Source organism: Acanthochromis polyacanthus, chromosome 10, assembly GCF_021347895.1.
Source record: "Acanthochromis polyacanthus isolate Apoly-LR-REF ecotype Palm Island chromosome 10, KAUST_Apoly_ChrSc, whole genome shotgun sequence".
In the NCBI taxonomy this organism is placed as follows: Eukaryota; Metazoa; Chordata; class Actinopteri; family Pomacentridae; genus Acanthochromis; species Acanthochromis polyacanthus.
Window position 1 is genome coordinate 30,239,304 of NC_067122.1, and position 72,089 is coordinate 30,311,392.

A 72,089-nucleotide genomic window follows, 5' to 3' on the forward strand; every position below is an offset into this window, starting at 1 on the left:
CTATAAACCGCATTTTCAGAAAGGCTCAAGTTATAATTTGATCAGTTTTAATGTAAAATGTGCAAATTCTGTAAACTAGTAACAACAGCTGTCAGATAGCAAAGTAAAAAACTATATTTTCTTCTTCTTTCTAGAAGAGTAGCAGAAAATTCAGTTCAGCAACAAGTGAAACACAGTAAAAAGATCAAATCACTGCCAATTAACTGTTCTGGTCAGATGCAAGCAAAAACAAAGTAATGACTGAATACAGTGAGAATAATATTTTACTGCAGAACTGAACACGATTAAACAGTGCAGTCTAAATGTGAGGCCAACAGGATGCAATGAATCAAGAGATCAACTTTAGTTTCAAGTGATATGACACTATAATGGCATGGAAAATAGAAGATATATATAAATGTATCATTACAGAATAAATGAAAATCCTAATAAAGATGCACATCATAGGTTATTCATAAGAAAAGATTACAGTGTGAGAGAATAATAATCAAGAGGTAAGAACATGATACACCAAGAGGACAGATACAGCGCCCTCTATAATTACTGGCACCCCTGGTTAGGATGTGTTCTTTAGCATCTAATATATTCATTTTTTTTCTAAATAATATAGGACCACAATGAAAAAAGAGCAAAATCCAACCTTTAATTAAAGTGCATTTATTCAGTGGGGGGGAAAAAAATCACACATTAAGAAAGAATTCTTTTACATCAAATCATGTGTGCCACAATTATTAGCACAACTGATGTTAATACTTTGTACAACTCCCTTTTGCCAACAAAACAGCACCTAATCTTCTCCTATAATACATTTTTCAACAATTTTCAGTGTGAGAGTATGCTTCTGCAATAAAAAGTTAATTTATTTTAAGGCTTTCAACACATCTTAACCAGGGCTGACAATAATTATGGAGGGCGCTGTATGATAATCTGTCAAAACAGGAGCTATCAGTATCTATGGATGAACTGATCAGAAATAGTTGCTGTAAGAGTTTAATGCTTCAAAAAGACAGATGGATGACAAATGAAAGCAAAACTAACAAAGCAAGATGTTGGACCATCGTGTGAGGCAGAAACAGCTTCACTGGATCTTCCACAACTTCCTGGAACTCTGGGATGAAACACCATTCTTTAAAAAGTTGCTTTCATGATCAATCAATCCAATTTTATTTCTTAGCCCTTTACAACATCCCAAAAGGGTGACCAAAGAGCTTCACAGTAAACAACAAGTAAATAACTTAAAAACAATACATTCACTTAAAACAGGACAAACAAGCAAACTCGCACGCCCACCTACGGGCAAATTTAGAAGAATCAGTTAACCTCAGCATGTTTTTGGACTGTGGGAGGAAACCCACACATGCACAGGGATTTTCTAGCTGCATGGTGACGGTGCTAACCACCACTCCACTATGCAGCCCCTAAAACATGCAATAAAACAATGAAATCAACAGCAATAAAACAGCTCTAAAATACAAAATCTAAACGAAATAAAAGTAATAAAATGCCACCATGCTGTTTAAATCAATTTTAAACAGGAAGTTCTGATTTGTGATTTAAAAGCTCCAGGTCAGTGATGGTGCATGTCAGGGGGAGTTTGTTCCTGAGCCTGGATGCAGCTACAGAGAACGAAGGTGGAGAGTGCTGTCCCGACACGGTGGTCCAAAATCTCCCACACGAGGCTGATTTTTAAAAAGCACTGAGACTGAAAAAAACTGAGTATGTGCATAAAATGGAACTGTCCTGAGTCATGGGACACCTGGATATCAACAGAGGTCTATGCTACTCGTGTTTCTGTGACCGTGGTACCATTATGTGCCTTTGTGATTACTCCAAAGAAGAAAAAACATCACATTTTGTGTCAGTCAGCAGCCAGGACAAACCTACCTCCATATCAAGGACCAGCACTCCTTTTTCCCCAAATGAAATTCAAGTATTTGTTCGTTTTTTGTCAGTTGCTAAACAGAACAGCAACATCAAATTAAGCAAGACAAAACGGTACAGAGGAGAAAACAAAGCTAACCAAATTAACAAACAATAAATAGAAACATTAGAAAAGGTAAAATAACAAATAAACAAACAAACATAATCCACTCTCAGGTATAAACAGTAAACCAGCATCGTCTTTATATGATAACTGTATCTGGTAGGCATGAAAATAGAAAGGAGGGTATCCTGAAGAGATGAGTGCCACTGAATCAGTAGAAACGAGGCAGAACTCCATCCATCCTCAGTCCAGGTGTTACATGTAAGGGGATCAGGTTTCCTCCATCTGATAGTTACACACTTCAGAGCTGCTGTGAGTAAAGGGTTTAAAAAGTGTTTCTGGCCCTCCCATCCAGGCCATTAGGTATTCTAACAACCGGGCCATTGCAGTACTACAACTGCCAGGTCTTGTGGAATAGCTTGATGAAAAATCTGTCTGAGAGCATCTAAAACATCTTCTTTCCAAAAAATGGACAGTTTGGGATACGATCAGAACAGGTGGGTGTGATTTGGGATGTGTGTCACACAGTCTCTCCAGCATTCATTTTAGCTGTTATTACTGCTGTTCTAAAGAATTTGTGGTTACTTTCCATTTGAATTGAAACTGAAATATCTGAAGAAATCTGTCCTGTTAAGGTTGAAGTCATTTTTATAATTGCTCAAAAGACTGGAGGTAGTCGCCCCCGAGTAGCTGGTGCAAATAAACAAGTTCACGATTTGACCATTTTCTAAAGCCAGAATGTAAGTTGTTGGGTATGAAGGTCTTCACACGTCCAGTGCTCACTAAGGGTGAGAGTCGACTTTATTTGCCTTCACGCATTAAGAGTAGTTATAGTCCATAGTGCTAGTCCCTTAACAGAGGAAGAGTTTGCAAAAGATCTGGGAACATATTCTTTTTCATATGGAGCTGTGTGTGTATCATTCTGATCCATGATATCAGAGGCTTCAGAGGCACAGAAATAATATTTCAGGTGTGAAACTTGAAGGCCTCCATCTGACTTTGATACTGGTCTGTAGCAGGGGTGTCAAACATGAAGCCTGCGGTCCAGAACCGGCCCTGCCAGAGAGTCCAGTGCGGCCCGTGGGACGACTTTGCAAAGTGTAAAAATTACATAGACGACACTGACTCTAATTTTTCAATACAGCCAGCTGCTATTTTAGATTTGTCCACTACACTGCCACAACTTTTATGTATTTTTTCTGCATAAAGGCAGGGGGACACTTAGCCTTCTTCCTTAATAGTTACCACTTCAGCGTGTTTGGTGTGGTGGTCAGGATTATGCCTTTGTCGACCTCTGTGATCTTTAAATGACAAACTGAGGCATTATATTGTTGAAATTTCACTTGTTTTTCTTAAGAAATTTCAGTTTGTTCATTATGTTTTGTAAAATTGATAGTCCATTCAATGTGAACACTTTCAGAATTCACTTTTTTGCTCGAAAACAGAGGGAAAAATTTGGAAATGTTATTTTTCAGTTATTATGCTATTATTTTACTGCTCAATTGAGATCAAATTGGGCTACATGTGGCACCTGGGCTAAAATGAGTTTGACAGCTCTGGTCTATAGGATTGGCACTCAGTTGGGTCTGCATGTATTACTACAATCATTGCTTTTGTCCAAGATGGGACCATAGCTTTCGATTCTATTGCATAATGGAAAGCTTTTAGTAGCATTGGTGGTCAGCAAGCATTTGTAAAACTCATTTATTTAACCATGTGGCCCTGGGTTCTTATTGCTCTTCAGTAATGAAATCACCTGTAATCTCGTGTGTTGTAATTGGCTCATCAAGCTTCTTAGCTACTTCTTCAGGTAGTTCAGATTATTTTATGTGCTTAAGAAATATGCAAGTTCTATGCAGGTGTCAGAGTTTTTTTTTTTTTTTTTAAAGATTTGTAATGTCAACTGATGCCAAGCCATTTCCTAAACCACTACCCAAGCTGCTCACCAGTGTCTGCTTGTAAGTGAATATGTGCAGAGAGCTTCCTGGTAGATCTGATCCAGCTCTTTGACCTGTCAGCTGCCCAGCACCATAGAGGCTCTACTGCAGCAGCCAATATTTCCAGTGTTCATGAAGAAACAGAGAAAATTACTAGTTCCTCAGACTGTAAGTCTGAGTTTACCAACAATTCCACTGTCCTTGAGTTGGTTAATGAATGTTATGCCCCTGACTTGGACACTGTTTTAGAAAAGGAAAAGCATCTTAAAAATTGAACAGTCAAACCTAATGCAAGGAGCAGTGTTGCTAGAACTCAAGTTTCATTTTTGTTTTCAAAGGAACTATCACCTTGACACACCGTGGGAGAGAGAAAGATAAACATACTGAGATAGACACTACCGCTCAAAAGTTTTAAAACACTCAAATTTTTTTTCTAGCTTTTCCATTGAAATTCAAGTAGTTCAAGTCCAAAGAATAGCTTGAAATGATACGAAGCTAAGTGGTGAACTGCCAGAGATTTTTTTTAAAGGTAAGGTAACACAAAACTGAAAAATAGTGTACACATCAGAATTCTACAAAAGGCTTTTTCCAGGCAAGAAGAAATGGGTTAACAACTTAAAGCTGTTCTGTAGCAATGAAGGTTGATCAAGCCTTAAAAGTTGGTGCTACTAGAACCCACAGGTCTCCCACCCTTTCTTGATTTCTTATAACTCCCTCTGTCTGCATAAAAGTAGCGTTGGAACACACACATATATAGATAGATAGATCAGATAGATCGATAGATATAGTGATTATCTAATCGCATTGACCATGATTTAATGTTGGAAAGCAACAAAAGGGAAAAACTTCCAAGTGTGAATACCTTCCATAGGCCCTGTAAACGGATAAAAGAATGTGGGTAGGAGAATCTGAAGTGTATTTATGCTCTACTAATTGCACTGAAAAATCAAAAATGTGGCTTATTGAGTGGAAAGACCTGGTTTTACTGACAGCGTGTACTAGATAACTCTATGCCTCGTGGTGGGAGTCCTCCAACATGGAACCACAGTGCCATCTAGTGACACCAGATGGTCCAGTGAGCTTCAGATTTAATTCTCACCATCACATTCATTACTCTCATTCATGATTAAATGTTATTAAAAATCACTTTTTCTTGTTACTTTCACGTTAAATACTCCGTAAGGTACAGATGTTACCAGATCCTGCATGACGTATTCTTGGCACCACCATATTTGTGTCATATTTTCATTTGTGTAACCTAAAAATTATATATTAATGAATGTACATGACTGATCTTTTATTCCATGTTTAAGGGTCATGATGAGAGATGGATAGATTGAGTTCGCATTTATATTTTGATATATAAAAAACAACATTTGTTTCTATTAATACCAAACAAAAGGAGAAGAGTAAAGACATTCAAAATCTATGCCAAACTTGTCTCCACGCCCCGAGGGTTTATAGACTAAAATGAGAGGACTACTTTTGTTCCGGGTATATTCTTAAACTCTTAACTCCATTAATCCTTAATAGTTTTTCGTTTTGCTCAGAGTCTTCCTGCTTTTTTCTTAGATCTTTTCGACTTGGCACTACTGACAAACCCCTGGCAGAATTCATTGCCTGACAACTACATGACGCTTCAGGAGGAAGTCTGAATTCATCAAGAATTTTTCGGCCCAACAGTTGTTCCAGCTAATGGAGTTTCCAACACAGTCAACGCTGCAAAAAGTAGGCCAAAGTCAATCTCGTTTGTCTGCTCCAGGTTGGGTTGATGTAATAATGAAATAAGTGTCAACTTTCATCCTTTAATTATGCATCACTCATTACCCTAATCCAGAGATTACTAACTTTAGACCATTCTCTAATCAGTCTCTCTTACATTATCCACTTCATTTAGTCAGCTAATTTAAAATCAATCATTCCTCCTGCATATACTCCTGACTGGATAAATGACCATGAAGCGTTGTGTAGATAACGTCTCTCACTGTGGTTTGCTGGAGACCCAGAACCCTAGCAATGGCTTTGTAACCCTTTCCAGACTGATAAATGTCAACATCATGGCATCATGTGTTGCTTTTTGACACCCTTTAGTCTACTTCATGATGACAGACATGTTCTATTTAGAGACGTGTAGATTAAACAAGCCTGGCAGTGATCATACACACGTGGACAAAATTGTTGGTACCCCTCAGTTAAAGAAGGAAAAACCCACAATTCTCACTGAAATCACTTGAAACTCACAAAAGTAACAATAAATAAAAATTTATTGAAAATTAAATAATCAAAAACAGCCATTACTTTTGAATTGTTGATTAACATAATTATTTAAAAAAACAAACTAATGAAACAGGCCTGGACAAAAATGATGGTAACTCTATAAAAGATTGAAAACTATTTGACCAGAGTGACATGATTAACTCAGGTGTGTCATTTAATTGACATCACAGGTGTTTCCAAACTCATAATCAGTCAGTCTGCCTATTTAAAGGGAGACAAGTAGTCACCCTGCTGTTTGGTGAAACGCTGTGTACCACACTGAACATGGACAACAGAAAGCGAAGGAGAGAATTGTCCCAGGACATCCGAAAAAAAATTATAGACAAACATCTTAAAGGTAAAGGCTATAAGACCATCTCTAAACAGCTTGAAGTTCCTGTGACAACAGTGGCTCATATTATTCAGAAGTTCAAGACCCACGGGACAGTAGCCAACCTCCCTGGACGTGGCCGCAAGAGGAAAATTGATGACAAATTGAAGAGACGGATCATTCGAATTGTATCCAAAGAGCCCAGAGCAACCTCCAAAGAAATTAAAGGTGAACTCCAAGGCCAAGGTACATCAGTGTCAGATCGCACCATTCGTCGTTGTTTGAGCCAAAGTGGACTTCATGGGAGACGACCAAGGAGGACACCACTGCTGAAAAAAACTCATAAAAAAGCCAGACTGGAATTTGCAAAAATGCATGTTGACAAGCCACAAAGGTTCTGGGAGAATGTCCTTTGGACAGATGAGACCAAACTGGAGCTTTTTGGTAAGGCACATCAACTCTATGTTCATAGACTCAAAAACCAAGCATACGAAGAAAAGAACACTGTCCCTACGGTGAAACATGGAGGAGGCTCAGTAATGTTTTGGGGCTGCTTTGCTACATCTGGCACAGGGTGTCTTGAAAGCGTGCAAGGTACGATGAAATCTGAAGACTATCAAGGCATTCTGGAGAGAAATGTGCTGCCTAGTGTCAGAAAGCTTGGTCTCAGTCGCAGGTCATGGGTCTTCCAACAGGACAACGATCCAAAACACACAGCCAAAAACACCCAAGAATGGCTGAGAGAAAAGCGTTGGACTATTCTAAAGTGGCCTTCTATGAGCCCAGATCTGAATCCCATTGAACATATGTGGAAGGAGCTGAAACATGCCATTTGGAGAAGACACCCATCAAACCTGAGACAACTGGAGCTGTTTGCTCATGAGGAGTGGGCCAAAATACCTGTTGACAGCTGCAGAACGCTCATTGACAAATACAGAAATCGTTTAATTGCAGTGATTGCCTCAAAAGGTTGTGCAACAAAATATTAAGTTATGGGTACCATCATTTTTGTCCAGCCCTATTTCATTAGTTTGTTTTTTTAAATAATTATGTTAATCAACAATTCAAAAGTGATGGCTGATTTTGATTATTTAATTTTCAATACATTTTTATTTATTGTTACTTTTGTGAGTTTCAAGTGATTTCAGTGAGAATTGTGGGTTTTTCCTTCTTTAACTGAGGGGTACCAACAATTTTGTCCACGTGTGTATGTGGCTGATGACACTGAATTCAAATTCCAAATTAATTTGGTCTTGTGGTAGATTGCTGGATGATCTCAGACATTAAAGAGTGAAAAATACGCAATAATAGATGATTTCTGTTGTTGCATCGTGTGTATGTAAGGATGTGTATACATACGGTGCTTAAATTTATTAGACCACCACCCATTGCGAGGCGTTTACTACTGCTGCCCTGAATTAAAAGTATTGCTAGTTACCAAAATTTACTGTTGTTTCTGTAATAGTTAATCCGCCAGTATGTGCAAGGTCTTACATCAAAATTATTTATTTAATGCTAAAATCTAATTTTAGTTATCCATAAATTTGCTGTTTTACAAAGAGCAGAAAAAAAACAGAAGAGCACTTCATTAGTGTTTCTTTTTAACAAATTACTACGGACTATTAAGGATGTTTTTACCTCGACCCATTTCAACTGCGTCCGCCAACTTCCTCAGAAGCGTCACCTGACGTGTTCATGACGTCTTATCGACACGTCCGATGAAGCTTCTGAGAGACTGCAGTCGAAACATGTCAAGGTAAAAACATCCTTTTTTAAAAATTTTTTATTTTACCACTGGACATTTCAGCATCAAAACGACCTGAAACACACAGCAAGGGTTATCGTTTTTATGCATTTGTCGGTAGTCTGTTTTGTTGTTGATTTCCAAATAGTTTGTAGTCGTTTCCCGAGACTTGCTTTGGATAAAACATTTGCGTGAACTATTTTTGAATTCAATAAATCCCAGATCTGTTCAATAGGATTCAATTACTAACATAAAATTTAGCAGCCAACACCTTACACTGGTGGGTCTTCAGTTCTTCAAATGTCAGTAGCAACAAAACATTTGGTCTGCTCCCAAACAAGCTGTAAAGCTGAAGGGCTGCTTAGAGCACACTTTTATGAAATGGACAAAATTAAAGAAAATTCTCTTTTATTTTGTGGAACTCTACACACACTGGGGACATTAAATCAGTGAAAAAGCAATGAAAAGATGTGCCACCTTTAAATATTCAAAACAAAGTTCAGCTTTGCAATGGAGCACACACGGAGTCTTCAGATACAATTTAAAAGAATAGACTTAAAAGAATAATATAGAGTTCAGTACTACATGTGTCACAGTTTGTGTGGTGGCAGGTTAAAAAGCATCACTGTAAAACCAAACTACTTTTGAACATGTATAATGAAAAAATGTTGAAGTACAACTGGGGACTGAGAATTGTTCCATCAGTTGTACATGTTCAGGACACAACTAGGGCTTCACATTTAAGTACATTTTTATTGTGCAGGTGGCTGACAATAACTAGTGCTTGAAAGTGAGTTATGTAATGTTTTTATTGGCATTTTTGGATAAGACCATAGGTTTTACAAGAGATTTAATAATTCAGAGCTCTAGAGAGAGGGAAAGAGCCAGAGCATCATTCTACCATTGACTGTTGCCATCAGCCGCTTATATTGTCAACAGGCAAACTCCTAATCACCATAGGAAAACAAAAAGAAAACAAGAAAAAAATCCAACAGTTTTGATTTTTAGTAAATAACATCCAGGGTTCATCATTCAGTTATGAAACAAAATGAGAGAACAGGTTTTAGGTTTACATGTTTTAACATTTTCTTGGTAAAAGGAGGGAGTGAAATAATTAAGGAGTGAGAAGGGAAAGATAAGCTTTGAGACAGTTTCACTGGGAGAGAAACAAAAGGTCAGCTGACTATTTTAACTTCAGTTTCCAAAGAAACTTTACGTAAAGTCAACACTGAAAGGAGGGCACAAACAGGGATGTGGGATGTGTCTTAGGTCGGGGGCAGGGGGCTACAGCCTCCACATCCTAAAAAAAAATTTTTTTCTTTCAGAGTGGAGTTTCATTATATATACACATATGATTATATAGATAACACAACTGACAAAGGCGTGTGTAAATCTATATATTTCCATTACATAGATAGTTGTGATGGAAGGAAAGACACAGACTTTCTGTTTGTCGCTTGTCCAGGAAGAGAGACTTGTTGGTCCTGGTTACCAACGCATCGGCAGCTCTGCTCAGGGCAGAGACCCATCAGAAACCTGAAGACAGACAAAAACACAGGAAGCACCATTACCACAGTGATCTGACGTCTACAGGTGATGGTGCCAGAGACAGACAGGTTGAACAGCACATCAGCTGGTTATTGTCTGAAAGCAGGAGGTCAGCAGCAAAGAAAGGAAACAGGGAGGCAAGATTGGTCTGATAAAGATCAGGAATTGAGACACGCGACATATCTTAAGTACAGTCAAGATTTCAGTTGGTCTTAACAGCCATCACTCACTTTGCATCGCTCCATCAGGTAATTTGAACACACTTTACACAGGATGGAATTCCTCTATCTAGTGCACACACATCTTGAAATAATTTCTACAGCAGTATAGATTTTTTCAAGACAAAATCAAGTTTCAAAACTTTCACTCAAAAGATGGCCTTCAACACAGAATAAAGTTCACTAAAAATGCTTCAAAGGCCAAAGCAAGATACATCAAAGAATTATGTCATTTTTCTTCTTGCTTGAAGGAAGATGAATCACTGAGGTATGTTTCCACCCATTATTTCATCAGCAGTAAACTCAACAGAAAGCTGGGGCATTTTTACAAAACAATCATATTCCAAACACAAATGTGTGTGGAAGGGGATGAAAATAAACAGTGTTGTGAAACTATTTTGACAGATATTGGGGCTATAAAAAATTGCAAGCATGTATGCTTTGTAAACAAGTAATAAACTGGCAATGCTATTGAAGATTCAAAATGCAGTCATTAAAGCATATGTCAGACATCGAAATCTTTAAACGTGAATTGCTTCCCTCCTCATGTGCAGACTTTGTAGTTATGATAGAAGCAGCAGTTATAAAGAGCGAAACAACAAAATTTTAACAAATATACATATGATTAGAATGAGGACTAAGGACTAAAAATCAGCCATGAACCCAGAATTAACCACAATACACTGGGATATGCAGAGCAGAGCTTTAATGGCCCCGGACGCTCCAGAACAATAGATCAAGCAACTGGGACGCCTGACCGAAAAAAGATGATTTTGGAGGAATAATATTAGGATCACAGGGACACCAGAGGGCCCCAATAGCACCCTTGCTCACAGATCTGTTGTTGAAATACAAAAAAGTCATACATTCTAATCCTTTGTTGGACCACCTTCAGCTTTGAGTGTGGCACTCATTCAGTGTGGCATCGTTTCAATAAGCTTCTGAAATGTCTCAGCATTTATCTCTGTCCAGAGTTAGATTAATTTTCTGCCAAGATCTTGTACTTATGATGGGAGAGTCAGACCGCTGCACAAAGTCTTCTCCAGAACATCCCAAAGATCATCAATAGGGCTGAGGTATGGACTCTGTGGAGGACAATCCATGTGTGAAAATGATGTCTGATGCTCCCTGATCCACTTGTTCTCAATGTGAGCCCGACGAATCCTGGCATTGCCATCTCAGAATATGCCTGTGCCATCAGGGAAGAAAAACTGCATTGATGTAATGGCCTGTTCCTTCAGTTTATTCAGGTATTCAGCTGACCTCATTCTATGGGAACACAACATTGCTGAATCCAGACCTGACACACGGCAGCAACCCCACATCAGAGTACTGCCCCTACAGGTTTGTATGGTAGGCACAAAGCTTGATGAGTGCATCACTTCATCTGCTTCTCTTCTTATCCTGATGGGCCCATCACACTGGAAATATGGACTCATTAGATCACATGACTTTCTTCCATTGTTTCAGAGTACAATCTTTATGCTCCATAGCAAATTGATTTTTCTTAGGGTTACACAGCTATTTAATCTCAATCCACTGAGGTCCCTTCACATTGTGCGCACATTATGCTCTTACTTTCACTATTAAACATTGCTGTGAGTTCTACTGTTGATGTCTTCTGGAAACCTGCCACATTTTAGGAGCATCAGGAAATGTTATGTAGTAATAAATGAGACAAATCAGAAAGTGAATATTTGGTGTATGCGTCACTGTCTGTCAGTTTCAGTTTCTGCTGGTCCGTACAAAGGCACAACCATTAAACACAAATACACTGTATTGCCAACATCTGCCTTTACATGCACATGAACTTCAATGACATCCCATTCTTAATATGTAGGGTTTAATATGGACTTGGCCAACCATCGCAGCTACAACAGCCTCAACTCTTCTGTGAAGGTGTTCCCCAAAATTTAGGAGTGTGTTTATGAGAATTTTTTGACCATTTTTCTGAAGTGGATTTGTGAGGTCACACACTGATGTTGGACCAGAAGGCCTGGCTCTCAGTCTCCACTCTAATTCATCCCAAAGGTGTTCTATCGGGTTGATGTCAGGACTCTGTTCAGGCCAGTCAAGTTCATCCACACCAGACTCTGTCACCCATGTTTTTATGGACCTTGCTTTGTGCACTGGTGCAGTCATGTTGGAAGAGGAAGGGGCCAGCTCCAAGCTGTTCCCACAAAGTTGGGAGCATGGAATTGTCCAAATTGTCTTGGTATGCTGAAGCATTCAGAGTTCCTGTCACTGGAACTAAGGGGCCAAGCCCAGCTCCTGCAAAACAAGCCCACACCATAACCCCCCCGTCCACCAAACTTTACACTTGGCACAGTGCAGCCCGACAAGTATGGTTCTCCGGGCAACCACCAAATCCAGACTCGTCCATCAGATTGTCAAACAGACAAGTGTGACTTGTCATTCCAGAGAACACGTGTCCACTGCCCTAGAGTCCAGTGACGGTGTGCTTGAGACCACTGCATTGCATTGGTGATGTATGGCTTGGATGAAGCGGCTCAGCCGAGAAAACCCATTCCGTGATGCTCTCTATGCTGCTCCTGAGCTTAGCTGAAGGCCACATGTAGTTTGGAGGTCTGTAGCTATTGACTCTGCAGAAAGGTGGTAATTTCTGCACACTGTGCACCTCAGCATCCACTGACCCCACTCTGTGATCTTACGTGGCCTACCACTTTGTGGTCGAGTTGCTGTTGTTTCCAATTGCTTCCGATTCATTAGAATACGACGAACAGCTGACCGTAGAATATTTAGAATCAAGGAAATTTCACAATAGACTTGGGTAGCAACCCATCAAGGTATCACGCATAAATTCACTGAGCTCCTGAGAGCTACCTATTCTTTCACAATTATTTGAAGAAGCAGTCTGCATGCCTAGATACTTGATTTTAAACACCTGTGGCCATCAAAGTGATTGGAACACCTAAACCCAGGATTCTAATATTTTCACCAATAGAGTGCATCTCCACCACAGCAGGAACCATCAACTTGAAGAGATCCCGTAATCTCCAAAGACAAATGTCTCGACCACAGGCCCCATACCCCTACTTACACAGCAACCCAAAGACAACTTCAGTGCCCTGGAAGATGCACAAAGACCCAAACATTTGCCCTCTTGCTTCCAAATTTCAACCAGGTGGGTTTATTGATCTGTACATTTACACTTGACGGCTAACAGAGCTTTTCCTGAAATCCATATCGCAACCGGTTTGACTTTGATGCATCTCAAAATTACGACACTTTGTCAGTAAGACTAATAACTAGTGCCAGTGCAGCATCTGCCAGTTGATATGTCCTGCTATAATGACACAAGGCATCGTTTTAAAGTATATTTTTTCATGGATAAGCCTGCATATTTCACAAACCCTGACCAGTTCCTTTTAACATCTTTGAGCTGTTTCTTCACAGAATCCTGTTGACTCCCTGTAAATACTAATGTATGTCGTGGGCTACGGAATTGAGGCAGTTTTTAAGTCAAAAATTTTTTAACCCAGGTCACAACAGAGCTGGGTACAAACTATGATTTTGAAAGTGAACCCAAACAAATAATGGTTTGTCCAGGAATGTGTGTGAGAAAGAGTCAGAAAGAAGTACTGCTTGGTAAGCTCCTTTGAATATCGGGTTGATGTTGTGTAGACAGTCGAGCACAGGAGGAAGACATGAGGCGGTGTGTTCATTTTAAAAAGCCATCATATGTCAGAGTGGCCGGTAGGCCTTTTCTACCATTTAAGAATTTCTATTTCAAGAGAGTAGTGTACCTCAGTGCATCCTGACTACTAACTAGGGGCTTTAAGTTTATCTTGGGTACAGAGAGAGGAGCAGACAGGTAGACTAAGGATGATCTCCTCGAACAAACGGTCACAGCTCAAATACAATACGTTCTATTGAAAAATGTGTTAACTGTGTGAGGTACAATCTTGTTTTCAATACACATGCATTTCCATGTGCTTGGTGTACATTATATAGATCTGGTGGAATGTTAATGAGGTTTCTGATTTTCAGCCAACATTTTGGAGCACAGTGTGTCAATGAGAAAGGCACACTTTGTGCTCTGAGAGGATTTATGAAAAAATGAAAGTTCTGTGTTCTGCAACAATGAGAGTCACACTGGGTGAAAGAGGACAAAAATGCCTATAAATTTATGTAGAAATCATTTATGTAGAGTGTAATGTATGGGAGAAGCGCCAATGGTAATTGCACTTTCCCTAAAATTTTTCTGGTCAAAATTTAGAGTGGGGGATGAATGAGTGAAGTCAAGTGTGACACATTGTAACTGAAGAAAAATTTAGAATTCAAAACAAAAAACTCATGAAACTTATCTGCATAAAAACAGCAAAGATATTATCCCCCAGCTTTAGACAAATAACATTCAAAGCCTTGTGGCCTAATCAAACTGAATAAACTTTCTACTGTAAATTATACCAGATTTACAGGGTTCCAAAGATGACTGGGTTTTTGCAGTTGCCCTGTCAACTTCCTATTCATTGCAATGGGGATTTTTAAAATGGCTTTTGGCAAATTTAGCAAAAACTACACGATGAATTACTACCAAATGTCATAGCACACCATTCCTGATTGAGCTGTTAGTTTTGATATGCAGTTTGTAAGGTCTTTCTCAAAGCTGCACGATGAGCTATGCAGTGAAAATCACTCTGGAAGAATGGATAAGAATAAGGCCAAGGAATTGTAATAGAATTGTGCTTGACAGCAGTTTTGAATAATTTCACATCTTATTTATACCACAGAGATTAGTGTCAATATTTCAAACTTTAATGCTTTCTTTGACAAAAATAAACATTTAAATGATCGAGAAGCCTAAATGTGCCTTGACGGTACTAGAACGTCAAGAAATTACTCAAGCTGTTAACTAAGCAAAGCAGCAGAACAAAAAGACCAGACAGGTTCCTTGAAGAATTGCACAACTGCTTTCATTCAAAAACAATTTGTCACCATTTGTTCCGTATGTCAACAAACCCTAAATGATAACAAGCAGTTATTTTGATAACAAAAGCCATGTAGCAAAAGTGGCCTTTTCACCCGATACCCTGTTTAAGAGCATGAAAAACAGCAGCACTGCACTTTTTGAAAATCAATATACAAACATACTTTGTCTTCAGTATGTGTTCAAATATGAAGGCAAGAGCTGCTTCCAGTCACAATGTATCAGAGAATTCAATGAAGAGGGACACGTCCCTTAGACAAGATCTGCCATCCTCCAATTATATCCCATCCCAATCCCTTCATCCCCACACTCAACCGGTTGAGGAAGATGGCCGCCTTTTGTTTTATCCTCCTTATTTTAGGGGGGAGGGATTTGTTTTCTTTCCACCATCACTGACTGTTTGCTCATAGGGAATCCAATGGCAACTTTGGATTGTTAGGTTCTCTGTTTATCTGTTTAAAATTCCTGTTCATGTTCTATGTTAAATGCTGTGAGATGACGTACAGTGCCTTGTAAATGTATTCGGCCCCCTTGAACTTTTCAACCTTTCGCCACATTTCAGGCTTCAAACAAAGATATAAAATTTTAATTTTTTGTCAAGAATCAACAACAAGTGGGACACAATCGTGAAGTGGAATGAAATTTATTGGATATTTTATACTTTTTTAACAAATAAAAAACTGAACAGTGGGGTGTGCAATATTTTTCGGCCCTTTTACTTTCAGTGCAGCAAACTCACTCCAGAAGTTCAGTGAGGATCTCTGAATGATCCAATGTTGTCCTAAATGACTGATGATAAATAGAATCCACCTGTGTGTAATCAAGTCTCCGTATAAATGCACCTGCTCTGTGATAGTCTCAGGGTTCTGTTTAAAGTGCAGAGAGCATCATGAAGACCAAGGAACACACCAGGCAGGTCCGAGATACTGTTGTGGAGAAGTTTAAAGCCGGATTTGGATCTCAAGGAGCCCTGTGCAAGCAATCATATTGAAATAGAAGGAGTATCAGACCACTGCAAATCTACCAAGACCCGGCCGTCCCTCTAAACTTTCACCTCCAACAAGGAGAAGACTGATCAGAGTTGCAGCCAAGAGGCCCATGATCACTCTGGATGAACTGCAGAGATCTACAGCTGAGGTGGGAGAGTCTGTCCATAGGACAACAATCAGTCGTACACTGCACAAATCTGACCTTTATGGAAGAGTGGCAAGAAGAAAGCCATTTCTCAAAGATATCCATAAAAAGTCTCGTTTGAAGTTTGCCACAAGCCACCTGGGAGACACACCGAACATGTGGAAGAAGGTGCTCTGGTCAGATGAAACCAAAATTGAACTTTTTGGCCACAATGCAAAACGATATGTTTGGCGTAAAAGCAACACAGCTCATCACCCTGAACACACCATCCCCACTGTCAAACATGGTGGTGGCAGCCTCATGGTTTGGGCCTGCTTTTCTTCAGCAGGGACAGGGAAGATGGTTAACCCTTTAAGCTGCAGTCAATTCCAGCCGTTTTCAGTACAAAAAAAATCGCTAATATTCTATTTTTAAATAAAAAAAATGACGAAAAATACAGGGAATATTGGACGCGCATCGCGAGGTGCATTTCCTTGAAAACGACCGATTCGTGGATTTTATACCGACTTCAGGACATGTTTTGGACAAAATAGTTTACTGGCTTGTGTCGTCTGGATGTAAAAGGTTGGATTATGGCCGTTTTTTGTGGAATATTTTTTTCTGTGTGTAATAATGAACCCAGAAATGTGAGTCGCGCTGTGTGCGTTGAAGCCGTGTATAGAGAACGGATGGATGAATATTAGTTTTTGTCGGACAAATGTGTTTTTCTCACCTGCTGTGGTAATCACATCTGAAAGTGATTTATACCGGCGGATTCATGAGAATCTATGCTTTCCATCGGTGTATAGTGTTTATATAATCGCGTTTGCAGCCGTCGGACATTCTTGAAATTCCTATGCAAATTAGTAGGTACACTGAAGTTTAAGGGGTTAAAATTGATGGAAAGATGAATGGAGCCAAATACAGGACCATTCTGGAAGAAAACCTGTTGGAGTCTGCAAAAGACCTGAGACTGGGACGGAGATTTATCTTCCAACAGGACAATGATCCAAAACATAAAGCCAAATCTACAATGGAATGGTTCACAAATAAACGTATCCAGGTGTTAGAATGGCCAAGTCAAAGTCCAGACCTGAATCCAATCCAGAATCTGTGGGCAGAGCTGAAGACTGCTGTTCACAAACGCTCTCCATCCAACCTCACTGAGCTCGAGCTGTTTTGCAAGAAAGAATGGGCAAGAATTTCAGTCTCTCGATGTGCAAAACTAATAAGAGACATACCCCAAGCGACTTGCAGCTGTAATTGCAGCAAAAGGTGGCGCTACAAAGTATTAATGCAAGGGGGCCGAATAATATTGCACGCCCCACTTTTCAGGTTTTTATTTGTTAAAAAAGCTTAAAATATCCAATAAATTTTGTTCTACTTCACGATTGTTTCCCACTTGTTGTTGATTCTTGACAAAAAATTAAAATTTTATATCTTTATGTTTGAAGCCTGAAATGTGGCGAAAGGTTGAAAAGTTCAAGGGGGCCGAATACTTTCACAAGGCACTGTATGTTGTGAATTTACGCTATATAAATAAAATAGAATTGCATTGAGTTCGATTGATACCACTGTCAGCTTATGAGCATTCTATGATTTAACTGTAAAATTCTAACCAAGACCTTTTTGATAGGGGAGTATACACAGTAGTGATCTATATTTCTTCAATTTGCCTACACATGGTATCAATTGACAGTGGTATTCTCTCAAGCTCATCTGTGGCAGACTCATTAAGCACATCCTTGAGTATGCATGGTGAGCTCCCCTGCACTGGTATGGGGATTCTTGTACACAACACGGTGTGCAGTGGTGTAAAGCGCACACAGTTCCTGCTCTTGCTTCAAACAAGAAGGCGTCAGGCAATTTTGAAGCCCTCAACTCCTGGAGTAACTTCTCAAAGTGTTTAACATGTTTGTCTTTAGAAGCAGAGTGTTGAATTTCTAAATTTCTCTTTTTTTTTTTTCATGTGCCAGCACTTGCTGCAACCAGAACATTGAGATTTTGGTCTTATTTCTTGTTGTCAATGCAAGAAAAATCCATATTTAATGGAGTCGTGGTCGAAACTTTTTTAATTCGCCATACAAATGCTCAAAAGAGCATAACTTTACTGATCTATCAACATTACTTTAAGATACTGTTGTCATGACAACACTGTCAGCAGATGGCTGCACCAATGTGCTGTCTCATGGAAAACATCCATCCATCCATTATCTATACACCGCTTAATCCTCCTTAGGGTCATGACGGAGCTGAAGTCTACCCCAGCTGACTAAAGCTTGTTTTATGCTTGTGTCTGTGAGGTCCGAGCAAATGAAGTACATCATTTTAGCAGCCACGTCTTCTCACACAGTCCTTCTCAAGCGGAATGTTTTCGCATCGCACAATTCCAAATTTACATGGACGAAGACATTTGGAAAGCTGGCGGAAGAACAGGAGCTCCTAGTAGCAGAAGTTCAGAAACACAGGCATTTATACGATTCATCACACAGATCACTGTGACAACCGGGTTATGAACAATTCATGTTGAAATGCAACTATTCCGTAAAATACCATGTTGTAAGTGGTGTAACAATGGCAAACTTCTTCTACTCTCGTTTAGTACTTGAGTAGACTAGGTTTGCGATACACTCCTCCCTGCAGTTTGAGAGCAGACGCTGCATGAAGGATAAAATCACACACGGTCTCTAAAGTGGATTTCCAAGCATCTTATTCCGCGCAGCTCGTTCATGTGGAAAGCATAACCCAGCCTTTAGGGTGAAGGTAGAGGAAACCCTGGACAGGTCACCAGTCTACACACAAAGAGAAACAAATACACTCACATTCACACCTACGGACAATTTAGAATCACCGATTAACCTCAGCATGTTTTTAGACTGTGGGAGGAACCTGGAGAAAACCCACACATGCACAGGGAGAACATGCAAACTCCATGTAGAGAGATCCCAAGTCAGGATGCAAACCAGGATCTTCTAGCTGCAGCAGCAGCACTCATGGGAAACAAATGTACTATAAAATTAAAACAGAAAAAGTTTGACTGTTCTATCTACTTTGTTTTATCCTCATGAAAACATCTGCAACCTCGTCAAAACAGCACTGCCACCCATCAGTTCAGAGCCAATGGCTTTAAAAATACCAACAGGTTGTTAAAAATGTTTCATCTGGAAAACCATAGGCTTTGTTAGTCACCAATACAATGCCTTTTGAAAAATAGTTTGCCCCTCTTCAGCTTTCATAACTTGCACATTGATTCTTTTGTGAGCTGGACTGGTAAGCACTTAATCTTTTGATCACATATGGAAATGCACTGAGGCTTCAGAAATAATTTCATTGCAACTTCTGCATACTGTGATGTCACATACATACTCTTTACTCTCAGACAGCAATACGTTGTGGTTTGCATTGAGTCACAGCTGGTCATAATCAACTTGACATAATGTGTAGACAATTCAGGTCACAGTACATTAACAGAGGAAAACAAGTGTGCAGTAAGGAGGGAAAACCAATCAACAATCAGTGAATATTATCTAGTTTGGAGAGGGTAAGTTAATGAAGAAACACTGCAGAAAAGTCAGAGTTGTTTGATCAGCTCATTTTGTCAGTATTAAAACACTGTCACAGAGGAGAAAGCCCGTCTTCAAGCCCCAACAAAGGAACAGAATATCATGGCAGCAAAGTTAGTAGTCAAATTCCCCAAGGACGTCTTTGCCTCTGCAAGACAGACCAATTGTATCAATAATTTTTTAGGGTGCCTCCTCAAACTTTTAATGCTGTTTGGCATCATAATTCCAGCATGTATCAAGAGGTGTTTTGCTATTGATTTCCAATTTGCTGTTCATATTTTTTTCTTTGTGTTTTTAATAAAAGGGGCACTGTGGTATGGGTTAGGGAATAAAACAATCTAATAGTCTTTAATGCTAAATGAATGCATGAGCAATTGGTGTCTGTAAAAAACGTCACTTGGCTGTTTGCTACTAACCTTTCATGTTAGGCTTGGGTTTGTCAGTTTGCTTGCCTGTGGGGGTTTGTGCCTGCTGGCCCTGGCCCCCAGAGGAGGCCCCCTGCTGAGCTGCTTTCTGTTTCAGCATGGTCCAGTCAAATGTGTAGTCATACTGATGATTCAGAGTCCTAAAACACATAAACATACTTCATCAACATAATATGCATAAACATTTATACACAGAATTTACAAAGGGCAGAAGGGAAGGAACAGAGGAACTAAGCAAGGAAAAACTGCTGAGCATCAGAAGCCACAGCTGAACAGAAAGAAAAGTCAGACAGGGAGCTGGAAGAAAGGGGGAAAAAAGGACAAAAAGGTAGAAAGACATTTACTCAAATATGCTGAAAGTATACAAAGTCTGTGCCTAATGCCTGATATGTTCATGTATTTATACTCCCACAATTATCAACAATCAATGAACGAGAAGGGAGCATGTTCAGTTAAGCCCAAAAGCCCGGTGTTCTTTGGAGTGTGTCCTTTGAGATACTGGTAACAGAATTATTTACACTCATCAGAATATCCTTGATGGTGATCCTTGGATTCTTCCTGGGCTCTCAAACTCATTCTTGCTCCTGCAGGTCACTCTTGGTTTCCTACCACTCAATTTGACATTCTTCAAAGTGTGGAATGTCTTGTACGTGTTGATTTTGCCTTTCACGTTGGCTACTTGTACATAGAAACACTTGGGACATAACTTCATAGCCTTACCCCATTTCATGAGCAGCCACAAAATTCACTGTAAATTAAAACCTGGTGTGATTATGAATAATTTTGGGCTTAACTGTAGCAGGAGACAAAGACAGGAGTTCAGAGACTGCAGAATTGTAGTTACATTTAATTTGGTCTAAGTTAGACAGAAAAGTATCAGTCAATCAACAGTGACATCAAAACTGGCAACAATTGCCGGTATATTTACCTGAAGAGGATGCGAAACAGCTGACGCAGATACATGTAGTCTGGAGCCTCCTCAAAGCGCAAGCCACGGCAGTAGTTCAGATACATGGCAAACTCTGCTGGGAAACCCTGGAAACATGCATTCATACAGCAGAGTTGTGTGGATGTGGAGGAAGATGTGCAAACCACTGTCCACTGTCCTTGTTTAATGTGTTCTTACCTTACAGAGGACCTCAACAGGGGTGGACATCTTCTTTTCTGAGATCTTCTCATACTTCTGCTTCTTTGTGGCAGCCTGGAGGAAAACATAAAACACTGATATTACTGGCAATACACTGCCACTGAAATGTCTAGAGGCATACAACCTCTGTGACACTGTCAGCATCAGCACATTAGTATTTGCAACATATATTGGTTACTAATAACTATTTAGTCATTCTAGTTCTATGACAAGTGGTCTAATAAATTTGTTAAGCACTGTATACATATATGGAATTTACATGCCTTGACATATTTAATCATAATCTGATGTGAGCAAGACGTAAGTGGTAAAATTATTCTCATGATCATCGTAGAAACTGATCGGGTTCAAATGGATTCTCCTAATTTGCATTCCCCTGGGAATAAACTTGGCCTTTAAAACCAATGTCATAAGCTAGACTACAGTGGGTACGGAAAGTATTCAGATCCCTTGAAATTTTTCACTCTGTGTCATTGCAAAGATCTGGCCAGAAGTCTTTGCCTGACAAAATAATTTCTGCAGCACTCAAGTTCCTAAGAGCACAGTGGCCTTCACAATCCTCAAATGGAAGAAATTTGGGACGACCACAACTCTTCCTAGACCTGGCCGTCCAGCCAAACTGAGCAATCGTGGGAGAAGAGCCTTGGTGAGAGAGGTACAGAAGAACCCAAAGATTATTGTGGCTGAGCTCCAGAGATGCAGTCGGGAGATAGGAGAAAGTTCCACAAAGTCAACTATCACTGCAGCCCTACACCAGTCGGGGCTTTATGGCAGAGTGGCCCAACGGAAGCCTCTCCTCAGTGCAAGACACATGAAAGCCCACATAGAGTTTGCCAAAAAACACATGAAGGACTCACAGACTATGAGAAATAAGATTCTCTGGTCTGATGAGACCAAGACTGAACTTTTTGGTGTTAATTCTAAGCGGTATGTGTGGAGAAAACCAGGCACTGCTCATCACCTGCCCAATACAATCCCTACAGTGAAACATGGTGGTGGGAGCATCATGTTGTGGGAGTGTTTTTCAGCTGCAGGGACAGGACGACTGGTTGCAATTGAAGGATGGATGAATGCGGCCAAGTACAGAGAAATCCTGGAGGAAAACCTCTTCCAGAGTGCTCAGGACCTCAGACTGGGCTGAAGGTTCACCTTTCAACAGGACAATTACCCTAAGCACACAGCTAAAATAACAAAGGAGTGGCTTCAGAACAACTCTGTGACCGTTCTTGACTGGTCCAGCCAGAGCCCTGACCTAAACCCAATTGAGCATCTCTGGAGAGACCTCAAAATGGCTGTCCACCAACATTCACCATCCAACCTGACAGAACTGGAGAGGATCTGCAAGGAAGAATGGCAGAGGATCCCCAAATCCAGGTGTGAAAAACTTGTAGCGTCATTCCCAAGAAGACTCATGGCTGTACCAGCTGAAAAGGGTGCTTCTACTCAATACTGAGCACAGGGTCTGAATACTTATGACCATGTTATATTTCAGTTTTTCTTTTTTAATAAATTTGCAAAAGTTTCTACATTTCTGTTTTTTTCTGTCAAGATGGGGTGCTGAGTGTACATTAATGAGAAATAAAATGAACTTTTTTGATTTTGGCAAATGGCTCCAATGACAGAGTGAAAACTTTCAAGGGGTCTGAATACTTTCCGTACCCACTGTATGTGCAAAAAAGTTAAAGTGGGAGTATGTGTACATTTACAGCAGTTACTTAAGACTTCACCTTCAACCATTTCTTCCATGAAGTATATTTATGAAGTTTCTTCAGCCTACAAAAGTAGGCTTTGGACACATGACAAATTTTTAGACTCCAGAGATTCTACATAAATTATGTAGAAACATTTTAGTTTTTTTTTTTTTAATTGTACAACTTGTCATACCTGCTCAATTAGTTGTGGAAGTTCACTAAATAATTTTTTTATTTTTATGATCAATTATTTCACATTAAAAATAGCCTAATAAATTATGAAAAATGCTTTAGAAACCAGAGACAGTCAAACAGAAGGTCCCTGATGGTTTGAGATGAGTGATTCATATGTGGTATCAGATAGCTTCGATAGCATTACAACCACGTTGATATCACCATCCATCAGCTGTTCTTGTAGTAACACAATTTACAACTTGTGCTTGGTGGCATAAAGCTATTTTACTAATTTTGTCTGGAGCATATCTATGCATATGACATTTTCAGTATCCTCACATTTCATGTGTTAATAAAACCAACTAACAAACATGAAAAGACAAGGAAAAAAAAAAACTTTGCTCCAGTGAGTAATTTGTACCCTAATCATTTATGAGTCAGTAATATTTTCATACCTTTAATCCCTGCCATGGCAGACTGGTTCTGTTGAAGTACATCAGCACGTAGCCTAATGACTCCATGTCATCACGGCGACTGGAGACAATATTATTAACAGTTGAGTACAGAAGCAGGCCATCAGTGCCTCTGACAGTACAAACATAGATTATTCACTTTACTGTTACTGTCACAGAAATAAATACTGCAGGCAGGTTGCAGCAGTGTTGATAACACTCCAGCTCCACTTAAAAACAATGTTATCTCATGTAACCTTATTTATTAACGTAAAGACATTCAAAAGATATTAAAAAAAGAAAAAAGGATTACATTACTGTGTGAAAATTAAGTAACTGTGTGCACAGACCTCTGTTCAATGCCCAAGTGTGCGTTGATGGAGGCATAGCGTGCTGTGCCCGTCAGATTCTTGTCTTCTCTGTAGGGGATGTGCTGTCGTGTTCGGTTGTCTCTGTACTTCTTCGCCAAACCAAAGTCAATAAGGAACAACTGACAGAGAGAACACATGGTGGTTATTAGTCAGTGCTGCCCACCAGTGATAATAATCCAAAGTATATAAAAGGTCTGGATGCATAAAATTACTATAACATATTTTCTTCATTTAAAAACACAATAGATTAGACAGGTCCTGCTGTGAAACACAAAAAGCCAAATAATATTACTGTACAATGAAGATATCCTTATGACAGCATCACCATGACTGCCATCAGGGAGGAGTTGTCATATCAACAATTATGTCCCAAAACATGAAATTGACTTACACTCACATGCCATCATAGGCTTTTCACTTAATGCTGTTTTTATGAGCAATGCTTGCTTTTAATCAGTAAACAAACTTTTACGACTATAAAAATGAATACAAAGTTAAGCAATTAGCATTTTTTCCTTTATAAAATATTGGCTGTAAGACCACACTCACTCAAATGCTTTTTCTACATGGCTAAAAGTTGTCAGCTACAGATAATTAATACATGATTTCTGCATGTAATAGACTCAGCAGTGGAATGCAGTTAGAGCTCCTCTGACCCATCGCATACCAGACATCGGGGTTGCTCTGTTTTGCATTTACTTTAACATATCAATCGTTCCTGTTGCAAATTCCTTCAGTGTCCTGGGTGGCTAATTTGTTCAGTTAAGCAGTGGGCTTTCCTAAACCTATGCTGTTCTTTAGTCAGCACTTGTGTTGGACTCTCTGACAATTTTGTCAGCTATCTCCACTTAATTTTGTTTTATGATTGTGTTGTGTGTAAATGCGCTGCAGAATCAAGTTCTTTTCCATCCAAGGTGTGCTTGATGATCAACAACACAAAAAGCCTCTAGACCTACCCCTAAACTGCTCAATGCTTGCAAAGTAACAGCTAATCCAAAGTTTACATTTGCTTGGTTGTGGAAAAATGGACAGGTTTGGGGATCAGTAACAAGTTTTTGCTTTAGAAGAAGTTACAAAATGATTGGCTAAATATTTCTGCCTTCATGTCGCCCTGTGTTGGCTTATTCAGTGACAAGTCTGAAACGGGTATTATGCTTAATATGTCTGCATGTTTGTTTTGATTCAATTGAAGTAACAATACATACATCCCATACAGTTGTGGGTCAATACATTTGTGCATGAGCTCTAGAATTGAACATATAGATCGACTGTTTTTAAAGAACAATACAATAAATACTGACATGACAACCAGCACCGCAAGAAAAAGCTTTAAAACTTATTTTCACACAATAACAAAAAGCGCTGTTAAAAGTGAAACGACCAGAAACAAAAAGTTGGTAAGACCTCCATTACATAGTTTTATGCATTTTTAGAAGGAAATACTACTGAAATTGTTTTTCTACATGCTGAAGCTACCATAACGTGGTAACTATGCTACGTATACGTTTCAGCTTCATGTCTGTACGCACTTGAAATTGTAACCAGGCTGCATATCTTAGATTTTAGGTGCATCTTCTCCACATACACTTTTAGAGGATCACACTGGACAATCCATTAGCTTTCACAACTGTCATATTATTTATTATTACACATGCTGCTTCAGCAAAGTGTTTATCAATCCACATTTTAAATACACAAGCAATTAGTTTTAGACTTTAATGGCATTAGGCTTTCTTATTCATATAGGTTTTTGTTGACAGGATTTACAGTGCTGTCAATGGGTACATTAGCGGTGCACCACACACGTGAAATATGGATAAATATAGAAACGTTAGCAACAAAGAAAAACCAGGGAATACCTAAAAATAATACAACCATGCTTGGACAACAGAAGAAGCAGCAGAGAATGTCAGAGGTTAATTCCTGATGAAGCATGCTACATGCATATTGGCTTGAGGATTGTTTAAGTAAATTAAGGAATATTACAGCTGTTATGTTTGTCTGGGATCTTTCGTGAATTCCTGGATGTTGATGGGCTCTTGGAGAAATGTTGGTAGGCCAACCACTCCTGGGAGGTTCTCCACTGTTCCACGTTTCCCCATTTGTGGATAACATCTCTCACTGTGGTTCTCTGGAGTCCCAGAGCTTCAGCAATGGCTCTGTAACCCTCCAGACTGAAATATCAATAACTTCATTTTGTATCTGTTCTTAAATGTCTTTAGAACATGTTAACATGCTAATTTTTGAGACCCTTTAGCTAATTCATAATGCCAGACAGGTTCTATTTTGTGATTTTTAGATTCAACAAGTCCAGCAGTAATGAAACATGGGTGTGGCTATTGAAATTGAACCCAACTTCAAATATATTTGCTCATATGGCAGATTGGTAGCTTAGGCTAAAAGGGCAATTACTTTTTTTTTTTTTAAACATCAAATAGCGCAAGGTGGGGCTGGAAAGCATTTTTCCTTCAAAAAAATTAAATCATTTAAAAACTGCCTTCTGTATATACTTGGGTCATGTTTGTGTTATATAAAAATGAGTTAAAGATATGAAACAATTAAGTGGGATGTGTACAAATGGAAGATATTTACAGCACCCACACACACACACACCTTGTTCAACTGCTCAGCCAATCACATGGCGGCAACTCAATGCATTTAAGCATGTAGGCATGATCACTACCAGCTTCTTCAGTTCAAACCCAGCATGTGACTATGGAAGAAAGTTGATTTAAGTGAGTTCGAAAATGGCATGGATGTCAGTGCCAGACAGGTACAATTTCAGAAACTGCTGATCGACTGGGATATTTACTTACAATAATCTCTAAGGAGTAAATGAGAATGGTCCAAAAACAAAGTATAAAGTAAACAGTAGTTCTCCGAGCAAAAATGCATTGTTGATGGCAGTGGTCACAGGAAAAAGGTCAGACTAGCGAAATATACACTACTGGCCAAAAGTTTTAGAACACCTTGAGTTTTCCAGTTTTTATTCAAGTAGTTTAAGTCCAATGAATAGCTTGAAATGGTAAAAAGGTAAGTGATGAACTGCCAGAGGTTAAAAAAAAAGGTAAGGTTACCCAATACTGAAAAATAATGTACATTTCAGAATTATACAAAAACGCATTTTTCAGGGAACAAGAAGTGGGTTAACAACTTAAAACTGCTGTGCAGCAATGGAGATTGATCAAGCCTTCAAAACTGGTGCTACCAAATCCTACAGGTGGCAACTTTTCTTGATCACTTTCCAGTCCCCTCTTGTCTGCATAAAAGTAGTGCTGGAACACATCATGGAACCACTATTTGAACAGTATTGTACTGCAGAAAGTAGTGTGTTGCTATAAAATGGCAAGGAATAGGCGATTAACAATAGATAAGAGACACATCATCAAAATACTTTAAAATGTGGGTCTTTCCAATAGAGAAAACATGTAAACAAAAAAAAAGTCAAGGTGTCAGTGAGTCCAGTTTTCTTCACCACAAAAAGGCACTCAGAAAATGGAGAAACTCTGACAGGAAGAGGTCTGAAAGACCCAAACCCAAAACAGAATCAAAAGACCAGACAACTGTCAAACATGGAGGAAGTGTGACGGTCTGGGGCTGTTTTTCTGGATCCAGGACCGGTGACTTGTACAGAGTGAGAGGAACCCTGAACCCAAACGTCTACCACAGCCTTCTGCAGCTCCATGCAGAACCCTCTAGTATGTTCTAGTTGGTCAGAGGTTCATCCTACAGCAAGATAATGACTCAAAACATCAGTCCAAGCTATGTCAGAAGTACTTTAGGAAAAATGAAGGTGATGAGCTTGAAAATACAGAGTGGAAGCACAGTCTCCAGACTTAAAGCCCATGGAGCTGGTTTAGGATGAACTGGACAGAAGACTGAAAGCAAAGCAACCTTCAAGTGCCACACATTTGTAGAAACTTCTACAACAGATTTAGGAAGAACCTTCTGAAGAACATTTGATTTCCATTGTGGAAAGAATGCCATGAGTGTACTCAGCTGTTACAGTGGGTATGGAAAGTATTCAGACCCCTTGAAATTTTTTACTCTGTGTCATTGCAGCCATTTGCCAAAATCAAAAAAGTTCATTTTATTTCTCATTAATGTGCACTCAGCACCCCATCTTGACAGAAAAAAACAGAAATGTAGAAACTTTTGCAAATTTATTAAAAAAGAAAAACTGAAATATAACATGGTCATAAGTATTCAGACCCTGTGCTCAGTATTGAGTAGAAGCACCCTTTTCAGCTGGTACAGCCATGAGTCTTCTTGGGAATGATGCTACAAGTTTTTCACACCTGGATTTGGGGATCCTCTGCCATTCTTCCTTGCAGATCCTCTCCAGTTCTGTCAGGTTGGATGGTGAATGTTGGTGGACAGCCATTTTGAGGTCTCTCCAGAGATGCTCAATTGGGTTTAGGTCAGGGCTCTGGCTGGACCAGTCAAGAACGGTCACAGAGTTGTTCTGAAGCCACTCCTTTGTTATTTTAGCTGTGTGCTTAGGGTAATTGTCCTGTTGAAAGGTGAACCTTCAGCCCAGTCTGAGGTCCTGAGCACTCTGGAAGAGGTTTTCCTCCAGGATTTCTCTGTACTTGGCCGCATTCATCCATCCTTCAATTGCAACCAGTCGTCCTGTCCCTGCAGCTGAAAAACACCCCCACAACATGATGCTCCCACCACCATGTTTCACTGTAGGGATTGTATTGGGCAGGTGATGAGCAGTGCCTGGTTTTCTCCACACATACCGCTTAGAATTAACACCAAAAAGTTCAGTCTTGGTCTCATCAGACCAGAGAATCTTATTTCTCATAGTCTGTGAGTCCTTCATGTGTTTTTTGGCAAACTCTATGTGGGCTTTCATGTGTCTTGCACTGAGGAGAGGCTTCCGTTGGGCCACTCTGCCATAAAGCCCCGACTGGTGTAGGGCTGCAGTGATAGTTGACTTTGTGGAACTTTCTCCTATCTCCCGACTGCATCTCTGGAGCTCAGCCACAGTGATCTTTGGGTTCTTCTGTACCTCTCTCACCAAGGCTCTTCTCCCACGATTGCTCAGTTTGGCTGGATGGCCAGGTCTAGGAAGAGTTGTGGTCGTCCCAAATTTCTTCCATTTGAAGATTATGGAGGCCACTGTGTTCTTAGGAACCTTGAGTGCTGCAGAAATTCTTTTGTAACCTTGGCCAGATCTGTGCCTTGCCACAATTCTGTCTCTGAGCTCCTTGGGCAGTTCCTTCGACCTCATGATTCTCATTTGCTCTGACATGCACTGTGAGCTGTAAGGTCTAATATAGATGGGTGTGTGCCTTTCCTAATCAAGTCCAATCAGTTTAATTAAACACAGCCGGACTCCAATAAAGAAGCAAAACCATCTTGAGGAGGATCAGAAGAAATGGACAGCATGTGAGTTAAATATGAATGTCGCTGCAAAGGGTCTGAATACTTATGACCATGTGATATTTCAGTTGTGTTTTAATAAATTTGCAAAAATTCCTACATTTGTGGGTTTTTTTCTGTCAAGATGGGGTGCTGAGTGTACATTAATGAGAAATAAAATGAACTTTTTTGATTTTGGCAAATGGCTGCAACGACAGAGTAAAAAAATTTTAAGGGGTCTTTCTGTACCCACTGTACATCTGCTAAAGGTGGCTACTTTGAGTCAAAGTTTAGAATACACTTTGGTTTCTAAATGGATTTTTTTTTAAACTTAATTTGTTGATTTGTTCTATTTGTTCTATTAATTTCAGAGTGCAATGAGCCATTGACATGCATAATTGCCAATGAAAAAGAGGGGTGTTCTAAAACTTCTGACCGGTAGCGTAATAGCAAGGCAACAGAAAGTCAAATAACTTGCTACAACAACGGTAAGCAGAAGACAAATGTTTTCTACATAATTCCATGTGTTCATTCATAGTTTTGATGCCTTTAGTGAGAATCTACAATAGTCATGAAAATAAAGAAAAACTATTAAATAAGAAGGTGCCTCCAAACTTCTGACTGGTTTTCTATATATGTATATATATAAAAATTAGGGTGATTGTGGTTACTGAAACCTGCTTGTAAATCTTTAAATAAGCTAGCACCATCTTTTTTTTTTTTAGAAATTGTTCTATTTTATGATCCACCCACAACACTGTTTAAGTACCTGTTTTATAGTATTTTCCCAATGTTCCACAAGAACACAGGGAAGACTGCTTTCTGATTTATTCCCTTGAGCTTTGAAATACCCTGTCACCAAGTATGACAATGTGGGCCATATGTCTTTAAAACACCCATGGCAAGTTGCTTGCAATTTTAGAAGGAAAAGTTTATTATCATTACTGTTATTATTTAGTTTCACTATTGGTTTACTTGTTTGTAATATTACCCAACATTATATATAACTTACATGTAGAGGTTATACAAATGGAGATATGTGAATGGATGCAAAATATTTTCATTTCAGATGCAAAGTTATAATGTGGTCATCTGGAAGCATTTGAGCAATGATTAGAGACACCGGGACCCCTTGTATAACAAATGGGGTTTAATGTCTGTTTCTTAGGCATTTATAATGGAAAGTCAGATTTCATCAACCCCTGTAAAATGGTGAATATTAAATGAGTACACACACTGGGTATTATACAGGGCCAAGATGGGTGCTTGTGGTTTGATCACTTTAAACCTGTGTAGTTGGGTATGATTGCAAAGCGACAAGTGCTGTTGTGAGGCAGCTGATGTTGTGGTAAAAGTCACACCTGGTTTAATCCTGAGAAAGATGGGTCCTGAGAAGAGCTAACAGCCAAGCTTCTTTTCCTCTTCCCCACTGACGAGTCTAAACACTAGGGCAGACAGTAGAGGGGCAGGGGTCAAAATTACATAGCCTCTATCCACCTTTAGTCACAATCAAAATGAGTACAACAGGCACTTCTGTTTGCACCCACATGGTTTTCTCTCTTTGACAAAACTAACTGGGTCCTGTACAGCTAGGATAGGTACCCGCTTCTGCACATCCAAGACTGGGCCTTCACAAACACAGAAGTCCACTTTAAATATTTGAGGTACAGATATGATCATCATGGCCATCAGTCAAGAAGAAACACACATTTTCGTGATTTTCTTCTGTCAGGACAACCATGGAAAGATCAACGCTGTACAACAACAAGCCAGAAGTGTCTCTGTAATCTAGGAGACATTGACACGACTATATAATGTCTGACAGAGACAATAAGGGTCATTGCAGACAAGCTACACCATCACTCAAAAAAAGACCTTGGGGACAAGATAGGATTCGGACAGCAAATTGTAAATGGCCAATGGTTGTCCATTTTTCAACAACAATAAATAGAAAAAACTGAATGCATACAAAATGTGTGCTAACAGAAAAATATCTGAACAGGCTCTCTGAAAGAGTGCAAATCCCTCTAAGTGACTAAACAAGGATCAACAATGGGTTATGCCTTTACTAAAGTTGAATTAGTATTGTAGGGAAGTGAGAAATAAGCCAAAATAACACTGGTGTACATGACTATCTCACACTAGCAACCATTAAGATGTTCTCTGATGCTCTGAAGTGTTACATTTATCTCTAATGTACGTGTTCATTTACCAATGGTAAAACCAATGGATGTTAAGTTTACATTCGTTACTGGCATCCAAATTACTTGGCTATATCATAGGCTGCACAAAAGTCATAACCAAGCAAGATAAGTTTATTAACAAATGACAAGCTTGCGCTCCTTATTTGTCCTTTTAAGGCAACCAAAAATTCTGGTCTGACACTCAGTTAAATTGTTAACTGCTGAATAAAACAGAGCACCTTTGAAGTTGAAACAGGGACTCACCTAAACGGTAGTTTGCATTTATATAATGTCTTTTAACCTTCACTAGGGTCTATGAAGCGTCCACAATGCGTTTCTCATTCCCACACGCACTCTCACAAATGGCGATGAAGCTGCCATGCAAAGTTTTCACTTGCCATTGGGAGTACCTTACGGTTTAGTGTCTTGCAAGGACACTTTGGCACATGGAGGTGCTTGAGGCAAACTGCCAACACTGCAGTTAATGGATGACCTGCTCTACCACCTGAGTCATTGTGAGGTGTTCTACAATGCAAACATAAAGGACCAGTTGAACCTAAAGCTGTACTCAGTCCTCGTCTGACTTGAGGTGGAGGTGTACATGATAAAGTCAAAATTAGAATTCTGGGCATTTTCTTTTGCTTCAGAATCAATTATTATTCTATTTGAAAGGAATCTATTTTGTTTTTGCCTCCATTTTAGTGTGTCAAACCACAGATTGCTGTCTTTTGCCTATTAAGTCACAATAACTAGAATTGACAATTACGTGAACTTGCTTTGAGTAAAGGAGGACAGAGATGTTTGAAACTGTGAAGCATTTCTGTCATTTTTAATGTATTATGTATGTTTTCTGCATGCACTAGCAAGCATTTTAACTTTATGCTAGATTAAATTTCTAACATCACTGTTAACATCTTCTTTGATGGTCTGTGTGTGTGTGTGTGTGTGTGTGTGTGTGTGTGTGTGTGTGTGTGTGTGTGTGTGTGTGTGTGTGTGTGTGTGTGTGTGTGTGTGTGTGTGTGCTGCACATGTCTACATGTGTGTTTAAGTAGGTGGTTTATGTCAAGCTAATACTGTCTTGAATACCATAAGCCAAGGTATGCCAGCAGAACATTGCACTGGAAAGTAATTAACTGTCACACACATCACTTGTCTGTGGTTTTAATGTTGTGGTTGATTAGTGAACATTATGGTATATCAGAGATATCTGAAGTGCAATGCATGAACTCACAAAAACTTAATACCCTGACAAGACAAATACATCCTCAAAACAGTGCTAACGACTATTCTAGTACCACGGATTATAAATTCGGTCGAAGTGAAGAGAGTTCCTTTTAGTGATCCCATACTTCTACTGTGCAACAACAAAGTTAAATCAAATGTATCCATTCACCAAGCACAATGTTTTAAATTCGTTAAATTTGAAATAGAAAAGACAACTCATTTAGAACAACTACTCCGCATTTTAAAAAATTCATCTGTTTTTGTCAAATGAGCACTGTCTGCATTTAACAAGCTCTACTCCATTGTGAAAAATGGAAGGTTTCCAAAGGCACCTCTATCAATCAGCAAGAAAGACTCAGAGGAACTGCTGTGTTCACACACGACAAACAGCAGACTACACATTAATGACAAAGGAGGAAAAAATCCCACACTTCAACTCACCAAATACTGCAAGCCCAAAAAATAATGGGTATATAATACTCTTATTTCTAGCAACTTGATTATACACAACTCAGACCATGTACAACAACTAACATGTCAAGGAGACAAAGAGCTTGAACATTTTCACTATGTGGGTAGCTAGAAAATCAGCACTCTTGTCCAGCATGCAAACAATTCTTCAGAAACAATGCAGTACACAGTCCAACATTACTCTAATTGAAACTGGACATAAACAAATACAAATAGTTCCAACTATGGACATTGAACTAGGGGTACTAATTGTTATCTGACTGATTGCTGTTCTACCTGTTCTAATGCTGAATACATCGGGTCCCAGACCAACTTTTCACATCAGTAGTACTGGTACACCTAACAGCTAAAACTACTGTTCCCAGCCATACTTTGGCCACATTCTTTTCATCAAATGCAACCGATCATGTCGGGTGCTTTATCGTATCTCTGTGCTTCCCACAGGCTGAGAATGCACTCGTGGTGGTGAGTGGTATGGTGTAACAAATATGCAGGTTGAGACACATGCAGTGCAGAGGGTGTGGCAGCAGGTTGGTTCTGCTCAGCTGCAGAGGGCAAGGTGGGGCAGATTTGTGCAAAGGGATGTGCCAGGTAGGGTTGACTGACCTAGCTGGTGAGCAGCTTCTAATCGAAGTAGAGGCCGAGTAATGCCGAAGACATTTCAGGTGTGTTACACTAACTTTGTATGTTAAAGTTAGTTAAGTAATGCTGCTCCTGCCGTGCCAGTGAGGATGTCTGTGCTACAAACAGTAATCCAGTATTCTGAAACTAACCTTTGCACATGTTCACAAAATTACTTACATGCAGATACTACAATATACCAATAATTCCACTGCCACTTACGGCCATCGGTAGATGCCATAGAGGTAACACGGCACAGTGAAGCATCTAAGTCCACATTCAGTTACTGCAGCAACAAACCTAAAACCGGTGTGTGGACAAAATTTAGACTATTTGAAAACAGTGAAATAAGTAGTTGCAATGCAAAATTTACTCTAGTTGAAGCCAGTTCTGCTGTCACTGGTCACACCAATGCGATGAGTGGTTAGTTGCATTTGACAGGTTTTTGGTCTTGGTTTGGACTGTGGAGCCCTACTATAGTGAACAAGTTAATCACATTATGTAAATTTGGTGTGAGGATCACTTTGATGCTGCTGTGAAGAAATTAATGACATTACAGAGGGTTTACTGGGGAAAGTACAGCTCATTTGCTTTGTTACTTTATGTTGAATCACTAGTTGAAAAGCAATTTCTAATGAAGCCACTGTTTGACATTTAATTCAGACTTAACCTTATCCGTTAATGAATTTCAGACTATAATTAAGACTATTACGGAGTAAACTTGTTTTTTTTATTGGTCAAAAACTGTTTCATCAGCACTTGGAGAAACTTCAACTGTATTCCATAACCTACTAATTATTGATTAATGTGGATGACTATTGGTCAAAACTTTTTATAGTAATTTGTATCCCTACTTCAGCTACAGAGCTTAATTTCAATATAAACAATATATGATAATGGAAAAACTGTAATTAAAAAATTGCATTAACAGCAGGAATGTAGTTTACATGCTGCAAGACAGATGACGTTAACAAGCATGTGAAATGATACATTTCAAAGCAGACATCTGGTGCAGGAAGGCGATATGACCACTGCAATTAGTCGCTCCAAAGTTAGTAACATTCAGATGTTAATTGCCACCATTTCTAAAGTTAGTAGTTGTGGTGTTTTATATGGAACAGTGTACTCATTACTACACTCAGTTGGTAATGGCACTATAGGCAGCAAAGTCATTCTCAAGGTTAAACTGTGGGAGTGAACTAGCTGTAGAGCTGTTTTAAGAATCAAGCACCTTTATTGGCACATACAGATGTAGTGCATATTGGGTAGAGTTTCTGGGAGCTGTATTTACTTTCATGTGCTGTATCATATTGTATACATGAAAATATATGAGAAAAAATATCTATGAAGTGACAAAAAGACATCAGCAGGTGTCTGCTATTTTGGAAATCTGACCCATTTTCAAATAACTGATGCTGTGTGACCCCTCTCTCCCACATTTTGTTCGTCTTGTGCCAATGTCCAACTCTTCTTATGGTTGTTCATGTTTACTTTTCTACTAACTTGTGTGTGCATTCTTCCTTGTAACATAGCCTAAAAGAGCAAAATCAGGGCTGATCCAAATAAAAGACAGATTTATTGTAAATGACATCTGTTTATCGCTGTTATTGCACTATTTGTTTGTGTGATAACTATCAAAATTCTTTCAATGTCCAACCCAGTTTAAATGCAATTACAACAATAAAACTAATATGGGGAGCTTTTAGGGAACATTGGAAATCTTTAACTTGTACATAAAGAATATTAATATTTACACATCATGATAATGACACTGACAGGAAAATGTCTAAATAAAACCTACAACTGAAATGACAAAATAATATACACTGATCAGGCATAACATTATGACCACCTGAATAATATTCTGTTGGTCTCTTGTGTTGGGAGAACTCAAGGTTTCCCAGCAGAACATTTTATTATAACAAGACGATCAATGCTATTCACTTCACCTGTCAGTCGTCATAATGTTGTGGCTGGTCAGTGTACACTAAGAGTGTAAAAATAATAACATTTTGTCCTATTACTTGTGTGTCGTAACTTCAAAATTGACAGCGGGGCTATTTAGTACCATGAATACGGCACTTAAATTTTCAGAAGGCATCCACTGCATTTTAAGTTCTTACATCTTTCAAAGGCAAGCAACACATTAACATATCAATACTGGTTATGTCCTCTCTCCTTTGTAGATTTTAATTTCACGAGTAATTATTGGTTGCTGTTGTAAAAAGACGAGACAATATTGCTGTCATTCAAAGTTATGCGAATACATATGATACTGCTGCAGGCGTCCTAAATCATGCCATGGACCAACTGCTATTGCACAGTTTGTCTGAAACAGCATTGATGGTGGGTCTAGCCACAGCCACGAAAAACTTATTTTAGCTTAAGAGGTAGCAAGTACACACATGAACTCAACATGGGGAGATAACTGTCAAAAAAAAATAAATATGGACATCAACTAGAGATCAGGATGGTGGACTTTGTTTGCCAACAGGTCTAGAGACCTTCAAGAAGCCATACTTACAGCACATACAGGACCTGGACAGATCTTACCTTGTTACAATGACGGCCGATACCCATGAGAAAGTTGTCTGGTTTGATGTCTCTGTGGATGAAGTTCTTTGTGTGTACATACTCAATTCTGCTGATCATCTGAAGATTTAAAAAAGGCAACGGTTAATCATCATCTCACCCACCATAGGAACAGTGTACTAAAGATAGTGCTGCACAAATACAGCAAAATGATAATCAGAATTATTTTAAAGATTACTCAGGTCACAAATATGTATTACAAATATTCAACAATTTTAGGAACATTTTATATTTAAGGCACTTAAATCAATAGACTTCTGCTTTCACTTTCATGCTGTGCTATATTGCTACTAATGTGCTAATCTTAGCATCTAAATAAATTTCTTCTTCACCTGATTGAAGCGCATCTTCTTACACACACACACACACATATATATATATATATATATATATATATATACACACATACACACATATATATTTATTTACAATATAAATAAAACTGCACCCAAAATGCTTCAGTTGCTGAATATCTGCTCATGCCAGACAGTATGAAAGCTACAACGAGGTCGCTGTTTAGAGAGATGCCCCTAGTTTCTCCACTCAGTTATTGCATCAACACACCTCCAGCAGGCTGAGCGACCAACAATTATTTAAAAAAATTCAGCAAAGTTGGAACCAAATGATTATCTATAGTGGCTATTTTCAAAGAGTGGAGTTTTCTGTGATTAGAGTACATGTTTTAAACATTATGGTCAAAGCAGCTATTATTAAATAACCATTTCATATTACCAAACGTTAACTGCACTTGCGCTATCGAAATGGCTCCTGTCTAGAAAAACGTTTTTTCTTTTCTTTTTTAACCAGACCCCATGGCTTTGATCTGTGCAAGGAACCTCATGTCCCTTCAGGTAACCCAAGAAAAGATGATGCTTACTCCACACAAAGAAAACATGTTTTTAGGTATGAAACTGGACCTTCTTGCCAAGAGGAAGTACCACCCTACAATTGTATTGAACTACGTTCCTTAAACATGTTCACATTTTCAAAGGTTTGCACAAGTGGAAGCGTGTATGATGTAGCTACCTGGTCTGCCAGCATAAGGACCGTTTTCATGGTGAATCGGCGAGAGCAGAAATTGAACAGATCCTCCAGACTCGGTCCCAGCAGATCCATGACTAGGACGTTGTAGTCCTTCTCTTGGCCATACCACCTGAGGAAATAGCAGCATTATTTAGGAGGTTCTCAGTCAGTCACAGCACATTCTCTACATCAGTTGTACAGGCTGAACATACATCAGAAAGAGTTTGGCTTTCTTATTAAAAGGTTAATATACATTGTCCATTTGTCAAATGTGTTTTATTGATTGTGGATAGATGCACAACTCCCCCCTAGGGATGAGAAGAAAGTAAGATTATCCATGCAAAAGAAAAGTGATACAAAAGTCAGACAAACTCACAGGAGACAATGAAAGACAATGTCACAATATCAGTAACACATGTCTAATTTAACAGACCACAGAGCCAATAATAAACAATATCAAAACAATTAATTAAAAAAATAAATAGAAGACTAACCATGAATGATGACTATATTACATATATTTATGTTACAAAAAGATAAAGTTTGAAATAATGTCTCCTCTAGATTCCTTCCAGCTAAACTGTGTGTAATGAATCAGGCATCAAACGCATTATAAACCCAGCAGCATTATATCAAATATGGAAGCTTCTGTTCTAGTAAATAGGTAGAGACTTTGTTTTTCAGTTAGACATACTGAGGAGATAACTTCAGCTTTTGTGGAGGTTAAATGTATTAATCCCTACAGTACTTATCTGATTAATAAGGGTTAGGGTTATATATACAGTCATGAACTAAAGCTTACAAACCCATGTTTATCATAGTAGTCCTGAGTTGCTAGTGACTTCTGTAACACTGAAGAATTTTCCATGATGGAAATCCTGAAAAACATGGGTCTTTGTCACAAAAAATACATCTATTTTTCAAAGATATTACAGGTTTTCTGCAAATATGACTCAATCTGCTGGCTCAAAAATAAATACTTGAATTGTCAGTGTTGATCATGTAGGAAGTGCTTTTCTTTTCTTTTTCTTTTTTTTTTTAAGTGCCATGGCCTCCTAATTTCTCACGAGTGATTGCAGGCGACTTCTTGTGGCAATTGAAATATGAGCCATTTTACACATTCCTTAGTTTCTGCCACAAACACTACAGTTAGAAAGTCTGAGGATCTCAAACAAAAGCAACAATCTGATAAAGCCAATGACTGACTCGAACAAGTCAAGAAAGTCGCTTGGTTCCATTTCAAAGCAGCTACAATCGTGTTCAAACCACTGTAAGTATGAAGTGCATGGCACAATCGTGTCAAAGCCACAATTAGGGAGAAAACACAAGCTGCTGAGGGACAACTGGTCAGGATGGTCAAGAGACAACCAAGAAACACCAAAAAGCAGGTTAAGTGTGTCATACATGGAGGAAGCTGCTTTTCGAGCAATGACACCTTAAAGTTTGACAGAAGTTAGCTCCTGATCACAAGGGCACCGAAAAAGTCTCCTGGAAGTAAATGTCTGTGGTCAGATGAAACTAAAATTTCGCTATTTAGCCACAATGACCAGAAGTATGTTTGGAGTCCATCAACCAAGGGCTCCAGAATGCGACCAAAGTGGTCACATACGCAACTTTTTTTTGGAGTGTGTGTTAAAATCTCAAGTGGTTGCAGTTGTGCGAGTGAATGATGAACATTTAGCTGTTCTTGCTCCAACTTAGGGCTGCAGCTAACGAAGCCTGGAGTAATCGTCTGAGCATGAAACGGCATCAAAAGCGGAAGTGAGCGCGCAATGCAACAGAAATCACCATCCAACTGGAGCGCAGAACACCGACGGATGTCGGTGCATATATTATGTATGCATGATGCAGTGTGGATGTCCGCGTTTGGATACAGCTGTACAGTAAACGCTGACATCCGTGTTTACGATAGATCGCGGATGTCCGCGCTGCATCATGCATACATAATATATGCACAATGCAGCGCCGATGTCCGTCCGTGTTCCGCGCTCCGGTCGGATGGTGATTTCTGTTGCATTGCACGCTCACTTCCGCTTTTGATGCCGTTTCATGCTCAAACGATTACTCGAGGCTTCGTTAGCTGCAGCCCTACCCCAACTGGTGGCGGTAACTACTGCGTTAGCCACAGCGGTGGTATAACTTATTTCTGGCCTTGTCAGTGTGTTCCTCCTTGATGTGTAAAAGTTATTTAACTGTTGTGCAGACTTCAAACAACTTTGACAAAAGTGGAGGCAGAAAAGGAGAGGTCCAGCTCAAACATCAGTTGATTAGAGTGCAGGAAGGAACGCACAGACTGAACAAGAGAAAGAAAAAATGTAATTCACTCAATTACAATGGCTAGTGCAGTAGCAGGGCTGCAAAAATTAAACTATTATTTACCACAAATATGCTTTAACCACTATATGAAAATGATAAACTTGTGCTTGTACTAGGGAAAATTTGTCTCTAGCTACTGTGGCTAAAGTGCTAGAATTTTGTTTAGCCACATTTACCACACTTATTCAGTATCTGTACTTCAGCGCGCGAAGTTGTGGACAAAAGACAAGACAGTTGAGGACATCATCTTGGGCTTTGGGAAATACTGATACAACTATATTTTTCACCCTTTTCTGACAGTTTATAGAACAAATCACTCAATTGAGAAAGTAATGGACAGATTCAAAAACAATGAAATGACCAATTAATTGCCAGCCAAATAGCAGCTGAAGGCCTAAATAGCAATAATACAGGAAGAAAAAAAACGCATGGGTTAACAAGTTGGGATGCACAAGGACCAGGGGATTGGGGATGAGGGAAGTGTATGTGCACGTGTGTGTGTGTGTGTGTATATATGTGTGTGTGTATATATATGTGTGTGTGTGTGTGTGTGTGTGTGTGTGTGTGTGTGTGTGTGTGTGTGTGGCAAAGGGGGAAAGGTGTTGGTGCAAATGGAGTAAGCCAGGTGCAGAGAGCGAGAGCAGTAGTCCGAATCCTTTTTTCTGATTGGCTGAGATGGGACACGTGAATCTAATAATGATCGGAAGCATTCGGGTCCTTCCAGTTATACTCGGTAGCGCTCTTCAGTAAAGGAGACACGGTTTGTTATTTTCTTTGATTATCGTTCGGCAAATTATGAAAAAGGTGTAAGTTAACCCTTTTTTCACATTTATTAGGCAAAATTAGCTTCGCCACCGTGGCTAAACATGCTAAAAATGGCTTTGCCATCCTCAGGAAGGCTTCGCCTGTGGCGAATGGCTAGCGCAAGCACAGTAAACCGAGGTATCTACATTTAAAAAAGCACTCCGCTCCTACAAGGCACAGCACGCACCGTTTCTCCACTCATAGGAAACGACATGTAGATAAAATCACCGTTTCATTTTAGTCAAATTTGAATCAGGCAGCAAGAGAACATTACGGCACCTTATTCTACATTTTTCAAAGTAATTTTTGCTCAAACACCTGTCTGAGAGCAATATAGCCACCAAGTAGTATCTACCACAGTTTACGAGGTGAGGGGATAAGGAAACATTGTTAAGTACAGTGTCCATCGATAAGCAAATGCCCAATGTTCATTCCGTCACTCACCATTTTACATTCAATACCGTATGATGAATTAGAAACAATATTTTGTGATGAGACTTGAATTCTAGTTAAGGTTCTCTTCCATTGCCGTTAATCATCTTTGATATACTTCTACACATCGACAGTGTCAGCAGGAAAAGTGGATGCCTTGACATTTTCTGTCTTCTCAACAAAATCTTTTAAGAACTTCTCACAGTCCTCTGCAAAGGTGGCAAAACAATAGCTTGTGTAGGGTTTACTAAACTGTCTACGGTAATGAATGATAGTCTTGTTTCTCAGAGGCAAACTGACCGGAGAAATAAGAGTCTCTCACTCCTTTATTGGTTAATTCAATAAAGATAACATTACCCCATACAGAACAGGTGACCCTGAAGTGTAGATTCATTTACATTCAAACATAATACATGATCTTTTAACCTTTCAAATATCATTTATCCAGAGCTTTGTGACGGGTGGATGGCATGGCCTAGCTTTTAAGGGTGCTTCTTGTTCCAAACACATATTTAATTAATTAACCACATTATTTACATTCTAACACGAAGTACTAACACTGAAGAAAGCATGGTAAAAGCAAAGTTTGCAGCCAAGTTTCTATTTAAAAACGTATACATGATTTCCTTACAACAGCGAATAGCATAGATATGGTTTACAGCTAATAAAGTCCAATTCATATCCGAGATGAAATCCCTCACGGAAAGTCTGGAAGCCCAAGATAAAAACTAAATCAATATTGTGAAAGAAATTATGTGTAGGAAATGATACATGTCATTTTAGATTAAATGATACACTTCTTTAAAAAATTCAGACAAAACAATTATCACTAGTGTCAACATGAACTTTAAAAACAGCCAATAAAATTTGGCTACAACTGACAACAGGAAAAGAAAAAAAATCTGAAAGTTCTAAGAGCTAAAGAGAGATGAATAATAATGCAAGCACCCAGGTATATCACAACTGATTCTGAACATCAGAACTTCCAAACTCAGCTACAAGGTTGTGTAAAGGCACAGATCCATGAAGGCCAGAAGAACAAAATCAGTGGCCTCCAGAATTCTTTCAAGACTCTTTCTAGAGCTGGCTGCCCAGTCAAATTCAGCAATCGAGGAAAACAGTCTTGGTAAGAGAGGTGGCCAAGGACCCAATGGTCGCTTCCAGAGACCATGTGTGAGGTGCCTGAGTGTAGAGTGGCATGGGAAAAAAATTAAGTAACAAATGCACAAGCCAGCAACACACAATGTGAAAAAAAAAAGCAAAGAGACCCGAGTACTTTCTGAATACACTAATGGAAACAGCAACCATTTGTACGTACTTTGTGTTGAACAGTCAGAGCGAGTAAAATATGAACATAAAAATTTAAAGCATGTAAGGAAAGCTACGTGAAAGTGTGTACAACTACACATATTTCTCAGAAGAAGAAAAAACTATAATCCCACACTAACATGAAAAGTGTAAAATGTCAGACAGGATAAAAACAGCATAACTGCTGCTGCCATAGCCACAAAGGAAAGCTGCAAAGAAATGCAGACTGTGTGAAAGCGGAATAAATAAGCTTATTAAAATCATTGTCTTTTTGTGTGTAAGTTGCTTAGATGTACATTTCTTTCCCTTTAATGCTAATCACAAAAGCATAAATTATTTAATGAAAAACAATCCAGTAATACGAATCTATTTTCATGGTGATGTGGACAAGGAATTTGGTAATCTCACATTAAGTCTCATTCCTTTGGCTACAACACATTTTTAGTCTGACTTTCGGCTGCTTTAACAGTTTTGGGAGCAAGTAAAGAACAATGTCACAACAATGTCAGATTATCGCAAAATATAGAAACGTACACCTTTGACTTTTTTTCTAGCTGGGTTTCTTTTTCTACAGCCACTCTGTTGGCTCAAGCAATGTCCCATCCACAACACTATCTGATTGGCTGTTACTAGAGGTGGGACAAAAGATCAATATGCCAATATATCATTGCTATAGGACCTCAAAACACAATTGATACGCTGCTGGCAAATATCGATATTGTAATTTAAAAAAAGGTGTTCTGTTTGGAGTTGAGTCGCCACTCTCAGTTCCCAGCGTCACTACTTGAAGTCTCCATGCCGTGGCACATATCACTGAATGACTGCGGTTAATTTGACCAAAGAAGACCAACTGAGAATTATGAATAAATGGCTGACAGTAGGAAACAACTGAGCAAAGCCCCTCCAAATTTCAAGTCAAAACGTTTTTTTCCCCATTGTATGGCACATAACATCAGCTAAAGTAGTTAAAGGACTTTCAAAAAGTTGAAAATCCACAGATTCATTCTGTTTTCATAGTTTCTGGGTTTGATAAATGGTGTCATTTTGATGGTTCTTTTTTAGGAATATAATTTTTTATTTGTAAACAAACTAAAAGTTTATTATTAATTTATTAAAAGGATGATGATTGCAGTTTAAGTTCTTAGTCCGTTAATTAGAAACCAGTATGTATTCTAAACTTCTGACTCAAAGTTGTCACCTCTGGCAGATATACCAGCTGAAACATTTAACTGGACTTAAAGGGGAACTTCGGTTTTTTTCAACCTGGGGTCTGTTTCCATATGTAATTTCATACATGTGAGTGATGGAGAAATGAATTTTCGACATCGCTCCAGTATTTAGCCAGGCAGGCAGCTTAGCAGCTCAGCTAGCAGCTCGGCTAGCGAAAAGTATGGGGCAGCTGCCCTCCCCGTGTCAAAGTCCGCCCTAACGTGCTTTTGCTCTCGCGCGATTTCGGAACGAGATTTGCTTTCTAGCGTCCTGAGATTTGGATACAGACCACAACAAAGAGCGATCGCCAGGTAATGTGGAGGCTTTTGTTCACTTCTCATCTCTAGTATGTTGTGGGACACTCATTGAGACTGAGCCGGTCAGTGTGGGGCAAAAGCACGTTAGGGCGGACTTTGACGCGGGGGGGCCAGCTGCCCCATACTTTTCGCTGGCCAAGCTGCTAGCTGAGCTGCTAAGCTGCCTGCCTGGCTAAATACTGGAGCTATGTCGAAAATTCATTTCTCCATCACTCACATGTATGAAATTACATATGGAAACAGACCCCAGGTTGAAAAAACTGAAGTTCCCCTTTAAGGTGAGATGAAGCCTTAATGTTCTAATTTGTAACCATGTAGTTATAAGTGTGCGTTTTTCCATTGTTGTGTTAAATTTGTTCCCTGTGTATCGTCGGAGTCCGACAGCATAAGCATGGATATCTCCATCTTCGCATTTTGTCTTCTATTTACAAGTACAGGGAAAGTGAAGCGTGACGTCAGAAGCTGGGTTTCCATTACAGCTTTTCGCAAAATAAAAGCGATATTTCTAAAATTTCGACAAAGTATATTTGCGCTTTGAACGTGTTTCCATTGAAGGTTGTTCTGGCCGGAAGCATCGTAACTCTCGTAAAATATCATCCCGCGAGATTTCACTACAGGAAGACGGACGCCCAAAACCTGTTTCTATCTCCTTATAACACTCTGCATTCCTCTGCTGTTTGCTGTCTAGTATGGCAGTGATGTTTTTCTCAAGAATGGCAAGAAAAGCCTCGGTCTCCTCTTCTGTCCACATGTACCACGCCATGTTTACTCCGAGAGAACTGGTCATGTGACCAGGTACCTCACGTCTGGTGACGTATAATTGTGGAAAAAGTGTTTCCATTGTGCTTTTCCGATATTTTTCAATATCGAAACGTCTGAAAAACCACCTCATGAGAGCGTAAAAACTTTTTGGCGATATTTTAGTCCTTTTTCGAAATTCAGGTGTTTCCATTACCGGTTTTTTATTGCGCTATTTACTTTTTGCGCAAATCTAAGGGTAATGGAAACGCAGCTAGAGTTGGTAGGTCCTCGCAATACAATCAGTCAACTGGCCAATCAGAAGTAACGCTGACCCCAGAGGTCACTGCAGTCCAAAAGACTGTGATATACCAATGCTTCATGATGGTAAAACAGCCACTCGGTGGAGGCCTGAGCTCTTTCAACTCTGACTTTCTAATTCATGATTAGAGCCTGTTCATGAAACAGCATTACAAGGGCTGAGTCAGCGCAAAGAAAAACTCAAGAATGAGGAAAAATGGAAACTATGACAGGTGGTGACAGGATGAAAGGTAAACCTCACTGTAACGAGAGTGGAGGAGGGGCAGCAAGACCAGCAGGTTGGACAGGTTCTAACAAGCCTGTTGCAACATGAAGCAAGCACTGCAATTAGAAAGGTTTAGTGAGTGAGTATTACAGTAAAGGCAGAAACGATTTACTTTACTGACAAACTACAGAACAAAAAAGTCAAGAATGAAAAAACACAAACAGGGGCGGCTTTCTTAATCTCAGCTGACATCATTTGGGGGATTTAAGGTCAATAATACAACAACCACCAAGTTTCCAAATTTCTGTTAACAGAGTGTACTGTTGCTAAGGCTGCCTCCATTTCATAGTACTGATGCTAGGTTTACAAAACATTGCAACAAATTCACTTCCTGATGCCTTTTAAGTCTTTCATGTTGCCAACATTCAGATTCATTCAGAGTTTAGGTTTCAATCAACTCATCGGTAGGGATGTCCCAAATGATGCATCGATGCATCGTCTGAGCACGACACGTCATCAAAAGCGGAAGTGAGTGTGTAATGCAACAGAAATCACCGGCCGACTGGAGCGCGAAACACGGCCGGACGTCTGCACTGCATCGTGCTTATATTATGTATGCACGATGCAGCGCCGATGTCCGCGTTTAGATACAGCTGTAAACGCTGACATCCGCGTTTACGATAGATCACAGATGTCCGCGCTGCATCGTGCATACATAATATACGCATATTAGGCGTACGCCACTTTCTAGCCGTTTTGTGCGTACGCAAGCTTTATAAATGAGGCCCCTGGTCCCTCCTCCAGCTCTCCACATCAAGTTAGGTATAGTCAACAAGCTCTATGATGAGCTTAATAAGGTCTTTCCTACACTTGATGACTGGCCAAAAGCTCTGTTTATTATCAAAGAGGAGTACCACGGTCAGTGATTTGAGGGCAACGAATGCTCTAGACTCCTGCACAACTTAGACATGTTGCAGAATATGTTACCAGAAGAGCTTCAGCCCTTTCACAAATGCTTTGTTGCATTGCAGGAAGCAATGAATTCCTGTTTTGGGTACACCTTGGATGCGTCTTTCAAGGACAAGGTGGCAAACTTTGCAACTTGCTACCAAAGTCTCAATTTGTCCATCACAACAAAGGTACATGTGTTAACAAGACATGTGCCTGAATTCATCGATAGAGACCAGAAGCCTCTAGTACATTTCTGTGAACAAGTTGTGGAGCAATGTCATTCTAAATTTGAAAAATTATTCAGTCATTACAAAATCAAAGATATTAATCATTCGAACTACATGCACAACCTTTTTTGTGCAGTAATGCATTTCAACTCATACCACATTTAACAATTGTTGCTTTAGTTTAAGGACTTTCAGGCAAGTATGTTCTGAAGTTTTTGTATAGTATAAGCCTATATAGGGATATATTACCTGGCAGGTAAGAAAGTGTGTAACACATTGTTATAATTATTAAGGTAGTTTAGGCTTCAGCTGCTTAAATATAATACCAATGCAAGCACCTTTGCAAAGAAAAGTATAAGGATAAGTAACAAACCGTTCTTGTTTGAGGCAAATGGGTTTATGGTGTGATCAGTAAATTTACTAGTATTTGAACTTGCCACAGATTTAGTTATCACAAATTTGCAATGCACTTGTGTCCATAAGCAAGGATGAACATCATCAAAATTTTATCGGTACTTTTACAGATACTGCTTATCGATTCGGTTACATACTTTTTGATTGTCTGCTGTGTATTAAAAGAGAAAAACACAGTACACACAGATTGCTTTATTTTCCTGAATGTACTGCATTCATATTAAAATTTATATAGACCGTAATGTTGTGACGATGGATGATCAAAGCACTGTGGCCAGTGTCACAATCACAAAATAAAACATTACATTTTCATTAAACCGTCCAGCATTATATCTGAATTAAACATCTGTACCTCAAAAAGATAATAGTTAATCGTCATTACACTGGGCAGATAAAACCTGTTTCAAGCTTTACTTTAGTATAAACTGAATCCAGGACTATGACAGTATTTTAACTGTGGAAACTTAATAGTTTAGTGCAGAGAACAGTTTAAGTACTTCTTTTACAAACATCCTTAGAAAACAGTAGAAATTAGGGCTGGGCGATAAATCGAATTAATTCGCAATTTTAAAACCTGATGATTTGAAAATTTGCGAAATCATAAAATCGAGGCAAGCTTAAATATATAACAATACAGATTCTTCTTCTGCCTTTCACGACTTGTGCACTGGCGTTTGCTTCCGCCTCTCATCTCCTTCTGTCAAAACACTTACAACCCCACCCCCATCATGGCGGACACAACAGCAGACGAAGAGTTGGTCGCAAGAAAAGAGCCTCATGTTACATCGATTATATGGAAGTGGTTCGGCCTTGACAAGACTGACACAGAGCAAAATACAGTCCATGTGCAAGGTTTGCAAAAGTACTGTGAAAACAAAGAGTAGCAGCACAACTAACCTCTTTCAGCACCTCCAGCAGAGGCATCCTAAAGAATGGGAAAAGTGCCTGCAGCTACGGGAGTGTGGCATGACTAGGGTTGCCAGCCGTTCCTTAGAGCAGGGGTTCCGAAACTTTTCAGCCCGCGACCCCCAATATAACAGTTCCTGATCCTGCCGACCCATACTATCCTCCGAGGTGACTGAAACCTAACAAAACGTGCGCACACGTGGCACGCACTAAAAGGCATAAATAAACACAGGCTAAACAACAACAGAAAGGAACCGAACAGCCTGACAACCATGATATGATTTTACATCTAACAATTTACTGTGTGATGAAATCTGAATACGTCAATTAAAAAAAAAAAATCTACAGGTAATTTATAGGTGAACATTGTTGCGGTCATGTGCAACTTACTTATTTATACATTTTAATTTCCATGCAAGGAGAAGAATATTTCAGTCAAAGTAACAGCCATAACCTGTGGCACTGAGTAAACATAGGAACATCATTGCGATGCAAATTTACAGTTTTGGGAATAACTATGTTACAGTGTCGCTCAATCTCAATTAATGAGATGGGTGGGCACTGTGCATGGAGCACAGCAAGTCTATTCTTGGTTTAATTTTGGAGACAGCCACTCGGAGATCATCCTCCACGTTCAGACGCGATCTGCATTTGTTTTTAATATATGTCAATGCTGAGAAAGTTTTCTCGCACAGGTATGTACAGCCAAACGGTGTCAGTACATCCATGGCAGCCCTGGAGAGCTGAGGATATTCTTTCTGGACTGAAATCCAGAACTCTGAGAGTGGCTTAGAATTAAAGGCTGTCATTAAGGTGCGGTCACTGGACAGTTCAAGCAGTGCGTCCTCCATGTCGGATGACAGATGACCAGCGGTCGTTACAGTGAATGGGGAACGTATCCAGTCATATTTTTCCGGTGTCGTTTCCTCTGGGAAAAACTTGCTGAAATGTTCCAGGAGGGCTTGAAGGTGGGATGTGATAAACTCCGTAACAGCGTTCACACTCAGATCATTTTCCTCCATGAATTCCTCCAGTTCAGGAAACATGTCAATCCTGCCCATTTCAATCGCCCTGTCCAGTGATCCAGTTTCCTTTTGAATGAGCAGATTTTGTCATTCAGCGACATGTTTGTGTTTTCCCCTTGCAATGACATGTTCAGTCCGTTCAGTTTGTCAAATATGCAAGACAAATACACCAGCCTTGTCAACTAGTCAGGGTCTGTCAGGTGGTCAGCGAGCTGGGAACCATGCTCCATTAGAAATAAGCGCACCTCATCCCGCAGTTCATACAGGCGGCTCAGAACTTTCCCCTGTAACAGCCACCTGACTTCTGAGTGGAACAGCAGGCCCTGATGAACTGATCCCAATTCACTGCAGAGTGTGGAGAACAGCCTGGTGTTGAGTGGACGGGATTTAATGTAGTTGACCATTTTGATGGCGGTGTTCATAACACAGTTAAGCTCTGGGTCGAGCGTTTTACTCGCAAGAGCTTCTCTGTGGATAATGCAGTGGGTGAAGTGTACGTGGGGCGACACCTGTAAAACTCTCACTTTCAGTCCTTTTTTCCCCCCAGCATTGCAGCAGCACCGTCTGTACACACACTGATGCACTCATCCCAGAAAAGCCCCTCTTCTTTTAGTTTGCTGTCAAGTTTAGCGAATATGTCCTCACCTGTGCACTTTGCTTCCAGCGGGGCGCAAAACAGCATGTCCTCATTAAGTTTTCCATCAAAACTGTATCTGACGAAAACAAGCAGATTGGCAGAGTTTGACACATCCAAGGATTCATCTAACTGCAAAGCATACTTCCCTTGCTTCACTCTGTCAATCAGCTGACATTTTATGTCCTGAGCCATGTTGGTGATGAGCCGGGATATCGTCCCGTCAGACAGCGGCACTGCTTCCATCTCCCGCGCCTGTTTATCTCCACACATTGTCCGACACATAACAATAGCAGCAGGTTTTATCAGGGTTTCCCCAATTATGTGAGGTTTTTTTGCCTGTGCAATTAAATATGCCACCTCATATGACACCTTTTGGGCTTTGCTAGGGATTGTTGTTTGGCTAGATAGGACTTTCTTTTGGCCTTGCAACGCTCTCTCTTTTCAGCGGAAAAAATCTGTTGGTTTGGCGGCAAGAAAGGGATGCTTCATTTCAGTCTCTCAGCATTTTTACAGGCTTTAAACTCTTGTGTGAAAGCACCTCAGTGCACACCACACATTGGGGATGCAGTACTTCATTGATAATGATGCACGTGAATCCATACTGAATATATTCCTCACAATAGTTGCAAAACTTGGAAGACTGGTTCAGCTGCTTACTGATCCCCTTATAGTGGTGGTCTCCTTCTCCGCCGAAAGGTGATGGTCTTTTTGAAGGCGGTTCTCCGCTCTCCTCTGATTCCTTCTCCACTTGCCTCTCTACGTTTTTTGTTGTTGGCATTAACCATTTTGAAGATATCAAAGATTCAAATCCTACTGTATTGATATGCGATGTTCAGACGAAATCCACTACTGTACACTGACGTGTGTGACGTAGTCTGTGATGTTTACTGAGGCGCTGTGACCTGTCACCAACGTTGACGTAACCTAGTCGTTTTATTAGTGTTTGCATGTAATCAATAACTGACCATCAAATCAATTTAGTACGGTTCAAAAAACATTTTAACATTTTTTTAAAGTAAGTTTTTATATAACTGTACATCTTAAAATTAAATGCAGAACTTGAAAAAATAATGGCTGAACAACCTGAACTAACTTAAATAAATATTAAACAAGATTTAAATCTGAAATAAATTAAACAATTGAACACTTTTACATTTTTTCCTGTTTTATATCACTCCCCTTATATCCCTGCTGCTTAATGGGAGAATTGAACTGCAGCTCATCCTGACGGTGTTTTGAATATGGTCTGAATCGTGTCAGGGTCCTTCTCAAACACATCTGGAGCTCTTTGGTCAGTCTGGAACGATATTTAGTTTTTATTATGCTGAGAAAGCTGCCTCACAGCTGTATGTTTAGCCAAACATGCATGTGCAGGGTTACTTTCGTCTCGGTGTCCTCCTGTCTGTCCCTTTTGCCTCTCAACAGTTTTCCGAAAGCAGAGCTTGCTTAGCGGCTACAATGCTCAGACTTCACTGCCTGAATAGCATCACGTGGGATGTCTGAACTCGTACTTAATTGGTCTGCGTTTTTCCTGTGCTGATAACCAATGCCGGTTACATGTAGACTTGAAAATCATTTTGCAACCCCTCCTTGGCGTCTAGGTTGTCAAAACATAAAAGATGCCTCTTTTCCATCATTGTAAGGCACATGTTGTGCTACAAGCCCAGTTTTATCAAAAGTAGCTGTTTTTCAAGTTGCAGAAATAATTTTGGTGTCTGAGCAGCCGGCTGTGAACAGGGACCGCCTGCAAATTGCAAAACTGCTGCAACAGCGAAGAGAGACACAAATATTCAATAACCTCACTCTGATACACTGTAGTGTCAACAGAATCACTGCAGCCTTCAACTGGCTCCAGTTGACACAATGCCTGCAGCTTGATAGACAGCTACTTTCAATAATGGCAACAGCAAATTCTGATTTCAGCTGAAAGTTGTTGCCCGGGGGGGGGGGGGGGGGGGGGGGGGGGGGGTGTGTGACTCGTGGACTCCCGCGATGTTATCAGCGACAAGAGGAGTCATGGTGGGTGTCCTTTATTTTTGTTTCTGAAAGGTGGCAACCCTAGGCATGGCTAGATCTAGCCATAGAAAACAGACCGCAAAGAAACAACAAAAATCGATTAAAATCGTAATCGTCCAAGATGACTAAAAATAAATAAAAAAATTAATAAAAATCGGGATTTTATTTTTTGGCCATATCGCCCAGCCCTAGTGGAAATACAGTAATTGTGCAGCCTCAAAACCACTAAACTCTGCTGATCTGTGCTTTCAAAGTGAAACTAAAATTTTCATCAACAGTTCAGACAATGCTCTGAATTTCAAGGTAAATTGATGAACACTGTCACAGTCAAACAGCTGGCAAATGCTTACTTTTAAGCAGTAGCAAATGCTTGTACAACGTAATTAACTCTGTACGGGCTGCTAGTAGACATAACATACCTGGTTAGTAAGAGATGAACTATGAACGTTTCTTCATCTGTATGTGATGAACTTTTGCGGAATGTTTCGACAGATTGATCGTGTTTCCGCTTTGACGTGCAAACGACTTGTTACACTTGTGACAATGCACATTTTCTAAATTAACGTAGTGAAGTGTAATCATACTACTGAATGTTTGTCCCCTGTGTGCTGCATGGAGCTGCTCCACCCTAAACACCTAACCCTAGCCTGTAGCTTGAACAGACAGAACTCTGCGTCTCAGATTTGGAAGGCGAAAGTGCATTATAAGCACATACACACATCTAACAGTGATGAGATGAAATGTGCAACTTTCTTATTACAGTACTTTAGGCAGACTAGTTAATGTCAAATCTTATCGATCCTCTGGTATTTAGAAAGTTCACCCCGTCTTAGTACCCAACCCTATCCATAAATGATGAATCAATAGATGTTTCAACAGATTGCTCATGTTTTCACTCTTGAATGTTAAACAGTTGTTGCACTTGTAGCAACAAGCATTGTTCCCATCAACACTATTAAAGTGCAACCATTGTCAGAAGGAGCAGGTTGAGTATTCAGTTAAATTTCATCTATATAGCGCAGATTCACAACATATGGCATCTCACAGCACTTAGTACGGTACAGATTTTACGAATTACAAACAGAAAACCCAGGAATCCAAAGTTGCCTCTGAATTCTCTATGAACAACGGTGGAAAGGAAAGGAAAACCCCTTGAACATAGAGGGGCCAAAAAAACCCCGACAACCAGGCTCAGGGAGGGTGGCCATCTACCTCACTGTGTGAGTGTATCTGTGAATGCTTTATGTTTCTTCAGTGTGAAAAACAGCTGTCCAGCCCCTCACAAGCATATGTTCAGAGAGAGAAGTCTTGTGAATGTCCTCAGGACAGGATTCAGCAGTCTTCTTTCACCTTTAGGAAGAAGGACACTCGTTTCAGGACACCAATGCTCAGATTTTGGACAGGGAGGACAGATGGTTTGAGAGAGGAGTGAAAGAAGCCATCCATGTCAAAGTAGAGAAGCCATCTCTGAACAGAGGGGGTGGTCTGCGACATCATCTTTCGCCAATTTACAATCAGGTCCTTTCAAAACTCCCCAAAAGAACTACTCAGCAGACTCATGCTAATGACCACCATTAGCACAGGGGGGGCTCAGTGACATCTGTGCATTTCAACGACGCCCTCCCCCCCCCCGCCTTCTCACAACGACCATCGTTGAGTAGTCAGATGCGTTTTGGTATTGGTCGTTGGAATAATAATAGCCCTGAACACACCTCACAGAGGTTAAAAAGCTGAGGCAACACCAACCACCACCAGAACTGAAGAAGCCTCTTGGATGAGAGGTGAAACGTCTTCAAAGAACTTTCTTAAAGTCCAGTGGATTGATTTAAACTACTTTGGATAGAAAAGTGAAAATTACCTCACTATGCTAATTTGAAGCATTCTACATATCGAACAGATGTATAGGATCCAGGACATAAATTAGATCTGACTAAGGGCACTGGATGTACTTTTCTTTTAAAACCTGACCCATTTTCCTCTGTCCAAAGTGCTGTAGTACTTGTACCCTAGGTCATCCCAATGTATTTACAGTTGACTTAAGTCTTAATTATCATAAATATAAAGTAATTAGTATACCTCTTCCATGTAACCTCTTGGTGCACCTCACTCACACAAAACAGAAGTGTATCAAAGATTCCCACTGCATTGATCATATAATCATAAGCATTATTTTTGCAATTTGCATTGGTTTCAGAGTACTCATAACTGAGTATTGAATATTATTTCCTGGTATTCCCTGCTAAAGGCACAGAACCACGTCAATATGTGTAAAGCTCAATCACAACAAGTCTTCAATCGCACATTAAGGAATTTTACTTGCCCATTCTTATAAACAACACACACATAAACAATATGCTATGAATCATATACGGTGTATGTCTAACATACACGGTGGATCTGGGACCGAGGTTGTTTATGTCAAAAATTAACACTTGCTTCCAAGGCCACACTCATTCACTACAGTTACTTTAGCAAAAATCCCCAAATTATCTGCCATCGTTGCAGAATGACGCCACGTATTGCCTGAAATCACGCGGTGAAAACACACTTGTTTCGCGTGGCTTGGACTGTTGTTTCTGTGTTTCGTCTGTGTGCACCGCCGCCATTTTCTAACAGGAGAGAGGAAGACATGTTGGGAGCTAGCACAACAAAAGAGGAGCGGCCATTTCCAACCGCATAGTTGCTTTCCCCCACCTTAACAGCTGTTATTCGAGATACAAATTCACGAGTTGGGCTGAAACCGTGCGGATGCCAAGCAACTTAGAATGTTAAGTAAAATCATCAGGGGTTTTGAAGCGTTTGCGGAAAATATATCTCTACTGCGATAGCCCAAGTAATGGTAGGCCGATTAGCAGGCCTACTGCCAAAAGGTTGCTTCCTCTGTACATTCGTTACTTTTCGTGTTTCCTATAGCAAACGATACCACGCTGATACAAATTAACGTATAACGAGACAGTGTATTTTCCCTGTTGTTGGTGGCGACAAACACAATGTAAAAAGTTTTCTTCTTACCTGATATGTGGAATCCCAACACCACCTTGTAGGATTTTGTACAGCTTGCTTTCGTATAACAACTGTGGATGTCTGGCTTTCTGCGATTCCAATTTTACGGCTACCTCCTGGAAATTACACACAAACATCGCATTTCTATATTATTTACAAGTATATTGAGACTGTGCCAGTTACAGCAACTACAAATGTTTTTGACACACTATAAACTGAATCAATGTCTCGTTTGTTAGCAACTTTAGACCAATGGCTATGTTGCGATCTGCCTCATATACTTTGGAAACAGCCACCAATACGCATAATACGAAATCTGCCCAACAAGTCTTATGCAAGACCATACATAAATACAGACTTTGATGCGATTAAATACCTCTCCATTTGTGATGTTGATGGCCAGATAGATGTCACCGAAAGATCCCGATCCAATTTTTCTGACGAGCTTGTATTTTCCACCGACGATGAATTCGGCTTTGGAGCCACTGCTGCTTGCCATAATATCCACCAAGAGACGATTTCCACCTGAACAACTTTAGGGAATTTTGTGTGGCAATGTAGCCCGATTGTCAGCAAAACATACAGTCCTGTATGTCCAGTTGGTGTCGATTGGAGTAATTATGGACTAACTGTTACTCAAAATAATGTTACCTAAAACGAACGACCATTCACGTTTTCGATATAACGCTTTATTGGCTCTACTCATATGCCACTGGCTACAAGGATCTTTACACCCATCCAAAACTCAATTCTATGAAGCTTTGGGCCTGAACCAACCGCCCAGCTACGACGAAGTAGCAGCTAATGTTAGTCAAATCTAACGTTAGCTTACGTTAGCATCAAGCTAACGTTGTCGCAAGGACCGCTGCGAAAGATGCCCAGACCTCCTCCGTGCTGAGAGACAAAATCAGTTTTTTCCACGAGTGTGTCGTTGCGCGTTCAATCCTTCGAGAGCGATATCGGCTAACTTTAATGGTCGCAACCGTTCGTACAAAGCGCAACCCACTCACTCCGCCATCTTGTCTTCTCTACCCCGTCTCTCAGCTGGTTTCCGTTGGAGGCGATTAGCTAAGGTTAGATATCTCATGGCCCATTCACGTCCTGTCGGAAAAATAGGAATAAGAAGTATTACACAGATACACGCCAAGACAAATTGAGATTACGAAAGAAAGTGTACTCTGTAGAACGACCGCAGCCCCCGGTCAGTCAAATACTGCAAAGCTGAATAAATATGTAAATACTTTGCAGCATATTTTCTTCACATAATTGCCATGAAACGGGCATCCGGTACGTCCCCCTCGCGTGTTTTTGGGTCAAATTTTAAACCTGTTAAGGACGAAATTACCAAAACGATTATTTAAACGTTTACCAGCAACAATCGCATAGATGATGTTCAAAAAGGCTACGTGACATAATTTACGAAGTATACTGGAGAAACTGCCCTTGGACCTTTCATGTTGTATTTGCTTTTATTAGAAGATATGTTCGATTGGCTATTTTACTTATTGTTCCGTAATTATTCATTTTACATGACAAACAACAATGGGTAAAGAGTTTGATGGTGGACACTGCCTTTTCATTAACTTAGGGACATTTACAATTCTTTGAATTTGTTTGCAGTTTTACTCAATTGCTCAAACACTAAACTCTATTTTCTGAACCAAATTCTCAGTTGCCTGAACCCACTTACTGAACCAGTCACTCTTTTGGCAAAACCATAAGCACTTTTCACCTGTGTAGACACATCTTGTCAACACATTGTCATTGTGATGCACCTGTTTGCATAATGGTGAGCACAGGTGGCAAAAGTCAAACACATTTAAAGTTCAGGCATCACCGGTTGAACACAACAACTCAAAATTGATCACACTTGTGGCTAATGATGTGAGGGTACATATAAGCCAAGATTGATGCTAGAGGTACGGATCCGTACCCGTAGCATCTGTACTAGAGGTGCGGATATAGGGCATGTATGACATATACATTGCCATTGTTTCATGCCGTGATTTTGTTTGTATGTATACAGCTGTTATTCAACTTTAACCATGACATAGATCTACTGAAATACAACTTATACTCTATTATAAACTTTTCTACATCGCGGCGATCTCATTCATCTTTATTACTTTTTAAACAACTGGCCAAAGACAGCGGGTGTAACTATAGTGAATGCAGTAGAGACACATGTATATAAAGCACAAGCCAGTTCATATTGACATGGAAGTCCTGTTTGCCGTGAAAATGGCCACTCGATAGGGGGCGCTGGGGTATTTCAGGCAGCGAGAATTACAGTTTTTCTTGATTGCTAAGACACATTTCTGGAAAGCTGTTCTCCTTTTCCCTAAACTGTGAACACAAAACCCAATTTTCAAGCTACATTCACAAAACCTCTGACTCTTCTTGGAAAACCAAACTTTGACCCCAAAACAGTTCAATCTGTGCTCAAAACTGAACTTTGCTGTCAAATCATGCCTCAAGTCAATACTCTACTGAGCAGTCACTAAACACTACATAGAAAAAAGGAAAACACAATGCTCAGGACATGAAGTGGTAGAAATAAATGGTTATTTAGGCTAAATGCATGCGCAAAACAAAATACCTGGGCATTTGTAACACTTGTACATATAGAAAAAAGAATTTGCAAAAAAACAGAAATCCTGTGCATTTACATGTAGCACTTGTACGTAAAAATAAAGCACAAACATTTACAAATGAAGTACAAAGAAAATAAGTGCATTACTCTGCCACAGCATCATTTCTCTGTACTGGGTCAGGCCAGGCCTTACAAGTGTGATCAATTTTGAGTTGTTGTGTTCAACCGGTGACGCCTGAGCTTTAACTGTGTTTGACTTTTGCTCACCAGTGCTCACCATTTTGCAACACAGGTGCATCACAATGACAATGTGTTGACAAGGCATGTCTAAACAGGTGAAAAGGGCTTATGGTTTTGCCAAAAGAGTGACTGATTCAATAAGTGGGTTCAGGCAACTGAGAATTTGGTTCAGACAATAGAGTGTTTTAGCAATTGAGAAAAACTATAAAGAAGCAAATGGAAAGTGCCGTATCCGTAGGCCACAGGCTACGCGTACGGGTCCGTATCTGTAGACACTACGATAAGCCAAAGCACTGGTTTGTGAGGCACTACAATGGATAGAAATCTAAGAAGGGGAGCATGGATATGGCATGCTAGGGTTTTTTTCCCCTGTTGCCTGGCCAGAGAAAATGTGGCCTGTGATGTAGATGAAGTCCTGTGGCCTGACCCAGTACGGAGAAATGATACTGTGGCAGAGTAATGCACTTATTTTCTTTGTACTTCATTTGTATATTTTTGTGCTTTATTTTTATGTACAAGTGCTACATGTAAATGCAAAGGATTTCTGGGTTTTTTTTGCAAATTCTTTTTTCTATGTACAAATGTTACAAATGCCCAAGTATTTTGTTTTGCAACATGCATTTAGGCTAAATAAACATTTCTTTCTACCGCTTCACGTCCTGAGCATTGTGTTTTCCTTTTTTCTATGTAGTGTTTAGTGACTACTCAGTAGAGTATTTAATTTCGATTGACTTGAGGCATGATTTGACAGCATAGTTCAGTTTTGAGCACAGATTGAACTGTTTTGGGGTCAAAGTTTGGTTTTGCAAGAAGAGTCAGAGGTTTTGTGAATGTAACTTGAAAATTGGGTTTTGTGTTCACAGTTTAGGGAAAAGGAGAGCAGCTTTCCAAGAATGTGTCTTAGCAATCGAGAAAAACTGTAATGAAGCATACATTATGACCCTTTTGTTCAAGTTTGTTATTTATTGTTTTTTGCAAAGTCAAGGCTACAGAAAAGAAAATCAAAGCCAGTCCAGAAAGCCCAGTTTGAGCAATCGATTCATAAGCTTGGAATAATCAAACACAAATTTTAAAAGTTTAATTGCACCAAATTGTGGCAGGGATAGAGCAAAAGCACAAACTGGGGGGAGAAAAATAAACACCGATCAAAAATGTTAGTCCTTGTTACCCCAGAAAATTCATCCATCCATCCATTCTCTATACACCACTTTATCCTCACTAGGGTCACAGGGGGTGCTGGAGCCTATCTCAGCTGACTCGGGCGAAGGCAGGGGACACCCTGGACAGGTCTCCAGTCTGTCGCAGGGCTATATATACAGACAAACAATCACACTCACATTCACACCTCCGGGCAATTTAGAGTAATCAATTAACCTCAGCATATTTTTGGACTGTGGGAGGAAGCCGGAGTGCCCGGAGAAAACCCACGCAGGCACAGGGAGAACATGCAAACTCCATGCAGAAAGATCCCAGGCCGGGATTTGAACCGGGGATCTTCTTGCTGCAAGGCGAAAGTGCTAACCACTACGGCGCTATGCAGCCCCCAGAAAATTCATCCATCCATCCATCCATTTTCTTCCGCTTATCCAGAAAATTCGACTAGACAAAAATCAACTATTTTAAGATTACATAAATTGGTTTAATGAGCTGTTGTATTGTCTGGAAATGTCCTCGTCAAACAGAAAGGCCTAAGTCATACTATTTCACAAGCTGCGTTTCCATTACCCTTAGATATGCGCAAAATGTAAATAGCGCAATAAAAAACTGGTAATGGAAACACCTGAATATCGAAAAAGGACTGAAATATCGCTAAAAAGTTTTTACGCTCTCATGAGGTGGTTTTTCAGACGTTTTGATATTGAAAAATATCGCAAAAGCGCAATGGAAACACTTTTTCCGCAAATATACGTCATTGGATGTGACGTACCTGGTCACATGACCAGTTCTCACGGAGTAAACATGGCGCGGTACGTGTGGACAGAAGAGGAGACCGAGACTTTTTTGCCATTATTCTTGAGAAAAACATCACTGCCATACTAGACAGCAAACAGCAGAGGAATGCAGAGTGTTTTAACCCGTTGCGCTTCAGTTGCGCTCACTGTTGCCAACTCCTCAGCAAGGAAAGTCGCTGTTGGCTGTCCTAAAAGTCGCTAGAAGTCGCTAAATGACGTCATCGCCTAATTTGCATATTTCCCAGTTTGCATGTAATTGTAATCAATGTTGTAGGAGAGAGGAATAATGTTGTGGAAGAGACTAAAAACTGAATATAAAACACCCAAAATATGTTTTTGTACTAGAGGCTAAATGCTGTGGTTTATTTTAGCATGACAGTGAAGAAACATTTTCGTTTATGTGGCTCCATAAGTCTGGATCATGGTCTGGATGGGCTCTGTAGTGACTGTGCATGCGCGATTCATCTGCCGTCTGGCCGCAGAGTGATGTGGGTCTCCCCCTCCCCTCACTGGGACTGCTGCTGCGGGGTTACTGGACTGACAGCGTGTGCTTTGGGAGGGGGAGAAGCTCATAGCAGCACCTGCTGCTTGTTGAAAACAGTAACTGCAGAATGAGTCGAGTTTTCCTATCAGAGTCTCCAAAACGGCAGAAAAAGTCGCTAAAATTGTCGCTAGTCGCTTTTGACAAAAAAAAAGTCGCTAGGAGCTTTGAAAAGTCGCTAGATTTAGCCTGAAAGTTGCTAAGTTGGCAACACTGGTTGCGCTTCAGTGTTCCGCCCGCGGTACACTTTGAGATCTGCATAAGCAATTTGCTAAATGTCTGAAACTGCAAACACGATTATACAAACACTATACGCCGATGGAAAGCTTAGATTCTCATGAATCCGCCGGTATAAACCACTTTCAGATGTGATTACCACAGCGGGTAATATAAACACATTTGTCCGACAAACAACGAATATTCATCCATCCGTTCTCTATACACGGCTTCAACATACACAACGCGACTCACATTTCCGGGTTCATTATTACACACAGATGAAAATATTCCACAAAAAACAGCCATAATCCAACCTTTTACATCCAGACGAAACAAGCCAGTAACATATTTTGTCCAAAACATGTCTTGAACTCGGTATATAATCCACGAATAGGTCGTTTTCAAGGAAATGCACCTCGCGATGCGCGTCCAATATTCCCTGTATTTCTCGTCATATTTTTATTTACAAATAGAATATTAGCGATTTTTTTGTACTGAAAATGGCTAGAATTGACTGCAGCTTAAAGGGATAAGGAGATAGAAGCGGAAATGAGGGAGAAAGGGTTCGACATCGAAATCTCGCGGGATGGTACTTTACGAGAGTTACGATGCTTCTGCCCAGAACAACCTTCAATGGAAACACATTCAAAGCGCAAATATACTTTGTCGAAATTTTAGAAATATCGCTTTTATTTTGCGAAAAACTGTAATGGAAACCCAGCTACAGTCTTCTCAATCGCAGACTATACCCTAGAGCAGGGGTCGGCAAGTAGATGTGGCTTCGGGCCAAAATGTTTGTAAACAATCGAACAGCGGGCCAACCTGCGGGGGGGGTGCGGAGCGGGGGGGCGCGGGGCGATACCGCGAGCAGCGGACCTTCTACAGCTGATCGCTGCTGCTTGGGACACACGTCTCAATTCTGATCACAGATGTATTAAAAATGACTCCCGAGACACACACGTTTTGCACACACTGTTGCTTAGTGAAATCTGGCTGGTACAACCGTGTCCGATCAGTAGCGCGAACGCGGAAATGCCCGGCAGCAGCCGACCACGCGAGTTTCGTGTTGCGGTGACGGACTGGCTTGGCTCCGTGCCAAATCAAATTTTCAAAATCATCTGGTGGGCCAGATATTATTCCTGACGGGCCAGTTTTGGCCCGTGGGCCGCCAGTTGCCGACCACTGCCCTAGAGCAATTGTATAACATAGTCTATAATCACTGTAAGCACAGATAAAGACAGCTTTATGTAACAGTGGATGGGTGATTGTATACAGATGTTTACCACCCAGATTAACAAGTACACACCCAAAAAAAAAAACATTTTATCATAAAGCTGAAAATAAACAGTTAGCAAAATACTATATGTTGAACTGGTAAGAATAATTTAAACATTAAAAAACCTAAAGAACCCACAAAGAGGCTATAAAAACAGTATATGGTGCAGAAATAGTGTGTCATAGTATATAAAATCATTAGAGTCATTAAGTCTAATTAAATTGTTAGAATTGTTGTTTTGTGTCACCATATATTATCCTGCTGAAAGAGACCACAGCCATCAGGGAATACCGTTTCCATGAAACATGGTCTGCAACAATGCTTATGTAGGTGGTATGAGCAGGCGTGAACTGACCGTGACGTGACCCGTTGGGTTTCAATGCCAAGAAAATGAAGCCCTGATTTTGCTACTTCCTGGTCGCCATTTTGGATTTTTTGCAGCCAGTGACGTAAAAAGCGTTATCAAACAGGCTGGACCGGAGAGCAACTTGGGGCAGGACCAGTCAATGGGACTGTCAATCAAGTATAGCCACGCCCCCTGGCTCCGCCAACTTTAATGATTTATTTAAAATTCAGTATTGATTTATTTTAAGATCGGCCACCTGATCTCTCATTTAGACCATGAAAACTAACGGGAAAAAATCCTGAGCTGTAGAAAATCAGTCTATCAAATTTTATTTTTTCCAAAAAGGAATTGGGGTCTATGGAGCAAAAGCTTTTTGGAGCCAACCCTAGGGGACGGCGTGATGTTGCAAGATTTTGACACTTCCGGATGGGCTTCAATTTTGGAGCCAGATGCTACGTCCATCTTTATATACAGTCTATGGGTATCTGTCAAAGTAACATCCACATGGATGGCAGGACCCAAAGTTTCCCAGCAGAACATTGTCCAAAGCATCACACTGCCTCTGCTGGCTTCCCATTTTCACATAGTGTATTCTGATGCTATGTATTCCCGAGGTAAGCGATGCACATGAACCTGCCCATCCACATGATGTAACAGAAAACGTGACCCATCAGACCAAACTGCCTTCTTCCATTGCTCTGTGGTCCAGTTCTGACACTCACATACCCATTATTGGCTCTTTCGGCAGTGCACAGTGATCAGCATGGGTGCCCTGACTGGTCTGCGTATTCTGACATCTTTCTATGAGAACTAGCATTTACATCTTTAGCAATTTGAGCAACAGTAGCTCGTCTGTTGGATCGGACCACACAGGCCTGCCTTCGCTGCCTTCGCAGGTTGACAGGGACAGAAGAGGTCGAGAGGGAGGGAGGTGGAGAGGGGGAGGGATGGGATAAGAGGAGGGTGGGGAACAAGGAACATATAACACACAGTTGGAAAGATGATACATACAGAGTATAAGCTAACATTGAAACTGATTCACAGTTTACCATTATGAATGAGAAGAGAGGAGAGGAAGGCACAAATCTGCCACTACCTGGCGTCAGAGGTGGAAGGTGTGACAAATATCTCCAACCCATGAACAAGTGCTACGATGAAGAGGTAATCAATTCTCTAATTTCATTTTGCAGACGCTTTTATCCAAAGCAGCGTACATCTGAGAGTAGATACAACACAAGCAAGGATCAAGTCATGGGAAAACAACCTAGATAAGTACTATAAAACCAGTTCAAGTGTGACAATAGGACTGTGAAGCCTGCAGGCAGTGCAGACATGAAATTATCAATTTTTTGTTATTTTTTTGTTTTGTTTTGTTTTCTGTCAAGTGCAAAGGTGTTCAGAGAAGAGCTGGGTCTTTTCTAAATCAGTGTTGTTCACTTCACCTGTCGGTGGTCATGATATTATGCCTTATCGGTGTATATACTGCAGTACAATTAAGTACAGTATAGTGCATGTCTGTAAATATTGTACATTATAGTGTTGACTGAGGTATTTTAGGTATTTTTTAAGTAGATACAAAACCAGAAAATCACAAATTCGCAATTTGACACAATGTATAAAAGAAAAAAGCAACCATCTTTGCAGTGTAGCACTTTTTCTTCAATAAACAATGCCATCAAGGATGTCCTGAGATGTTACATATATAAGGGATGAGGGAATGTGAGTGTGCTTGGTTGTCTGTCTCTCTGTACAGCCCTGCAATAGACTGGCGACATGTCCAGGGTGTCCTCTGCCTTCGTCCTGACTCGGTTAGGATAGACTCCAGTCCATTCACAGCACTACAGAGGAAGAAGCGGTGTATAGACAATGGACGGATGATGCTCACAGTAGTGCTGGTGGCCTCTGGGTAGCACTGAAGTGAGTACAATTTAGCACTGAGCCAGTGTGGCCCTGTGTTGGACTGGTTACCTTTCTAGGTACCCTGCATTCACTCTAAGAACATAATGGAACATACAATTTGCTTCTATGTTCATCTGATGCGATGATAGTCAGGAACCTTGTAGTTTTAAAGTACAATATACTGTAAATGAAAATAGATGCAGATGCCTACTGCTATAATTGCCATAATATAGTATATAATTCATGTAGTTCATGGTCATCATGGTACTCTGGTGTACTGATGGGCAGAGAACTTAGCCCCCAGAAGTCATCAGGTGCTCAGACGTTAAAGCTGCTGTCCGGAGTTTCCGTTTGTTTTCAATTTATGTATCATTTTTTAACAAAGCTTAAATGTGTTAGTCTAGTTCGATACTATAATATAAAGTTAGTATAACGCAATATGAAAATTTATTCCTGAGCTCCGCGTTCCTCTCATAGACCCCCATGTTATTCCAAAAAGCGCCGGTCGCTGCCGACCAATCAAGTTCGAGCTTCAGCTTTGTCATGCTGTCAATCAACGGTTACGCGCACAGCAAGCAAGCCCATGCAGAGGTGGGCGAGCTACGCACTACGCAACCGCGAGCACATTTGTTTTGCTTGTGGAGGAGAGAGCATCAGGGCTCAGCAACTTCCAGAAAAGTTACCAATCCCACGGCTTGTCAGGCCAAGAGACTGCAGGACGTTTTTTGGCTCGGGGTGCTCGCGTCGCTCCCCGACCACGGCCTCCATAGCCCGCCTGATGGCTTCGTTTAGATGCCCGACCTCTGGAGGAAGATGTTGGGGCGTCTGGGACATACTCTTCGTCAGAGGAGTCATGCAATTCTGAACTCTAGATAGAAATAAATAAACAATGTAACACATATACACGCGTAAATGCACTAAGTTTGATAAACAACGTCATCGAGAGGGATACACGAGTGTAATCACATATTGAAACTTTACTCGTTCGTCCTAGCAGATTCATGTTATTTTGGTATTAGGACAAGTTAGACTCAATACAGCATTCTAACGTAATTCCTTTATTATTTACTAAATGTACTAAATGTAGAAGAGTGGAAAACAGCAAAACAGGCAAGATGCTGCAGCACTCCGGGCACCCCTCTCAGGTACTGCGTGCGTGCACAAATAAAGGGGCGAAATCAGAGGGAGGGAGGCTGGGACCAACAGTGTTTTGGGAGACGCTGCGATTCAAACTCCGGACAGCAGCTTTAACAATGCCCATACTACAATGAGCTGTATTCACTGACACCTGTTACAGATATGTCACACATATAGATTTTCAATAAGAACATCATTGCCAACAGCAACAAAGTTCAACTCAATGCCTCTCTGAATGTCTCTTACACTGTGAACACCTGTTGCCTCTTAAACTCCTTCTAAAACTAATACCGGTACTCTTAACTGTTGTCTGCTATTACAGTTCCTGCTAAAATAGAAAAATCTAAGTTAAGACACAACAAATTTAACATTAATAACAATACTAGAGTACTTTATTAGTGTTTTAACTCATATACATCAATAATAACTTTATTGCATACATCTATCAATAAACAGAGATAGAATAGAGAATGGAAATACAACTTAACCACACTTTTTGCTGAGTACTATGTTAATGTTACAAAATACACATTAGCAATATCTACCTGGGCATGAGTGAGGTACATTCTCCTTGCAGTTTCAGTTAGATAATCAGCTGAGTGTGGACACCTGTAGTACGAAGTGGCTTACCTGTTTCACCGATTTCCACTTGCCATAAAAGACACTGGGTCATTGCACTTCAGTCAGTTAGTCAACTTAGGCCTGCTCAGTTTCAGTTTCACTCTCTGACTTTGCTCTGTGTAACTGCTGCTTTCTTCTGCCTAGTTTGTGTACCAGTTTTACTTACTAGCAGTTTTACCCAGGGCACTCCTAAGTGTCACTCTCATCTCATTACCACAAGCCTGTATAGTGTGTTTGATTATTTTTGATTGAATAATTGAAATCTTTACTCCTGGTCTGCCATGCCTCTCTGTCTGTGCCTGGATCTCTGCACCTTCCGTAACAGAACAGTCCAGCTAACATGAACCCAGCAGAAAAGTCAGTTTTGTCAGGTGAGAACGAGCAATTATTACATACCATTGTGGAGAATATTTATGCTTTATTGAATCAAATGTCACAATTAACCAAAAAATTTTCTTGCTTGGCCAGTCAGGTCTGTCAGTTTTCTAACCCAGTCAGTCCCAGTCCATTCAGCTCACCCCACCTGCTTAGTCCAGTCCATCAGTTGCTAGTCTGTATTAAAAGGCACTGCTACAGATTGGGGAGTACTGGTGTGGGAAAGTAGGTCTGAGGTGTGCAGGGGCTACGAGATGTTCACCGCTGAGATGAGGAAAGTCTTTGACCACCGAGTGACTGGGAAGGATGCCTGAAATCATCTCCTCATCATTCGGCACCAGAACTGTGGCAGAGTAAGTCATAGAGTTCCAGCCTGGACCAACTGATTGTCTTGACCATCTGTTTGGATAACTGCCTACAGGGATGCCGCACGGAGTGTGCATTCCAGTCCACTCCATCAACACCACAGACCTACTCATCTGCTTGCTCTCCTTCTGCTGTCGCTGGGTTCTCCATCCAGCCCTGAACACATGCAATTGGAAGGAAACTTTGAATTGTTGGGTTCTGTTCTCTGTTTCAGATTTGTAAGGTCTTCACCCTACTCTGGTTAGTGATATGAAATGACATATGTTGTGAATTGGCGCTACATAATACAGTTGAATTCAATTGAATTCAGCTTTTGTTTTTGGTCTGGGGGAATTCAAGTCCAGACAAAACCATGTCTAATTCTAAAGAAATCAGGACCTCTTTATTGAACAGCAAGAAGTGACATGACGAAAAAGTCATTTCACTTTTGCAACCTGAATTCACACCGACATCATAGGTGATCACGGCCATATTGAAACAGAACACCAGCATACTGAAGATTTCTGATGTATCAGCACTGACCTTAAGTAGATATGCCCATAAGCTAAATCAGTAGGACAGTAATGCTACATGAATCAATACCAACGCTGAATATAAAACCTACTAGCACATGATTTGACGACCCATTTGAAGTAATATATTGATCTTCAGGTCCACCCACCTAAACTATCATCTTAAGTTATGTTAAGTACGCACATGACACAATTCTCCTGTCCCTGCTCTCAGGTCAATCACACCCAACACAGCTCAGCACTCTATGAGTTTGTAGAGTGGTGTGATAGATCTTCTCTGAAGCTAAATGTGGAAAAGACCAAATAGATTGTGGTGATCTTCTCCAGCAAGCAGATGGAGCTGGCTGCAACACCTGTCAACACAACCCATGGAAAGTCAACAGAGATAGTGGAAGAATACAAATACCTGGGCACAATTTTTGATAACACATTCAAATTTGCCTCCAACACTGAGGAGGTCCTCTGGAAATGCCAGCAGCAGGAGCAGTAGCTACTGAGGAAGCTCAACACTTTTGGTGTCAGCAGAAACATCCTGAAGACATTTTATTTTTCCAGCCACAGCCATGTGCCCTCACCTCTGTAGATTGATACTGGCAGGTAATGATATCAACCGAGTTAAATTCTAGTTGTTTTCATCTGAATCAGACCAAAGGGAAATCTTGGTGGTTGTATTGAAATATCTGTTAATCTAAAGATCATGATCTAAGGCTGTCATATAATATTACAATGGCAGTATTTAAGGTAGCCTTCAAAGCAAATTATTCTGGCACAGTGAAGTTGATCATTGGCTTATCAGCTCTTCTTGACCAGAGGCTTAATGCACCAACAGTTTCACCCAGGGTTCCACAACGTGACCAAAACCTTTGAGAGCATTCAAGTCAAAATTTCAAGTGGTTGCATTTGTACAAGTAAATGACAAAGCTGTTTTGCTGTAGCTCTAATTGGCGTGGGTAGCTACTGTGTAGTTGTTATTATGTGCAATATCTTATTTTATAACAATGTATATAAGAAAAGTTTTCTATCTTATAACAATGTATACAAGAGTTATCTTGTACTTGCACCTTTCGTGACTTTTTGCACCCCTCTGTTTGTTCCTAAGAGCTCTGCAACGGTAAATTTCTCCTTTGTGAGATCAATAAAGTCTATCTTATCTTATCTTATCTTATCTTATCTTATCTTATCTTATCTTACTGTGTTAACTATATAGGTGAAAAGTAGTACTTTTAAAATGTCAGTGGCTCTGTCAGTCTGTCCACCTGGTGTGAAAAACAAGCTGTTTAACTGCTGTGTGTTCCAAAGATAAAGGCTGCTTTTGGAGAACATGGTTCTCTTCTTGGTCATCTTGGACAATTCTGACATTAGAATGCACTATTTGATTTGTTTCAAAGTAATTTCAGTCAGACACCTCTCTAAGCACACCACAGATAGCAAGCAGCAGCTAGACTACACAGTGAGGCATTCAGGGACATCAATAAACTTGAAAAGCCCATGTTCAGTAAGTGAAGTGTTTTGCCTGTGACACAGTGGGAGTGCTACCACTGGAAAAAGTTTGTCTGGAGCCTTGCTCTGTTCCATCTTTTCTTCACCTATAAACTGCAGATCATGCCTTGTGCTAATTAAAATAGCAGGGACAGGTGGCACAGTTGTCCAATGGCTACCAATGTCACCTCACAGCCTGAAGGTTTTTGGGCCTTTCTTCGTGGTGTTTAAGATCTATCTTTGTGGAGTTTTCATGTTCTCCCAGTGGGTTTCACCAAGTGCTTTGGGTTCCTTCAACAGTCCAAAGATGTGTCAAGGTTAATTGGTGATTCTGCTTCCAGTGACAACTGTTTGGAGTTTAGTGAAAACAAGACACATCTGTGTTGCAGTCAGACTGACTTTGCTTGTGTGGTTCCAAAAAACAGAACAAAACAAACAAAAAAATGGTGGTGATCCAATAATTATCAATGAGTCGCTAACAATATAATTATATTTAATACTACACCAATTTTTAATAATATATAAAATGATATATCTAAGAATTGTTGATTTTAGAGATTAATCTGATTACTTTAAATACAGGGGTATGACCCCATTGCATCGACATCTATGAGTTGTTAATTTTAGGTACATTTCCCTATCTAAAATCTTAATTTCCAAATTTAGTAATACCTTGGCATTTGAGCAGTAATATTAAACTAAGTGGGTTAATGTCCAGAATTAATAACACCATAGGGCTTCAGCCTTTCCAAGTATTATGGTCCGGTAGTAAGTATTGTATATGTTCAAGAGACTTAAACTATTACTTTTACTATTGGAAATTCACACCACAATAACTCTATAGGGACTCGAACACAACACTTACACTTATTAAGTAGTTCATGCTGACAATCACATTTCTTTATTGGAGATTACTTTGTCACAACAGCACTTGTTTTAAAGCTTTATATTGTCTGCAACTTGACTTTATCTCTAGATTACAACAATGGAGTATCTGCCCCAGCACAAGTTAGGTTAATTTGAAAAAGTTTTGCAGATGTTATGTATATCATCTCAATCAATTTGCTAGGGCACCTCAGTCATGCAATATTAATTATTTCTCAGGCAACTCTTTAGTGTAAAGTCTTCTCTATCTTTCTAAATTGTGGATAAGTTGCTCGTCATCTTGACATGAAGACTCACAATCAGATTCACAATAGGTCACTGGTATATAGGCACCGAAAGCTTCCTATATAATGGCACATAGAATCATGGGTCATCTGAATGTTCTTTTCTGATGCTGCCTCGATAGATTTTGGGGGTCTTCTTTAAAAACTTACTCTATCAGTCAAAAGTTTTAGAAATTATATTGGAAATTATACATGTCTCATTGTACACTGAAATTAAAGCATAGAACAAATCAACAAATTAAGTTAAAAAAAACTTTTTAGAAACCAAAATGTATTCTAACCAGTGGCAGGCCGTGCATTTCACACCTAGGCCTTCAATGGTGCGCCGTCTGAATCAATCCACCCCACAATAACTATTTTATGGCTATAAAAATCTCTCCTTATGCAGAAATGCAGTATAAAGAGGCGTTGAATCACAGACAGATAACTCATGTAGCCACGATAAATGCTTTTACTGAAGAAACAAACCTGGGGTGCGCAAGTTACCTACTGCAGCGACAGCTGCCACACACATAAAAAAGCATCAATAACTTCAAAAAATCGCAATATTATTTAGGAAAATAGCAACATTTTATTCACCAGAAATTCTGATTATTTGTACACGAAATCCATCCTCCTTTCTTTCCTCAAAAAGAGTTCAATTACTCTGTCGTACAGATTATCTGTGCGCTTCAGTTCCTTGATACCTGTACCCGTTACGTAACGCAGGACCAGTGCGAGCTGCGTTACTGGCATCTGTAGTCTCATCCACCATAACAGAGGCAAATGGTGCTTTTTTAACTTCGCTTCTTATCTCTTCTCCCATCACTTTAGCAACAGCAGTGATCAGGTCGTTTTGTATTTTGCCTGACGTCCCACTGAATACTTTATTAGTGGACAGGTGGTAATGTAAATCCGTGTTGCTCTCTGCAATGAGAGAAAGAAGCTCCACATAGTTTCCTCCGTTTTTGGATCCAGCGCTTTCATCGTGTCCTCGAAATGAAAGTTCCTGTTTGCCCAAAAAAATGACACAGTCTATCAGTCTTTTTAAGATTTCCCTATTTTTCTTCACCTTTTCGTTGTGGTCCCGATGCTCTGTGGTGTATCTGAGGACAACATCACAACTGTGGATGCTGCACAACTCTCCCTCTTCTTTCACAAAGGAAAAGATTTTCACCGCATTCCACCCATAGACATATATAGGTAGACGCCTCATAGGCTGTCGAGAGACGTGCTTACAGCGCCGCCATCTTGGACCGGGGCCAGCCGAGGCAGCGGTGCATAGAAGTCTATGGAGGAGAGAGGTACTGCTGAATCTAAAAGTGGAATTATTCGCCGAATTTTGAACCGATTGCCAAACTGTTTGATTTTTAGAAATGTCACACGTGTAGCTACTATACAAAGTGCTCGGATATTTTTTTACAATGCAGGTTTTGCCACTCAACACTTAGATGCCGGACTTCTGTTCAGCCTATGGATGCTCTAATGAGCGCTGTAAGGGAACAAGAGCATGTGGGATTACTTTTCACATGTAAGATGTATGTAAGGAATAATATATTGTTAGCAGGTTGTCATAGCTAGAGTGAAATAAACGCCGAGAAGACGGATAGAACCCCTCAGCTCCGTGTCTGGCTTCGACTACCCATGATCTAACCAGCTCTCTGCATCATCCTGTGTATTACATAGCTGCTTACCGGTGAAATAACTAATCTGAGACAATTTTTTGTTTAAAATTCGATGTCATGAATCTAGCGTTCCTAGCAACTTACTGCAGTAATTGGTGGGTTAGAATACAGCATCTGATTGATCTAATAGCCCTGATTTATGATGGAACTATTTTTGTTGTAGAAAATTCTTTATCTCTAGCTACTTTTCTCACGTTTAAGCTTTCCCAAAGAACGTGATTTATACACGTGATATAATAGTAATAATAACAGTAATAATAGTGACAAAAATAATTGTAATAATAGCAGTAATAATAGTAATAATTGATATAATATTAAGAGTAGTAATAATAATATAATTATTATTAACAGTAGTAATAATAGCAGTATGGCAAAACCTGCATTGTAAAAAAATATCCGAGCACCTTGTATAGTTGCTACACGTGTGACGTTTCTAAAAATCAAACAGTTTGGCAATCGGTTCAAAATTCGGCGAATAATTCCACTTTTAGATTCAGCAGTACCTCTCTCCTCCATAGATGTCTATGCGCCGCTGCCTCGGCTGGCCCCGGTCCAAGATGGCGGCGCTGCAGGCACATCGCTCGAGTGGGCAGCCGCAGTCAATGAGGCGTCTACGTATATATGTCTATGATTCCACCAAGCAGTGATGCACTCCATCACCACCTCCTTCAAGTAGCTTATCAGATAAGAAAAAATTGTGTAGGGACATAATATAAATATGGCTAAGAATAATGGAGGGCCTTGGTATCATGGATCCTGTTTCTCTTTAGAGTGGACATGTATGGTGCAAGGCACTTGTCCAACACCTTGCAACAGTCTTGCCATCTCTATGGGGACTTCTGTCTACACTACAACTGCCACTATTTCAAAGGACTTGCCAGATCTTGTCATGTGCAAGTTTAAGACTGGCTGTAAGGCACCTTGCAAATGCTGCATGCAGAGGCTGCTTTGCATGTCTTTCTGTAGATGTCATAGCTCATGTTCCCACAGTTGTGCAGACATCTAAATAGACAATCATCTTTGTGATGTATTTACACCAAGCTATTAGTCTTCATCATGAAAAAAAATTGTAGGTATGGCATTGCCTACTTCTAAAATGTGAACATACACTAATGGAAAAAAATTATTAGACCACCCTTGTTTTCCTCAATTTCTTGTTCATTTTAATTCCTGGTACCACTAAAGGTACATTTGTTTGGACAAATATAATGACAACAACAAAAATAACTCATGAGAGTTTAATTTCAGAGCTGATATCAGACATTTTCTATGGTTTTCTTAATAACCAAAATGACTTCAGTTCTTCCATCAATAGCTATGGCATTGTACTGCCATAAACAGATTTTAGGGTTCCATGTTTTCCTTTCTGTCTGTTTGAGTCCCGTGATCCACACAGGAGTTAGTACTGATTCGTAACCATTGTTTCTGATGACTGGAGCCATGCATCTTGGCATGCTCTCTACCATCTTCTGAAATTGTTCT

At 40.0% G+C, this 72,089-nt stretch overlaps 1 protein-coding gene across 4 annotated transcripts; it reads right to left on the reverse strand.

The window, feature by feature from the left end:
- Positions 1 to 9,043: 9,043 nt before the first annotated feature.
- Positions 9,044 to 55,281, reverse strand: csnk1a1 (casein kinase 1, alpha 1). 4 transcript variants are annotated; one of them, XM_022214840.2, is made up of 11 exons: positions 54,595 to 55,281; positions 54,228 to 54,334; positions 37,393 to 37,519; positions 36,328 to 36,426; positions 30,637 to 30,720; positions 23,885 to 24,024; positions 23,538 to 23,616; positions 21,197 to 21,271; positions 20,999 to 21,105; positions 20,098 to 20,210; positions 9,044 to 9,788 (listed from the first exon to the last, which is right to left on the reverse strand). In XM_022214840.2, the coding sequence occupies exons 1-11, from the start codon at positions 54,715 to 54,717 to the stop codon at positions 9,781 to 9,783; spliced, it is 1,062 nt and encodes a 353-aa protein (XP_022070532.1). In that variant the 5' UTR covers positions 54,718 to 55,281; the 3' UTR covers positions 9,044 to 9,780. The 4 variants fall into 4 exon arrangements, with proteins under 4 accessions (XP_022070532.1, XP_022070530.1, XP_022070533.1 ...); XM_022214838.2 differs by having other exon boundaries at positions 20,062 to 20,210; positions 54,595 to 55,280; XM_022214841.2 differs by lacking the exon at positions 30,637 to 30,720 and having other exon boundaries at positions 20,062 to 20,210; positions 54,595 to 55,280.
- Between the last annotated feature and the right edge of the window lie 16,808 nt (positions 55,282 to 72,089).

Bases quoted from the DNA above. Each gene is read 5' to 3' on its own strand.
- csnk1a1 (XM_022214838.2), bottom strand. From the start codon at position 54,717: ATGGCAAGCAGCAGTGGCTCCAAAGCCGAATTCATCGTCGGTGGAAAA. The intron at 36,427-37,392 runs GTAGCTACATCA...TTAAATCTTCAG, and splicing joins TCCTTATGCTGGCAGACCAG to ATGATCAGCAGAATTGAGTA. The intron at 24,025-30,636 runs GTGTGACTTTTA...TCTCTCTGTCAG, and splicing joins CTTTCTCAGGATTAAACCAG to TTGTTCCTTATTGACTTTGG.